Genomic DNA, 72,089 nt, shown 5'->3' on the forward strand with positions numbered 1-72,089 from the left:
TCACCTGTTGTGAGATGGAATTGGGTGGCATTGATTGCTAGTGCATTAGCAGATTTTTAATGAAGGTTTGTGTATATGTGAATACAAGTGCTATACAGCCATCTGATGACAAGTTAAAACTGTAAAAGCTGTTTTTGCAGCTTCACTTCAATAAATTATCTTCTTAGACTACAGGCTTCAGGTTACAATAGTACAACCAGCAGTAATTATAATAGTTTCAGTATATTGTTAAAATCTCTATCACAGTGTCAGAGACTAAAAGATTAGGCGTGGAATCAATAAAGTGGAGAAGCACTTCTCATAGTGGCTAAATTGATTAACAGGGAAATTTGACAGCAGGTTACATACAGTAAGTGGTTAGATCACAATGTTTCTGTTTTGCATTTTTTCGTTTCCAGGATGTCTTTCCCCTTGAATCATTTTATGAAGTTCATGCATACTGCCTTTTCTAACCCATATGCGTCATGAGACCAGTTTATTCTTTCCATAGCTGTAAGTGTATGCAATCACATGTTTGTAAATAATAAAATAGGGAACTAGTGATCATGAGACTCATCTTTTATTGTCAGGAACAAGATAAATGCTAATTAAACATATTTAGAACAGAAAGTAGGCTATTATACAGAACAAGAACATTTAGAAACACAAAAAGTATTTATACAGTGTATTTGTTGTTATAATGTGACCCTGAACCACAAAAAATATTTATTTAAAAAAAATCTAAATATTGAGAAAACCGCCTTTAAGGTTGTCCAAATTAAGTTTTTATCAATGCATATTACAAATCAAAAATTACATTTTCATATATTTATGGTAGAAATTTACAAAATATCCTCATTAAACATAATCTTTACTTAATATCCTAATGATTGTTGGCATAAAAGAAAAATCGTTGACCCATACAATAATTGATGGCTATTGTTACAAATATACCTGTGCTACTTGAGGCTGGGTTTGAGGTCCAGGGTCATATATAGCATCAAAGGGGAAAAAAATCCAGCGAGTAACTAATAAACTAAGATTTTGGTTTATTGTTTCCCCATTTTTGTTTTTGTAACCTATAGGTCAGAAGTTTACTTTCCCTTTCAGATTCTGCAACATGTTTATTATTTTACCAAAATAAGAGGCATCGTACAAAATGCATGTTATTGTTTAATTAGTATTGACCTGAATAAGATTTCGCATAAAATAGGTTTACATATTGTCCATAAGAGAAAATAATAGTTTCATTTATAAAAATTATTCCGTTCAAAAGTTTACATCCCCTTGATTCTTAATATCCACAGCTGTGTTGTTTGTGTCTCTCCTCAGTGTCCTCAGTGTGAAAAGATGGATCTCAAAATCCTACAGTCATTTTTGGAAAGGGTTCAGATATAAAAAAAAAAATGCTGTAAAACGAGGAAAAAGGATTTTTCTGAAGAACAGCAGGCAGTTTAACTATTCAGGACAAACAGGGAACTCATGAACAGTAAACAAACAAACAAACAAAAACCCACAGCTGTGGATCGTTCAGGTAACAGTATTAAGAATCAAGCATCTGTAAACTTTTGAACGATAATTTTTTTTTATAAATTCAACTATTATTTTTTCTTGTGGACTATATGCAAACTTATAACAATAACAAGCATTTTGTATGATCTTTCTTATTTTTTATTAACATTTTGCAGATTCTGAAAGGGGGTGTAACCTTTTGATCTTAACTCTATATGGTATTTTCCACACATAATTAGGAAATTAACCACCAAACTTTTATTTCCATACAATAAAAGATTTTTACCAATAACGCGAATTTTGTGTGTTAAAAGTTTAGATGTTTTAAGAAGTAGACTTGTTTAATGCTTAAAAAGTACACAAACAGTAGTACAAACAGTAATACACGTATTTACAAAATTATAGACAATGACAACTAAATAAATAGAAAAAGGGATGTTAAATACATTATATTAAGTCCTGCATGTAATAAAAGATAGGAAAAGAGTTCATTAAATTAATTTATCTCGCTCCTTTTTTTATGCGCTCCTAAAACCATAGATATATATACATAGATACCCCATTGGACCGCTCCAAGCACGTAGATGCGTCCGCCATATTGGAACGGTCCACTTGACGTCATTCACCATACTGTAGGTTCGCAGACCAACGGCTGTGCAGGACTGTGGCTTTTCGAATTTTCAGTGATTACTATGAGATCTATGGGTGAATGACGTCAAGTAGACCGGTGAAATGGCGGATGGCTTACGTATAACGGCCCATAGAAACAGTCGCTAATGAGGCATCTACGTATATACATCTATGCCTCAAACTCCCTGCAAATGCCGTCTGAACCCACTCGCGGAAGTGACGTAACTCCACGTTTGTTCCTCCAATCAGAGCTCGCAGCGCATGATTTCGAACACCAACGTCCCCGACGGGAACTACGCCAGAGAAGCAACTCAAACACAAAATACACAGCTTACGACACATTCACCCTAAAGTAGGTGTTTATTCATCTTATTATAGTGGCAAACAAGTGGGAAAAACGTAAGTTACGCCGTGTTTTTGTGAAGCTCGGCGTAATATGGAGCGTTAACCCTTGGTCAGCGGATAGACTTTACATTGGACGTTGTGGACGAGTGACTAAACCTGTGCAGCTTCAGCCATGGCTCGGGAGCGGGTAGTGCAGAAAAAGTCCTTCCAGCAGAGTCTGGACGACATCAAGGACAAAATGAAGGAAAAGAGAAACAAACGTCTCGCCAGCGCCTTAGCTGCCAGCCGCGGCCTGTCAAAACTGAAGAACAAAAACACAGGTGCGATTACATGAGGGTTTGGCTTTGTGTTGCATTCCAGTAACTTAGCCGATATATTGTTATATTTGTGGCTTTAGAAGTACCTTTTGATGTGTTTTTGTGGTTATAACTTCTAGTTTGTCTGTCATGATACCGTTAATATCAGTACCAACTTTAGGTCTGTGGAAACAGATATCTTTGGTAATAAAGAGATAACGTTAGTTCACCTAAAACTGTAAACTGTTTAATCGTTGATCCACACTCATGTGACTTTTTTGCTTCTTTGAAAACAAATTGAAATGCTAAGGTCTGACAGACTCAGTTCCCATTCACTTTCATTGCATTGTTTTCCATTAACCCTAGCATCTCCTTCTGTGTTGCACAGAAGGTCATACAGGTTTGGAAGAAATTAAGGGACCGTGAATCACAACACAGTTTCATTTTCAATCCCACAGCTACGGTGAAGCCATTTGTGTTGAAGAGCGTCCAGGTGAATAACAAAGCTCTTGCAGTAGCCCTGCAGACAGAGAGGGAGAAGGTACGTCAGGCGCAGGGGGTCATCCTGCAGCTCAAGAAAGAAAGGCAAGCGCTCATCTTTCACCTGCTGATGCTGAAGAGGACGCTTAAAGATCGGGGACCTGCTGAAAGTGCCCAGGTGAGAGGTGTACACAAGGTGTCTCACAGATGCCGAGTATATATTTACAGTTGCAAAATTATTCACCTGCAATTTTGCTGCAGAGAACAAAAGTTTGTGAAAACAATTCAACAAAGGCATCAGTACAGTGTTAGAGAAAGTTTATTTATACACATTTGAGTATGTCTAAACGTTCATGTTCAAAATTGTTCAACCCCCAAAATTCAATTTGATGCAAAATCTTTTATTATTTAAAACCACCAATAAACACGGCTTGAAAGTGCTTAGAAGCTTGACTCCTCTTTACTGCAATCTTGGCCCATTCCTCACCTGACAAAGCTTTCAGATCACTGATAGTCTTTGGTTTTCACTTTGCCATGGCTTTCTTCAAATTCAACCAAATTTGTTCAATGAGAATTAAATCTGGAGACTGGACAGGCCACTCAAGTACATTCTACAACTGATCCTTGAACCAAGCATGAGTAGATTTGGATGTTTACTTTGGGATGATTTCTTGCAGGAAAGTTCATCGATCTTTAGCTTTAATCTTTGCATCAAAGGCATCGCAACTTTTGCTAAAATGGCCTGATATTTTAAAGAATCAATGGTGTTTTTTTGTAAAACACCCCTCATAACAGGACTGATCCACTTCCAAGTTTGACGATGGAGATGGTGTTGTTCTACTTATAAGCTTGCCTTTTTTCCCACAAGACATACTGCTGATCCATAGGTCCAAAATGTTCCAGTTTGGTCACATCACCCCATAAAACATTTTTCCTGAACACCACAGGTTTATCCAAACAAATTTTAGCCTTTGAGTCTGTGGTTTATGTTCTTGGTCAAGACTGGCATTCGGCAAGATGCCCCAACACAAAAGCCATACTTGTCTTGTGTTCACCTTATACTCTGCATCAAAATGTTTTTTCAACTTTCATTGGGTCATCTTGAAAGTCTTGAAAAGCTGTACATTGCAGATTTTTCCTCAGGTGTTCTGATCAAACATATTATGATATTGTGCTTTTCTTTATCACCTCAAAGATTTTCTGGTGCAACACATTTTAAGCTAAGGAATAAGGCTGCCAGCTGTGTCTCTAGGAAGTTTTAATGTCTTGCAAATCTTCATATAGCATAAACTTTCTAAAACAATAAAATACTTTTTTTTTTTTGTGAGACCTCCATTGACTTTTTGTCATATTAGCTACTCAGACTGTATGTATATAAAACGGATCAAGCTAACTGTATCTAATAGAATTTCTAAAGGTTTAATTGTATTTTAAGACACCTTTTGTTCTAATGTTGAATAGGGGTTAAATACTTTTGACTGTAATGAGCTGTGTTATTAATATATCCTAGAACTAAAACATATTTATCACTTTTAATATGCCAGTAATCTGTTATAGATGCAATTTTTATAAAGTCTTCAATCCTCAGAAAACTTGTATTGTACTGCAGTCTCTGGGGGGTTGAATAATTTTGATTGCAACTGTAGTGTGGTGCTGTAAAGTTTTCATGGATGCAGACATAGCTTGAAATGCAATGTGGGATGTTACATCCATATGCAGACTTTTTCTTTGTATGGGCATGGGCTCTGCTCGATTAATTTTCCTGCTTGTTTTTGTAGGTTTCTCCTCCAGTTGAGACGAGTCCACCAAATCCACCTCACCCCGTCAGTCCTAGGTAAGCAAGAGCAAATCTCTAGCTCCAAAACGCATGATTTGTTTGACTTATTGATGATCATATTGTTACTGTCATTGTGGTGCAGACCAGTACATGTGGTTGAGACTGATATCCAGGATCATCACCCAGCAGAAACACCTTTTACTACAGGTACTGGACTGTATGTAGTTATTGCGTGTGATGAATAAGCTAAGATGACTATTATAAACAGTCTGTATGTTTGTGGTTTTTTACTTTGCTTTTATGTTTGCAGAGGCTGTTTCAAGTTTTCGCAGTGACAGACAGGTTTCGTTGCCTCCCACAGTAGGAACAAGACGCAAGAGGCGCTCTGAGGTTGTGAGGAGGCGAAGCTCACGTTTGGACTCTGGCTATGTCGAGAAATGTGACACATTAGATGTGAAAAAAGAAGAGACTAATGATAACAGACCAGAGGTGAGGCAAAACACACCACTGGAGGAGGTGTGTAATGAACAGGAGGAGATTAATACAGAACAAGCTGGGCAAAAAACAGGGTTCGATTTAGAGATTTCTGAAATCCCAGCCATTCAGCACTCGACACCTGAGCCCCCCCAGCGGCCCACCAGACAGCCCAAGAAGAAGGCTACCCAAGCCGCTCCCCGCCCCAAACCAGAGAGAGGACGCAAACCAGACCGAGCCCCATTGAAGAAACCATGGGAGAACCCCAAACCCCGTGCTCGCTCCAAAAGCCGGGACCGATCTCAGAGTCGTGCAAAAGCTGCACTTCCATCTGGGGATCGCCTTAACTCCTCATTGGGTGGCAATGACACCTTTGACTTTGACTGTGAAGAGGCCATCCATCTAACACCTTTCAGAGCAGGAAACAAAGCTGCAGAGAAACCATCACCTGATGCTCTGAAAAAAGAGGACGAGGTCCTGCCCAGTCCTATTGCGATGGAGACCAACAACAGCGTTTCAGAAGATGAACAGGATGCAGATGATTCCCCTTATGTACCGAAGAGGAGATCCAGAAGAGCTCGTACTCCACCACCCAGAAGGGCTCGCTCTAAAAGGCGGTCAGCTCAAGAGGCCAGAGAAAACAGAGGAAAAGAAAGTGCCTCCCAAAAGCTGGACCATGTTGAAATACAGCACACAGGTATGTATACAAAGATTTTATTTCATATATGCAACAGTTACATTTTCAGTTTGATTTGCTTTAATCCTTTCAATGTTCTACAGAAGAAAGTAGGCCTGAAACTGAAGAAATTAGCCTGCATCTCGGTGATGATCTCGACCCAGACCTTCTGCTCCTACATTCGCCAATTTGTGTTCCTCTTGAGAATCCCAGTCGGTCAGAACCAAGCCCAGAGATCTGCCAAGGTAACTTTGTGTGTGGAACAATAAATGTTGTGTTGAAAACTTTTTTTTTTTTTTTAAATTGTAAGTGGTATCTAATGCTAGACTTATCTAAAGATACATTAAAGGTGCCATAGAATGGAAAACTGAATTTACCTTGGCATAGTTAAATAATAACTGTTCAGTACATGGACATGACATACCATGAGTCTCAAACACCATCGTTCCCTCCTTCTTATATAAATCTAGTATTTGCAAAAGACCACCGAAAAATAGGTAAATTCCAACATAACACCGACTGTTACGAAACTTTCCCGAGATCGTTAATAGTTACGCCTCCAACATTTGCATCGCCCAATCATCGGTAACCTCAGCACATCAGTAAAACAAGGCGAGTCACTGAAGGGACACGGTTAGCTTAATCAGGGTTTCCGCGGGGTCTTAAAAAGTCTTAAAAAGTCTAAAATTTAAAAATCAAAATTTTAGGCCTTAAAAAGTCTTAAATTCGCTGTTCTAGGTCTTAAATAATTTTACATAGGTCTTATTTTTCCGATGTCCATGTAACGCTACCTCTAATGCTCATTTAAATTCTCTTTCTGTTGTTTCCGTGGTGTTGTAGTTCTTTATTTCACTATTCCAAATATAATTTGCTGTATTTAAACTACAAATGAGACCAGCATGCAATAGCCAATCAGCTTTCTGTTATTGGCGTGAGTCTCTCTCGGATTGTACCGCAGAAGTAAAATGGATTTAACTTTTTAGCTATGGGGAAGTGCAAGTTTAGCGATACTTGGCTTGAAAAAACTGAATATAGGGCTTGACTAAGGCCAGTTGCTAACAACTAGATTTTTTTCTCCCTCTGTGGAAGTTACTGCGTCTTCAGAATCGCAGTAGCAGAATACAGGTCAAACACTTTCTGTATATAATGTTATCAATAATAATAATAAATATAGGTCGAGCTAGCTGACCGCCAGCCTTCAAAATACTTTTAAAATGTTTTTATTTTTTTTTACTTGCCCGACCGAACAAACCGCCTGATTAAAACTGAAGTGACAAAAACAACTAGCGAAGCATTGAAGGGCAAAAAAGATTAATATTTTAATACATTCAACGTAAACAGAAATTGATAATGGATAGTGTATTTCTGGTCTATTTGAGACATACTTTAAAACAAATGAATGTAACAGCACTCTAAAGAAACACACTGAGGTAAAAATTTCAAATGTATAGTTTATTTATAACATGATATAGTTCAGTAATATACCAAGTGAGCTTTTTGCTGAAAATTCTCACAATTACAAATGTTACATTAATTTTAGCTCAATAAAAAGTAGTTAGTCAAGTAGTTACTTACATATTAGACAATATGCAACATTAGCAGAAGCATTCTCCTAGCAACGTTTTGCTATGATTCAGCGTTTTGCTCGAATCAGTTGAAATAATTCGCTCATGAAGTGACTTACCGCCACCTGCTGGTAGTTCAGTGTGTTTGAAAGTATGCCTCCACACCCAACATTTCTAATGTATATATTTATAAATCAATAAATGTATTTAAAACATTAATCTCACTTTTAATTTTGCTGTGTAAATTATGTAATCTCACTGCTAACAGCCATTTAGAATTTATTGATAAATTCATAAAATAAATTTCAAAGGTAATGCATACATTTCAAAAGTAAAAAAAAGGCCTTTATAAAGGTAAATCAAATATGCAGATTTAAGATGTAAAAGCTAATAGAGCACTGATGAAAATATTGCTTCAGAATATTTTTTTAACATCAGATATTTCTAGTGGTACTTTTATGGGGATATTTTGTGTGGAATAGTATCTGCTGATATGAAAAGTTCACTGTATATCGTAGTAATAAATTTAATTTATGACAGCCATGGAATTGTGTTTACTTTTTACATTAAACACATTAAATATTACATATATGCATGTAATATAATATCTATTTCGGTCTTAATATAATATCTGTTTCGGTCTTAAATTTCATATAAGGTGGTATTAAAAAGGTCTTAAAAAGTCTTAAATTTCACTTGTTCATATCTGCAGAAACCCTGTTAATGCTAGCGCTAGCCTGTAACATTGCTGTACAAAAGATTTCACTTACCACATAAACAGAGAGATGACTGCGCTGATGATGGTGAATGATGGAGAAATAACTGCGCTGATGATGGCGAATGATTTACAGATCCCGAGTTTCACTGAGAATCAGCTGAACTTGTGTGGTAAAAAGCACTCCCTCTGCATTATAACGTTACGCAGAGCTATCACAGTAATGAGACTAAAATGTCGGCGATTCAAAACGGCAGATTCAACAAACCTCATATTAAAAGCGGCTAGAGCTCCTAATTAAATATATATTTTTGTCAATGTGCCAGCCAGTGGCGGCTGATGCTAAAAAATTTTAGGGGGGGCGCACACAAAATGAATCACACTGTTAATACAGGCTTTATTATCTGTAAAGTAATCATTAAACATTTGTAATCATCCCAAAAAATATTAGCCATTTATATTAATGTGATTCAGAGATAAAGGCCATAATACTAATGTTATCCACACGAGGGAGCCACAGGATAAATATCAAAGACAGAGAAAATAAATTGATTTGTAATAAAACATTGCATATAAATTAATTTTCATAAAGTTATATATAGTCCAATATAATAAGTAATTATAATGGTATTGACAATATATTTGTATGTCCAATTAAAGAAGGAACACTATATTATATCTATTTTAATATTGTGCTTATAATAATACACTCACAATTTACTTGAAAAAAGACATCTACATAAACCCTTGCTTGTACCCCGACGATTGAGTTAAACTGCATTGTTACAGTTAACGTTACTTTCTGTGTAGTTGCCCACAACGCTTCGGTGACAGGACTTTGAAATAACAAACAATGAAAACAATAAAAGGCATGACTTATATCGCATCTAGCAAGCAAACTCTATCCAAGCTCCATGATTCGTAAGTTTATTTAATTTATTTTTTTTCTTCATTTGAACGGCTTGTGAAAGATAAAATCAAATTTACTTTCATCTCGGAAAAGATATTGCACATATTTGACAGTCGAGAACGGTCCAATCACATGAGGACAAAATATATAAAAACAAGATTGATTTGCTAAGATCTGAAGTGGGAGGGTCTGGGGCGCTGTGCTCTGCGCCCCGAGGACAATCTGAAACAAGCCAATCAGAGCTCAGCCTCAAGTCACATGCGTTTAAAAAATTTACAGACCTAATAGACACCCATTTGGCCGGCGTCCCGCATACACAAACAAACGAAAAACAGTTTAGATTTTTTTAATTTTTAACAGGTGCTAACATAACTACCAGTCGAATAGTATGTCAAAATAATCCAATTTCGTAATTATTTTGCAATATGTATTAAACTTATTTTTAACATGTTAATAGTCTTCTTCCTTGGCTAACTTGAGGGGGGCGGCGCCCCCTATGGACCAGCCGCCACTGGTGCCAGCTATAGCCAATCAGAGCAGAGCTCATTAATATTCATGAAGCTTCCAAATAAGGCAAAAACAGCATTTCATTCTTGGGGCAAATCCTAGGGGTTGTAAATGGACCTGTAAAACCATTTCTGGAGATTTTTTGCCCTTTCCTATGCCATATACCTTCTATGTAGATATCAGAGAACAATTTAAAATATTCTCTCAATGCATTCTATGGCACCTTTAAAATAATTTAAGAAGAGAAAGCAATAAGGTTTCAAAAAGGTATTTCTTCTTGATTCTCCCTTCCACAAATTCTCCACAAGTTCTTAAAAGGTCTTAACTCAGAGCAGAAACTCTTACATTTAGTCATGCATTTAGCATTAAATGTTGCATTCACTGCAAGAAATGTAATATCTTCCTTAGTGTTTTTGTTTCATTTTCCAATGCAAACATCTATGCAAATTGAAGATAAGTCTTGTTTTCTGAGAAACTGAAACATAAATAAGTTTGTTTAAAAGGTTAGCTGACTTCCCAAATAAAAGATGTTCGTGTGTTTCTTTCTTCAGTCTGGGGGGGGAAAAAGGTTTTTGATTTAAAAACACTGCAGGATTTTTCTTCATAGAGTGGACACCGATGGGGATCAACAGGTTGAAGGTCAAAATTGCAGTTAGATCTGACAGTAAATATCGCTTGCTCCTCACCTCTCGGCTGATGGGAATACATTTTTGTATTCAATTACAGCAAATGACTTGAGCGGATCGATGCCTGCTCCCTGTTGAAAGGCATAAAGGTCTTATCTAGCGAAATTGTCTGTCATAAATTTTTTTTTTACAATTTATTACATTTACATTTTGACCACAAACGCTTGTCTTGTAATAGCTCTGCGATGCACAAGTATTCACGCATTATGCAACATTACATTGAAAAAAGTCACGCACAGTTAGTTCTTTGTCTTCTTGTGTACTCCGGTTCAAAAAGGTAGGATAGGGTGAAAATCTAATGTCTTCAACTTTTTCCAGCATTTTTTTTTTTTTTTTTTTTTGCCGTTTTTGTAAAAAGCATTTGACTTTGCATGTTCACTCTTAGTCGGTACTTCTGCCTATGTCACGCGTGCATGATCACGTAATGCATGAGGTCGAGCTAGTGCAAGACGAGCATTTGTGGATAAAAAGTATAGATGTTTGTATTTTTTAGAAAAGATCCATATTTCTCGTATGGGATAGCGAAATGTGATTTTTGAAGCTGCATTGAAACTAATTTGGACCTTCAACCAGTTTGCCACCATTGGAATTCCTCAAACTTTAATTTCTTTTTGACTGAAGAAAGAAACACATGGACAAGTTTGTTAACTTAGGTTAAAAGTTTTTTCCTATGTGATCAGAAGGAACAGTAAGTAAGTTATATGATGGTAAGTTATTTCCAAATTCTGAGAGCCGAGGTATAAAGTCTGTTTTTTGCTAAATTAATTAAAATGTAGTAGAGATCATGCAGAAATTGCAATTTCAAACTCTAAACATTGCTAATACAAGACATTTATATTTAGAGATCTTATTGACATATTGTGGTCCATTCAAGGTATTCCCTAAATTCTATTTAGTCTTTAAATAAACCCTGTTTTAAATAAGGAAATATTTTTTTAACAATTTTCTTTACATTTTCATAACTTGGTCTTTATAAATCTATCTTTATAAAATTTATAAAAACTCTTGTTAACAATGGAAATATTTTCCCATAGCGCCACCTACTGCTGATTCAGTGGAATCTCCGATCCCGATTACTCCTGGTGGAGAGGCAGAGCTTATGATGATTGACTGCCCGATATTTGAATTTCCAAAACACCCTAGCAACTCATCCGACCAGGAAAATGAAATGCCCTTGATGAATAGAGGCAGAAGAAAAGGTAAAATCTTTTACACTTGTTTTTTTTTTTATTGCTCATCTTTTTTTGGCTTTACACCGTGTCTACACCAAAATACAAAAGAACCTATTATGCTGTCTACACTGGATGCGGCGCGGCACGGCAAATCCCCAGCAGTAATCTGCTGCCGCGTTCTATTTATGACGTGCTCACACAAAGTTTTAATGATTTGCAACGGTTGCTTTGTCACGTCCAGTGTAGACAGACTTAAGTTGTTGTCGCGTCCGGTGTAAACACGGTTAGATTCTTTTACATCTGTTGTTCAGGGCACGCCAAAATGTTCTGGTGGAGCTCTTGTCTCTCTTATCAGCCTCTTGCTTCTTATCACATGTACAATCAAACGAATATTTATTACGACACCTTCAGCATTTTTCACATTATCACAGTTTATTTGCTATAGTTTAGAAAATGGTAATAAAATATGACAAGAACTCTGAGTTAAACTGTCAGAACAAATTCATCTTGATAATGTCATAACTTTGATAGAAAGTTATGTAATGGATTACAATAAACCAAAAATTCAGACAACTGTTAGTATGACTATTTACACAGCTATCAATATTTTGTTGACCAATTACCAAGCAATGCCTAATTTTGTTCAGTCTGTGGTGTAAAAAGGTTGCATTAGCAATTAAAGAAGAAAGCACTAAAGCAAAACATGGTCAGGTCAAAGTGTCTAAAGAATTTTTGGGTTTAATATGTCACAGTTTAGTTTATTTTGCTGTCCTCATTTACATGAGTGAACTGGAGAACTATGCCTGCTGGAGAGAAATTTAATGGCAACAGTAAATATTCATTATTTTTAACCATGTCAAAGGATTATTTCACCACCCTGAAAGGTGGCGATATATTGAGAAACTAAATTTTATTGGTCTATGTCAGTGCTCTTTTCCTTACCTTTCTTTTGTTGGAGAAATGAATGCCCCAATGTGAAATACCCTGACATCTACAACTATTTGTGTCCTCAAATAGTTGAACACTCGTTTTTTGGGTCAACAGCTTATAAGAACGTAGTTGTGTTTTTTTAGCTTGTTTACTGTACACCTTGTCTCATATCAGCTTTTAGACATTGTTCTGTTTTTTGTTATAAGTGAGAAATGACAAGGAGTGCGTTCTCACAATACAAAGTCAATGGAGAGCATTGGATTGCCCCCCGCTGTGGGCGTGGCCTAAATGCGCTCCATCTCTATAGTGTCCTGCACCCACAAGTAAAAAGAATATAAAGATAATATCAGGTGTCTGAATAACTTTTGGTTTGACTGTACGTGTATCTCTCTATAAATATTCACTCACCAACTTCACATTTCTTGGGGTCACTTTTTCCAGGAGTGGTTAAAGAAAAGTGAATTTGTCACACACATGCACTTGTGTTTCTGCAGGTGGGCTGGTTGTTCGCTCCTTTTTGGGCTTGGGTTTGAGTGATGTGACAAATCTCTCCCCCGCAGCCTATCAGAAGACAATGTCTGCTCAAAACACCCCTCAAAGCTCCGGCCGTAAGCGCCGCTGTACGAGTACCGTCAACTACAAGGAGCCCACGATCAACTCGTAAGTTCTTTGAAACTTTTAAATAGTTAGAAGTGCCTCGTATTATTATTTTTTTTAAAGCTTATCCATCTTATTCAACACGAAAGTAAGCCTATGGGCAAGACTTCTGGTTCATTAGCCATTATAGGTAAATAACAAGAATAACTGTTTGTTCATAATTAAGATAGTACATTAAAATAATATAGTAAGACGCACCAGTTTGCATATCAGGCAGCAAACCGAGCCATGTTGTACAGCTATACAAATAATTGTATAGCAATAGAATTTTCTTTGATTTCCTAATCTTCTAACACACTCTATTTTTTAGGAAACTTCGACGTGGTGATAAATTTACAGACACCCGGTTCCTGCGTTCTCCTATCTTCAAACAGAAACCCACTTCCCGTCGAAGTTCACTGAAAAAGATGGAATTATATAATGAGTCTTTTGTGGGTTGTCGCAGATTAACTGATGTGGCAACCTCATAGAATGTTTTCAGTCACTCTTTTGTTCATTGCATTTTTTTTCCTTTTGGTTTTTAACTGTCGTTTACGTAATTGAATATATAATTGTTTTTTAAATCTCATGATTTTAATTGTGAATATTAAAGTTTGTCCTTTCAAATATACAATGTGATATACTTCATTTTATTTACTTATCAGAAGGATTGTTTTTTTTTATTACAACTGGAAACCCATTACAGAAAAGCATTTTAACATAAATTGGTTTTCTTTTCAGAGGATAAAGAATTTTACTAAATTGTGTGAAAGCATCAAGGACATTGTGTAAGTTTATAACAGTTCCAAGATACCAAGTCATAAATATGATCGTTTTAAAAAAAAATTCATAGGTGATGTAGGCATGTCTAAACTGTGTCATACCAATAAAACATTTGAAATTGTCACAGTTCCAAATCCTTTATGTGAAGATTAAGGTGAAGTTCCAATTGTAGTTGTAAAGTGTTTGCTATATATTGTCAGGGCCAAATGAATAAAACTTATGCAATTATATAGCTGATATCAACTTGGATACGATAAAAATGCTAGCATGATAAAAAAAAAAGTAATTGTTTTGGCAATGCTTTACAATAAAGTAGAAGTGGTAACATTAAGAAATCTTTATGTATTGTGATCTAACAATGAACAGTTGTACTGCACTTATAATTAACATGAATCTAGATTGGAAACTTAAGGTTACCAACTGCATTAGTTGAATGATCAACTAACATGCTACTTCTGCTTTCAAATTATATTTTTCATAGCAATGGTTCACTAATAGATTTTTACATTACTGTGGACTAAAAATCTAATTTATATTAATATTGAGATTAATAACTGCATTAAAAATCCATTAATGTTAACAAACGTTCCAAGTTTCCATTCATGACACCCAATACATTACCACTGTATTGATGTTACACTATACACTAGCTCAAGAACAGTGCAAACAAAATTTTGTATACACAAATTAAAGAAACCTCTGCGATGCACAAGTATTCACGCATTATGCAACATTACATTGAAAAAAGTCACGCACAGTTAGTTCTTTGTCTTTTTGTGTACTCGGGTTCAAAAAGGTAGGATAGGGTGAAAATCTAATGTCTTCTCCAACTTTTTCCAGCATTTTTTTTATTTTTTTGCCATTTTTGTAAAAAGCATTTGACTTTGCATGTTCACTCTTAGTCGGTACTTCTGCCTATGTCACGCGTGCATGATCACGTAATGCATGAGGTCGCGCTAGTGCAAGACGAGCATTTGTGGATAAAAAGTATAGATGTTTGTATTTTTTAGAAAAGATCCATATTTCTCGTATGGGATAGCGAAATGTGATTTTTGAAGCTGCATTGAAACTAATTTGGACCGTCAACCAGTTGGCCACCATTGGAATTCCTCAAACTTTAATTTCTTTTTGACTGAAGAAAGAAACACATGGACAAGTTTGTTAACTTAGGTTAAAAGTTTTTTCCTATGTGATCAGAAGGAACAGTAAGTAAGTTATATGATGGTAAGTTATTTCCAAATTCTAGTGGTTGAGAGCCGAGGTATAAAGTCTGTTTTTTGCTAAATTAATTAAAATGTAGTAGAGATCATGCAGAAATTGCAATTTCAAACTCTAAACATTGCTAATACAAGACATTTATATTTAGAGATCTTATTGACATATTGTGGTCCATTCAAGGTATTCCCTAAATTCTATTTAGTCTTTAAATAAACCCTGTTTTAAATAAGGAAATGTTTTAACAATTTTCTTTACATTTTCATAACTTGGTCTTTATAAATCTATCTTTATAAAATTTATAAAAACTGTTAACAATGGAAATATTTTCCCATAGCGCCACCTACTGCTGATTCAGTGGAATCTCCGATCCCGATTACTCCTGGTGGAGAGGCAGAGCTTATGATGATTGACTGCCCGGTATTTGAATTTCCAAAAGGTTACCAACTGCATTAGTTGAATGATTAACTAACATGCTACTTCTGCTTTCAAATTATATTTTTCATAGCAATGGTTCACTAATAGATTTTTACATTACTGTGGACTAAAAATCTAATTTATATTAATATTGAGATTAATAACTGCATTAAAAATGTTAACAAACGTTCCAAGTTTCCATTCATGACACCCAATACATTACCACTGTATTGATGTTACACTCTATACACACTAGCTCAAGAACAGTGCAAACATAATTTTGTATACACAAATTAAAGAAACCTTTTACTCAGTGCAAAAATCCATCCATAGGAATTGACAAAAAAAAAAAACAACGTACACAAAAGTCAGAATAGAGTCAATCACGTTTATTCAAGAGTTTATTTTTTCTTCTGTGCTTCAGCTTTCTGGAGCTTCTTCAACTCTCCCTTGATGATCCTGTTCCTCTGCAAAGACAAAAAAAGAAACAGGTTAACTTGTAATCATATCTTCAGACACTGCAGCATCATATACACACCACAGGTTATTTTTGTACTACAGTCCAACAAAACATACCATTCTCTTGGCCTTCATCACCTTGTAGCGATCAAAGTCAGACATTGCGGCCCTCTGTTAAAAGAAAATTGGCATTGTAAGAAAAAAACGAAAAGGATCACTGTCTAGCATGTTGCAAATATCCCAAGACGCAATCTGGAACTGGTTTGGTCAGGACTGTTACAGTGTGACAAAAAATTGGTCTGAGCCTTGAATAAATGTAATAGTAGTGTGTGACACAGTTTTGCATGTGTAAACCTGCTGTCCAACAAAGATATAATTTATTCACTTTTTATCCACATTAACTTCATAACATAGTCAAGTGTTTGAAATAATGTTTTGTGATCAGACGTGGCTTTATATTAAAGAATGAGGCAGAAATAATACTATTTTATAGTAGGTTGACCAGTTGTGTCCCTGACTGGAGCTGTCTCCAGAAATGTACCCGTTTTACAGCGTGCTCAAAACACCCTGCAAATACACTGTAAAAGCCCGACTAATTTAGCCAGCTGTTAATCGTATGACTGTGATTATTTTCAACAGCAGAGGGCGCTGGGTATGATCCAATATAAACAACATAAAAATAAACTAATCAATTACACCATGTCCTAACTACACACAACATGACAATCACTCAGATATCACAGCCATTCAGAAGCGCAGAAGAACAAAGTACAAAATGGACAAGTTTATAATCTAATTCATAAATATGAAGTACTTTTAACATTAAAAAAAAAAAAACACTACTACATACGACTATACCATCTCTGTCATGTTCACAGCTTTAAAGGAACACTCTTTTTTTGGAAATAGGCTCATTCTCCAACTCCCCCCGAGTTAATAAGCTGAGGTTTACCGTTTTGAAATCCATTCAGCCGTTCCCCTGTTCTGGCGATATCACTTTTAGCATAGCTTAGCATAGATCATTTAATCCTATGAGGCCAATAGCATCGCGTTCAAAAATGAGTTTCGATATTTGTCCCATTTAAAACTTGACTCTTCTGTAGTTATATCGTGTACTAAGACCGGTGGAAATGCAAAGCTTCAATTTTCTAGGCTGATAAGATTAGGAACTACACTCCCATTCCGGCGTAATAGTCAAGGAAGTTTGCTGCCGTAATATGGCTGAAGCAGGAGCAGTAATACCACGCAGCACATGTGCAAATGCTAAACTAGCTGGGAACTAATTTCTGATAATACTCCGCCTGCTGCATCCATATTACGGCAGCAAACTTCCTTGACTATTACGCCGGAATGGAAGTATAGTTCCTAATCTTATCAGCCTAGAAACTCGCAGCTTTGCATTTCCACCGGTCTTAGTACACGATATAACTATAGAAGAGTCGAGTTTTAAATAGAACAAATATGGAAACTCGTTGGTCATTTTTGAACGCGATGCTATTGGTCTAATAGGATTCAATGATCTATGCTAAGCTATGCTGAAAGTGATATCGCCAGAACAGGAGAACGGCTGAATGGATTTCAAAACGGTAAAAATCAACTTATTAACTCGGGGGGAGTTGGAGAATGAGCCTATTTCCAAAAAAAGTGGAGTGTTCCTTTAACATATGTTTGCCTAAATTTATTTTCAAGATCTGAGGTAAATCTATTGCTGCTTTCAGTATATAGCTATAAATGTCACAATATGATTCAAATTCATATTAAACATTAAATAAATAAGTATGCTCAATTACATTTACAAAGCACATACGTTGTGGTCAAAATGAGCCTAAAATGCTCACTAATAAGCCTGATTTTGGGATTGAGAAAAAAAAAAAAAAGTCCAAAAGCATAAACATAAAATTAAAAAAGTTATAATTATTGTAGGCGACTCACAGTTGTGAAAATCTTAAATACAGTTTGAAAATAACATTCTCATGTTCCATAAGCCATAATTTTGTTATTATTCTACTGTTTTGATGTTTGCAAGTTACTATTGACTATTGTATTAAACTAGAGTAAGTTTGATCCTCAAACATCACTGTAATTATCAATTATGATATTAATATATGGAACCCCCAACAATTAAAATAAATATTGTCCCTGTTTTTTTAATTCATAGATCATTTCAGTGCTATTTTGACCACTTAACTAGGAAATGTCCCCGGGTTTCATAAAAAAAAAAAATCTGGTCACCTTACTTTATAGTATTATAAAGGCTATGTCGATTAGTATTGCATTATATAGTTTATCCTTATAAAAAAAATACCCAAGATCGGTCGAAGAACACAGACAAATCATATATTGCAGCAATTGTATGTTAATTGCCTTTAAGTTTCCTGAGTTAAAATTTCTCTATCTGCGTTTCATTCAGCTACAGCGATAACTGGATTAGAGATTTCCTGGGGCAATTACTTCTGCCTTTATATGTGGCGTTTCTGCGCAAGGGCGCCCTCTGGCTTCCAGCATGAATTAAAAAGCCATTACATTAGGTGTGTACTCAGTAATGCTCAAAACCCTATTCTGTGTAAAAATAGAAATGATAATTATCGCAATAAATACCAAAATTTATCGTGATCAATTTTTAAGTCCATATCGCCAATCCCTACTAAAAGATACCATTTATTCACAATACAAACAATCTTCATCCATCTAACAAATTGTCACCGTACATTTTTATCAATTTAATTATTCACATATTCTTATTCTGTGACAACTTATTTACATTATTTGATGTTTCTTTTGTAAGCTATGTACATTTGGGGCCTTTTTTAAAAAAAACAAAAATGGTTCTATCTACAGAAGTCTATGGAACGCAAAAACTTTGAAGCTCTATATTTCGAAAGTGCTCAGAATGCAGATAGAACCTTATAATTCTAAGGTAACGAAATGTGCATAAATGCAAGAGACCTCACAACTGGCTCTGTATGTTGTTGCATACCTTCTTTCTAGCCTCAATTTTCTTGGCCCAGCTGCTTTCTGCCCACTTCTTGTTGATTTCTGCCTTTTCCCAGGCACGCCTCACGTACTTCTGACGGGCACTGAAACCAAACAAAACAGAGGTGGTTATGATCAATTGAAATTGACAAATTAACTAGTGCTCAGGACAAAAATGCCACCAAGAGTGACAAATTTCTCATTAAAAAAAAAAAAGTTAGCCAACATTTGATATTTCTCTACATTCCAATCATCTAGTACACATGAAGTTGAATGGAGACTTAAATATGAAAGCACGAATATATTTAAAGAGATTTTATACTAAAAGGCACCTCAATAAAAACCAAAAACAAGTTTTAAAATAAATGTTAACAAGACCCTGGACCACGAAACCAGTCATAAGTAGCATGGGTATATTTGTAGCAAAAATACATTGTATGAGTCAAAATTAATAATTATTTTTCTTGTCAAAAATTATTAGGATATTAAGTAAAGATCATGTATCATGAAGATGTTTTTTAAACTTCCTAACCTAAATACATCAAAACCTATTTTTTTAATTAGTAATTTGCATTGCTAAAAACAGACTTTTTCGCACCCTCAGATTCCAGATTTTCAAATATTGCCTTATCCCAACAAACAGTACATCAACAGAAAGCTCATTAATTAATGTTTCAGATGATGTATAAATCTCAATTCTCTAAATTTCAAAAAAATTGACCCTTATGACTAATTTTGTGGTCCAGGTCACAATTAAGATTACCATGATTATGATGACAGATGGCCCACTGATTATGAAATACTACTACAATGAAACCAGCAAACTCACCTGTGAGGTACTTTGATGACGTAGTCAGTGAGCTGCAAGCACTTGAATGGCATAGCCTGTCTCTTCACTTCAGTGCATGGGCCATCTACCAGTGCCTGAAGACAATTTAAAACAACTTTAGTTACGACTCCGACATGACATGTTTTCATTAAGCTTTTTAATGTGAAATGAAGGTTGAACGCTTCACATAAAGTATAGCCGTTTTCAAAACTCACCCTGTTTTGGTCAATGACATCTACAATTGCCACCAGTTTGCCCTCGTTAGGACCGAAAGCAACGAAGGCAACGCGGCCGATCTCGACAAAGCGCTTGAACACCTGAAAATTAATATAGAGAAAACAGGAGATGAGTATTAATGCATTTCCAGTTCAAAGTTATTCTCAACATATACACACTACCAGTCAAAAGTTTTTGAACAGTAAGATTTTTAAAATTTTTTTTTTTTTTAAAGTCTCTTCTGCTCACCAAGCCTGCATTTATTTGATCCATAAATACAGCACAAGTAATACTGTGAAATATTTTTATTATTTAAAATAACTGCTTTCTATTTGAATGCGTTTTAAAATTGTATTTATTCCTGTGATCAAAGCTAAATTTTCAGCATCATTACAGTCTTAAGTGTCACACGATTCTTCAGAAATCATTATAATAAGCTGATTTGCTGTTCAAGAACTTATCAATATTTAAAATAGTTAGGTAAATTTTTTCAGGATTCTTGATGAAAAGAAAGCATAAGATTATACACTATACCACTTAAAAGCTTGGAGTCAGTATAAATTTCTGAAGGGGAAATAAATTATAGAAAATAATAATTTTATTTGGCAAGGATGCTTTAAATTGATCAGAAGTAATGATAAAGACATTAACAATGTTTCAAAAGACTTCCATTCCAGACTGTTCTTCTAAACTTTTTATTTATCAAACGAACCTGAAAAAAATACTACTCAGCTGTTTCAACAAATGTTTCTGAGCCGAAGATCGGAATATCAAAATGATTTCAGAAAGCTCATGTGACTGGAGTAATGATGCTAAAACTTCAGCTTTGAAATCAATTGAATGAAATAAATTACATTCTAAAATATATTCAAATAGAAAACTTGTTTTAGACTAAAAACATTTCAAAATTTTGCTGTTTTTGTTGTACTTTAAATCAAATAAATGCTGGCTTGGTGAGCAGAAGAGACTTCAACATCAAAAAAATCTTGCTTTTCAGAAACTTTTGAGTGGTAGCGTAACGACTGACATTGTTTTGTGCGTATTCAACTGTTTAATTCCCGAGTATTTATCTGACTTTGAGTATATTATCCCAAGTGTCTCCCTTTCCCAAAGTCTCTAGCTTTATATCCACATTACATCTGTCCCGCTGAACGATCACACATGCCTCCATATGAACGAGACTGAACGCAGCACACGATTCCAGTTATAAAACGCATTCATCTTTGAGTCTTCGGTACTTCAGCACCGTTTGATGGTAATTAAATATAAAACGCGAGTCTTCAGTCTAACGGCTGACATGTTTGTAGACTCCGGTAACTCCGGCCTAATCCACTCCACCACGTTGTTTCGAGACATGTCTCGACATCAATTTCTCGCCGATAGCGCTAAAAGGTTCACTTATACTACAATCATACTTTATGTGGGGTCGTTGTGTTATTAAAATACGTTTCCGATGCTTTCTTGGTCTGTAAGATTTCAAAAAACACCATATTTTGTTGATTTTAGACTCAGCGTACGTGAGTTCACTCACCATGATGGCAGACCGTGGTAGAAAAAGGATTACGGGGCTTCCGCTCTGAAGTGAAGAGCCTTCCGTTTGAGTACTGAGCATGCGCGGTGTCTACAAACGTGTAGGAGTGGAAGAGGATAAAATGTGTATTATTTAGGGAAATGTTGTATTGCAGCTGTTTATTTACATTTTTTAACTGTTTATCTTATACAAATCCACGAATGTGCGGTGACAGTGTCTTTTTATTTATTTTTATTAACAGAAACAATACAGGCAAGTTTAAGTATAAAGGCTGCACATCATATATACACGGACATTGTTCGTATATCATTGATGATCATGTGATGTCGTAATTATGAATGGCCCAAATTGTTTGATACAAACTGTTCAAACGACTTGAAATATCCGAACTAGTTTAAAAGACATTATTTTTTATTATAATAATTCTAAAAATCCCCCCCCCCCCCCCCCCCGGAACATACTATTTTTTATTTTATTTTATATGGTACATTTTTCATTCACAAACAAAAATGTGCAAATAGTTCCGCATCTTCTTTTTAAAATTGAACTAAAAAGTCTCTTCATCTTATAAAGAATAAAAAAAACTAAGATTCCTGAAATATTATACAGAGGTATTTAAAAAAAACATGTATTTAGATGCTTTGCTTATATGCGTTTGTTGGAATGTCTTTGTAATATCATTGTAACAATGTTTGAATTATTCTTAATGTGTATACGTGTAATATTAATATGTATGCATTAGGCCTACTTAACTTGCCTTGTTTCAATCTGAGGTCAGTTGTATTGTCAAAGACGGTTTGTGTCGTTTTTTTATTAAAGGCTGCTAATTTTAGTTAACTTTAAATTGAGTAATTTTGTATTAGTAAGGGTCTATATAGGCTAATATACATCTATATAATCTAAATGAGGAAAATAATCCCTTCAATTGTGTTTACAGAAGACAATAAGGAACATAATCTGCATTTACAAAGAACTACAAATAAATCTGGGGAAACGTCATTATGCGCATGCGCGGAAGGATCGTGCAGGCATCCCGGATCGTGTACTGACAGCTTCCAATGAACGCAGTTTAGTGTGTGACCGCTGGGTGGTAGTAACAAGCAACCGTCACAACAGTCTCAGTTACACGTAAATACAACTTTTACATTAAACGTGGCAGGTTTGTGCTGAAAGAAAATTGTTCCAGAGGTCCAAACAGCTGGCTCGTTGGTCTAGGGGTATGATTCTCGCTTAGGGTGCGAGAGGTCCCGGGTTCAAATCCCGGACGAGCCCTCCCTTTTTCACATGCTTCAAATGCTCATCACTGTCACAACAGGGGCAGTTAAATAATAATAAATTAAAATTATGGTATTCATTTAAATAATAAAAACTATGTTTCAAATTATATGTTCCACATTGATGTTAGTTGGTTTTCCAACCATAAAATTATCCAAAATACAGTAAAAACAGTAATATTGTGAAATACTTTTAAATAACGGTTTTATATTTTAATATACATTAAAATATATTTTATTTCTGTGGTGGCAAAGCTGAAAATGAGTCAACCATTAGACTGTTATTTTTTAAAATTTTTTGGGAATGTGTTATATTATTTTAGGATTCTTTGGCGAAAAAAAGAACAGCATTTATTCAAAATAGAAATCTTTCCTTTGTAAATAAAACTAGTATAAATTTACTCTACCAATCACTCTACCAAGTTTTTTAATGTTTTTAAGTCCTTTCTGCTCACCAAGGCTGCATTTATTTGATTCAAAGTACAGCAAAAACAGTACAATTTGGAAATATTTTAACTATTTAAGATAACTGTTTTCTTTAAATATATATAGCCTATATATATATATTCATGTGATTTTAAAGCTGATTTTTAGCATCATTGCTCCAGTCACATGATCCTTCAGAAATCATTCTAATATTCTGATTTGCTGCTCAAAAAAGCATTTATTATTATTATTATGTTGAAGACAGCTGAGTAGAATTTGAGAATTGAAGAACTGAATAGAAAGTTCAGAAGAACAGGATTTATTTGAAATATTTCAGATAAATGCTGATGTTTGCATCTTTCAAAGAATCCTGTGCTCAATGTACTTAACTGTTTTAAATATTGATAATATTAATAATAATAACAAAAGTTTCTTGAACAGCAAATCAGCATAGGATGATTTCTGAAGGATCACTTAATTCAGCTTTGCATCACAGAAATAAATTACATTTTAAAACATATTCAAATAACAAAACAGTTATTTTAAATAGTAAAAACATTTCATAATATTAATTCTTTCTCTGTATTTTGGATCAAATAAATGCCGGCTTGGTGAGCAGAAAATTACTGTTCAAAAACTTTAGATAGTAGTGTATTTCATAGATTTCTATTTTGAATAAATGCTGTTCTTTTTAACTTTTTATTCATTAAGTAATGCTGAAAAAGTATACAAAAGTTTCCAAAACAGTGTTTACAACACATTAGAATGATTTCTAATAGCTCACGTCACACTGAAGACTGTAGTAATGGCTGATGAAAATCCATCTTTGCCATCAATGGAATAAATTATATTCCAGAGTATATTGATATAGAAACTGTTACTTTAAATTGTAATAATATTTTACAGCATTACTGCTTATACTGCATTTTTGATCAAATAAATGCAGCCTTGATGAGCATAAGGAAAGTATTTAAAAAGCATTAAAAGATCTTACTGATCCCAAACTTTTGACCAGTACGGTATATAATTTGCGAAGCTGCAAAAGTACTGTATAACACTAGATATGTGACCTCTATCAGCCATAAATGAAAATGCGCTCTAACCAAGAGTGGGTGAGAGGTGCATGTTTGGCCCTTGGGGATCTTCTTTGACCACTTCCCTATTTGCACAGCCTGTGTTTCAGTCCTCTTTCTCACAAAAATAATATGACAGTGATGCCAATACATGAGGAACTATGAGAACAGATCAAGAGGAATTTGTACTTACACAAAGAAGGTAAGCTGTATATATGTGTGTTTATGAAATAAAGAGATAGAAGACAAAAATGTTACTTCATGTGAGTAGAATTTTTTCTTTTTTTAACAATTATTACAATTATTAAAATTTTCAACTTGCTTTTGGTTGGTATAATGTTAACAATATTTTTGGAAGGGGGTATTAGTTTTTATTTATTTGTATACATATATTGTAATTTTAGAATTTTAGGAATGTTGATTTTAAAAATAGAACTCCTTAATTAGAATAGAAAATATTTGATAAATAAATAAAAGATAAATATAAGTAGGGATCATGCTAATCATATTGTGAAACACCCATGGGCCCATAGTTCTGAATGTTAGACAGAATGTTGTGACATAAGAGAAGAATGATGAGAAAGAATTGCGAAATAAATGAAAAACAGAGTAATTCTAGTATCTGTTCACTGTATATCACAGGTCATGGTGGATCTCCAGTTGGTTGCCGTCCTGGTGTCCCACCTCGCTCTCCCATCTAATAAAAGCAGAAGACAAAATCCTGAAACGTAAGAATACTGCATGTGCAATGATAGGTTTCTGATTCTCATACAAACCGTTCAACATCTCTCTGTGTTTTCAGCCATCAGAGTGAAGTTTACTAAAGGATATGTTCCCATATCTAATGGCAATTACATATGGACTCTTGGCTTTAATGAAAGAGAACGCTCACCTGACCTCTTAACCTCTGGGGTTCAACACCATCCGGTCCCACTGGTGCTACTACATGGTTTTGGAGGTGGAGTGGGTCTGTGGGTAAAAAACCTACCCACCCTTGCACAGGATGGACGGCCCGTGTTCGCACTGGACCTGTTGGGTTTTGGACGCAGCAGTCGACCGATTTTCGGCAAGGATGCCAAGGATGCAGAGGAGCAGTTTGTCGAAAGCCTGGAGGACTGGAGAAAAGCAGAAGGTTTGGAACATATGATTCTTCTGGGCCATGATCTTGGAGGATATGTGTCTACCGCATATGCCCTCAAATATCCTCACAGGTCTGTTTGTGTGTGTTTGAAATTAAATTAACATTTTAGCAATACCGAATCGTGCTATAGAATGTCTACTATAATGATTCTTTTGTAACAGATTGAAGCACTTGGTGTTGGTGGAGCCATGGGGTTTTGCAGCAAGGCCAAATGTTCAGGAGAATTGGGTTCCAATCTGGATTAAAGTATTTGGGGCAGCAATGAATCCATTTAACCCTCTTGGTCTGCTTAGGCTTGCTGGCCCGCTGGGTATGAAACAGTTTTATTATCATTAACTAAAACTAAAACAGTTAAAAATCATTTTCAGTTAATAAAATACAGCTGAAAAAGCTAAATATAAATATTAAATGAAAAACTAAAACTTAAATAAAAATGCTGTGACAACTAACTAAAAAAAATTATATATTTTTTAAAACTATGATTAAGTCGGCGCCAATAGCCTCATAGCATTCCGGGCGTCCCGTGTTTAAATCCCGTCTCGAGGACCTTTCCCGATCCCGCCCCCTATCTCTCTCTCCCGCTTCGCTTCCTGTCATTTCTGATCTGTCTTATCACAATAAAGGCAAAAAAAGGGGCAAAAATTAATCTTAAAAAAATAAATGATTAAATGAAAAATATTCGAAAAATATTAATAAATACTAACAGAATGTAAATAATACTAAAATAACACTGGAACGTAAAAAATGTCACTCAATCGAATCGAATGAAACTCGCATATTTTACTAATTATTGCTGCTAAAAATGGTCATGTTTTGGGCTGTACTAATCAGCCGGACCGGAAAAACATTTGGAGTAGTATAGACTGCCAAAAGTTGTAACACACCAAGGAGAAGAGTACAAAAACTGTCTGAGGAACAAAAGATTTTTGTGGCTGGCTAAACTAAACCAGGATTTCCAGAGCAAGAATCTTAACAACATTAGTGTTTGTTCTTGTAATTTCTGGTCAGGTAGGTGAAATATTAGGCTAATATTTTAATTAATACTGCTTGTACATATCTTTACCACCTATTAACTTTAGTTGGTCAAAATATTGTGCTCTTTGCTGCTTACTCCTTAGTCCTTCTTTATATGATTTAGCAGCATGCACCTTTTTTCTGTGGTTCAAACAGCATAAATTAGCAGAACAAAGTATTCAGTAGTACATTAACCGTGCAATCCATGCTGTTGTTTACATCTGAGTATCTCCAATATGGAAAGGAAAGGAAGTGAAGTGAGGCCAAGTATGGTGACCCATACTAGGAATTTGTGCTCTGCATTTAACCCATCCAAGTGCACACACACAGTAGTGAACACACACACACCGTGAACACACACCTGGAGCAGTGGGCAGCCATTGCTGCGGCGCCCGGGGAGCAGTTGGGGGTACGGTGCCTTGCTCAAGGGACTCACTTCAGTCGTGGTATTGAGGGTGGAGAGAGTGCTGGTTATTCACCTTCCCCACTGACAATCCCTGCCGGACCTGAGACTCGAACCCGCAACCTTTGGGTTACAAGTCCGACTCTCTAACCATTAGGCCACGGCTGCCCCCAACCATTAGGCCATATGGCTGCTCATCCGGGTAACTGACCAAACCGTGATGTGAGTGCAAACCCTCTATTCTTCTCGTTATTTCCCTATAGCGGCTAATAAACTGGAAGTGTCATCCATATGCTTACTTCCGCATTAAAGAATAAGGTGCATAAAGTAATATCGCAAGATGTAAGGTCATCACGAGAAATAATTTTGGTCCCACTTTACATTAGGTGGCCTTAACTACTATGTACTTACATTTAAATGAATCATTTGGTACAATGCACTTATTGTGTACATATATGTTTTTACATTGTATTTATATATTTTTTAAAACCTATATGTAATTACATTTGAAATTAATTTCTCTAATTACCACTGTTGAACTAACCCTTACACCCTAACCCACCTTTAAACCTATCCATACCACCAAACCTGTCCCTAACTTTACCCATATCCCACCTTAATAGAAGCAAAAGTGTTTTGCAATGCAATATGACCACATTAAGTACATTGTACTTATTTTTTGATGTAAGTACATAATAGTTAAGGCCACCTAATATAAAGTGTGACCATAATGTTTTATCCTGATTTGGAAATCTTCCGTAGAATGGCAAATGATCTTTCTTTATGAATGTATTTCTCTTTCAGGTCCTTTGTTGCTACAGCTTTTGCGATCAGATTTTAAGCAGAAATACGCTTCTGTATTTGCTGATGACACGGTGGCCGATTACATATACCATGTAAATGCACAAATGGCCAGGTAAACCGCGAACCCAAGTGGAATAGCTGCTTTCTGACCTAACAGACAGAAATAAAAAATGTTTACAACTTTGTCTTGTGATTGGGCAGTAGTGAGACAGCATTTAAAAACATGACAATCCCATACGGCTGGCCTCAGCACCCCATGATGGACCGAGTGGAGATGATCAGTCCCTCTCTTCCCATGACCTTCATCTATGGCTCGCGTTCCCGCATCGATGGCCAATCAGGAAAAGCCATTCAAGAAATGAGACCCAACTCACCCACAGAAATCGTAGTAAGTTTGATTTCAGTGAAAAAATTGTTTTCCCATTTAAAACCCACAGTTATGCTTTTCTTCTTAATTCCTTCAAGGTCATTCAGGGAGCAGGTCACTACGTATTTGCGGACCAAACAGAGGACTTCAACCAGGCTCTGCTCAAGATATGCATGTCTGGCACATAATCAATGGGAAGGATGAATAAGAGAGAAAAAAAACTGAGGGGGAAAGGTGCATGGCGGAGAGAAAATATAAACCCAAGTCTTTTGTAATAAAGACTGAACAATAGTTTACTTAGTGCGGACAGGAACTATTTTTTGGTGAAACAAAATATAAACTTATTGTTTATTAGAATGCTATATAAAATCAATATCACTTCACATTTTCACATACAGAAAAAAACACTCTCGCTAAACTTTATTATATAGGCCTATGATGTACAGTTGAGGTCAGAAGATCACATAGACCTTGCAGAATCTGCTAAATGTTAATTATTTTACCAAAATAAGAGGGACTATAGAAAATGCATATTGGTTTTTTTATTTAGTACTGACTTGAATAAGATAATTTGCATAAAATACCTTTACATAGTCCACAAGAGAAAAAAATAGTGGAGTTTATAAAAATGACCCCGTTCAAAAGTTTACATACGATTGATTCTCAATACTGTGTTGTTACCTGAATGATCCACAGCTGTGTGTTTTTTTTTTTTTGTTTTTTTTTTTGTGATAGTTGTTCATGAGTACCTTGTTTGTCCTGAACAGTTAATCTGCCTGCTGTTCTTCAGAAAATCCTTCAGGTCCCACAAATTCTTGGATTTTCAGCTTTTTTTGTGTATTTGAACCCTTTCCAATAATGACTATGATTTTGTATGACATCTTTTGTAGGACAACCGAGGGACTCATATGCAATTATTACAGAAGGTTCAAATGCTCACTGATGCTCCAGAAGGAAAAATAATGCAATAAGAGCCAGGGTGTAAACTTTTGAATAGAATGAGGATGTGTACATTTTTCTTATTTTACCTAAATATCATATTTTTTTATTTAGTACTGCCTGTCAGAAGCTACATACATTTCCCAGAAAAGATAACATTTTCTTTTAATCCACCGTTTTCCCTTCTGTAATAGTTGCATATGAGTCCCTCGGTTGTCCAACAAAAGTTGTCAAACAAAATCATAGTCATTGTTGGAAAGGGTTCAAATACACAAAAATGCTGAAAAACCAGAGAATGGTCTGAGGAAGAGCGGACAGTTTTAGCTAATAAAGGACTTACAAACAACTGTCACTACAAAAAAATTAATAAAAAATAAAAACAGCTGTGGATCATTCAGGAAAGAACACGGTATCACGAATCAAATGGGGTAATTTTTATAAATTCAAGTATTATTTTCTCTTGTGGACTATATGTAAACATCTTTTATGTAAAATATCTCATTCAGGTCAGTATTAAATAAACAAATAACATGAATTTTGTATGATCCCACCTATTTTAAAATGTTAAAGTAATTAACATTTTACAGATTCTGCAAGGTGCATGTAAACTTTTGACCTCAACTGTAAATATAAGACAAAAACATTAACGCACTATTTTTCTTGTAATTGATTGTAAAATAAAGTAGCCTATTTATAACTTGTGTTGTGATCTGCTTGAGTGCATTAGATGGAACGACCTCTGAGAATACACAAGTTTATAGGATCCTACAACATTTAGCAATTTTTCTGCATGTAACTGGCGCTCTGGTGAAACAATACAGCTTGTACAGATAAGAAAAACAAACGTGGCATTCTTCAACTGACACATGTTCAATTGCGAAATTAAAATGTAATTTTGACCTCATTTGATGAAATACAAGTGGGTGTTTGCCAACAGGAGTGAGTAATTTGAAATCATTTATCTGATTTTGCGAAACATGTACAGACACTTAGAAGAGCACAGAAGAAACCACACATATAAAGATCAGTACACTCATCCATACTGATCTGTTTAAACACATTTAAACAGAGGACAGACAGGTAAGGATCATCACAGTGAACATATTTGACTTATAGTTTAGATATCAAACTATTAAGTTAAGCTGTTGTGGTATATTTGATCATCTATAACACACAATCAGTGGCAAAAAATACACTGACTAAAATAACTAAATGAGGATGAGACACAGAAAACAATTCCTGATGGTGAGTTCATGTGTTGTATTATATCTTAGATCATGATGGGTGTACTTGTGATTTTGTTGCTCTCACTTTTTCCTGTGCTGTGCATTGCTCATTTGACAGGTAAGTATAGAATAATACAAGTGAAAATGCCAAAAATCTGAGAAGCTCTGTATTGATTGTGATTACCTTGTTTAGTAATGGATGATATTAATTTACTTTACTTAACAGTGATTAGTGAAAACTTATGATGACATTTTAATCACTTTTATATTACACTGAACAGGTAATCTTGCTTTCGAAGCCAAAGCTGTTCAGTCCTCCTTAGGCCACGAACTGGGAGATGCTCAACATGCAGTAGATGGAAACAAAGAGACAGATTACATGAAGGGCTCATGCACTCACACTGATTTTGAGCCTAACCCATGGTGGAGAGTCGACCTCAAAGATGTCTACAGTGTCAGCAAAGTTATCATCACCACTCGTGTAGACTGTTGCGAAGAACGAATTAAAGGAGCTGAGATACGTATAGGTAACAGCCTGGAAAACAACGGAAACAGGAATGAACGGTAAGAAATGTTGGTAACACTTTACAATACGTGTGCACACATGTGCATTAATTTATGTTTAATTAATGCACTGATAATCACAAGTTAATGAAGAACTAAACAATTTATTAATGATTACTACATCAGCAACTAATGAACATTCTATATGATTCATAGATTAAGTAATAAATAAATTGTTATTAATTAAGTGTGTCATAATGTATTAATTCCCTAGTAACCAATTTTATTAACTAATAGTGTAAATTCATGTGTTAATTAGCAAAATGGGTTCAAGTCATGCATTTAAACTTCCAGTTGTCTGCTTTAATTAATCATTAGCTATAACTATATTACTTAACAATTAGTTAATATTTTTGTGCCCCAGTAAGTAAAGTCATAACATAATGATATCTTTGCAAATCATTAGCTAATGATTAATTAAAGCAGACAACTGGAAGTTTAAATGCATGGCTTCAACACATTAAGGCGCATAACTGACTAATTCTATATCATAACCACAATGACATATTATATAACAATTAGCTAATAGTTTTGTGCCTCAATAAGTAAAGTCATAACATTATGATATCTCTGCAAATCATTAGCTAATGAGTAATTAAAGCAGACAACTGGAAGTTGAAGTACATAGCTTTGACCACTGTAGTAACTAACACATGAATTTGCACTATTAGTTGATAAAATAAGTTATTAGGGAATTAATACATTATGGCACAATTAACTAATAACAATGTATTGATTACTTAATCTATGAATCATATAGAATGTTCATTAGTTGCTGATGTAGTAATCATTAATAAATTGTTTAGTTCTTCATTAACTTGTGATTATCTGTGCATTAATTAAACACAGGGCCGCTGCTGGCCAAATGGGTGCCCTAAGCAAAATTTTACTTTTGTGCCCCCTCCCCCAAATATTACGGAAGTAAAAATAAAATAAAATAATATAAAAACACCTACTATAGGGGCCAAAATATAACTTTATTCAAATAAAAGTAATTACACAAATAAATTGTTTCATTTATAAATTACAATTGTATCTCTACAGAAAAACAACAACTAAAATTACACTTTAAATAAAACTTTTTAAAATGTGAAATCTTAATAAAATAAACAATAATAAACTGAAATAAAATTAACACTGTCATCTGCTGGAGCTTTCCAAAGTTCAAAATTTACAATAAAGCAGACTTTGACAATAAAGCAGACAAGGGTTATGATGTCCACATTTTTTTGTTGAGGAAATTATAAGAAAGATTATGTGGATATTTTAAACGTTTGGTCAATATTAAACAAGGAATTTGATCATCATGTAAGTGTAACAACTGCATTTGGTGCCCTTTTCAGGCATTTCTATTAAAATTGTAATGTAAACTGTTAATTTTGTATTAGATTATGTATTTTAACACTGTTATTTAATGACACCATATGGTCATTATTAATCAATAATCATAATTGCCTCTGCGTTTTAATATAATGCACTTTAAGTCACTGTTTTTACTTAGATCTGCTTGTATTCATATTAAGAAAGATGCTTTAGTCGTGAAATTATTACCGACATTAAAACACATTATTAAAAAAAAAAAGTTTCACAGGATTATGAACGCACCTGAAAGTGATGCACGGGCTTAATCTTGGGCTTTTTTTTTTTTTTTCGTTTCTCGGCGCCGGACTGTTGATGTCTCTTTCCAGGACCAGGCATATTGTTCATTAATTATTATCATCATTTTTGGCCAAATAGGCAGCCGTAAACAGAGGTGAGGGCGCTTCGCGGCACAGATGCTGCGCTTCATCACGTGTTCTTACTAGCCAACTCTGCGCTCACCGTAAAATGCAATATAAGTTTATATTTTTATATTTTTGTTTATTTGTATATGTATATTATTAATATTAATTTATTATTATAATATATAAAAACGATTTTTTTTTTTTTTTTTGAGCAGCTGGGATGGGGCCCCCCTGGGAGTTGGTGCCCTACGCAGACTGCGTACTCTGCGTATAGGGAGCGGCGGTACTGATTAAACATGAATTAATGCTTATTTGTGCACACGTATTGTAAAGTGTTACCGAAATGTTTCAATTGTTTTATCATGTCTATCAGATGTAATTAAAAATATCTGTTGTTTTGAATGAAATGATTGTTTGCTACCTTTATTGTGTGTGATAGATGTCTGTAGTGAATTGTGAGACCTCTGGTTTTCACTTTCACATTCATTTATGCATTTCCAGAGCTGCAACTTTATCCACTGCTCTTAAAGGCACAGAAACATATACGTTTATTAAGTCTATTAAAGGGAGATATGTCAACATCTTTTTGCCTGTGAAAAAGGGAGCTCTCACTTTGTGTGAAGTTGAGGTATTTGCAGGTAAGAAACAGCTAGAGAAGACAGGAAAACTCTGTAATATATGTTGTGGATACATATTCATTTTGTTTGTTTTTAATAACAGAAAAGGAGGAACTCGAATCTATTTGTTTTGTTCCAAGTGAGTGTTCTTTTTACTCTGAATCAGTGGCAACATATTCATAGTAATTTAGTAAGAGTCATAAAATGAAATAAAACAAAATAAAGTAACTGTTCTTTTTTCATTTTTGATGTTGAACAGTAAATCAGGCTCCTCAAGGCAAAGCTGAGCAGTCTTCCACTTACGATAAGCAAGGATATGCTGAAAATGCTATAGATGACAAAGAAGAGTCAATGTACAGTGGCGGGTCCTGCTCTCACACTTTAGAGGAGAAAGATCCCTGGTGGAGAGTTGACTTGGAAAAATCCTACAATATAACCAGGGTTAATATCACTAATCGTAAAGACTGTTGTCCAGAACGGATAGGAGGTGCTCGGATCTGTATCGGCAATAGCCTGGAAAAATACTGCAAGAGTAATAAGTTGTAAGTGTTGTTTCACTCTCTGTCTTCTTACAACTTTGCAATGCTTTTTATTTTATTTTTTTAAGCAAATAGATCAAGTGTAGAAGCTATTAATTAAAGCAACTGTAGCTTGTGTATTTTTGCGACTTTGGAGCCCTCTACAATTAAGTGAAATTCACTGTCATAACTATATCACTGTAAGCTATATACTGTTCATAAGTGTGTATTCACAGGGCTGCAACCATTGGGCTCATTCCAGCTGGAGAAACAGAATCATTTATGTTTGAGCCAATTGAGGGGCGATATGTCAACATTTTCCTACCAGGGAAAAAAAAAACACTTACGCTGTGTGAGGTTCAGGTGTTTGTAGGTAAGATATAAAAATAATTTCAAAAAATTAAAAAATAAATACAATGCATATATTGTTATAATATTATTATTATTGTTATTTTTATTTTATTGGCAGCTCAAGTTGGATGAGATGAAGTTAGACCGCAGTCCACTGTTCCTTAAAGAAAGAGAGGACTTCAAATGTAGCATAATATTGCGTAAACCTATTTTCAGTAACCCTGGGTTTTAAATACACTTTAAAGTTTTTTAAATCAGTTCTTTATTGTTAACCTTTGTTTTCTGCATGAATAAAAAAAGAGAAAAAAACTCTGCCTTCACGTGTAAACCTACAATTTTAAAAAATACTGTTGAGGTCAAAAGTTTACATCCCCTTTCAGAATCTGCAAAATGTTAATTATTTGACCAAAATAAGAGGGATCATACAAAATGCATGTTATTGTTTATTTAGTACTGATCTGAATAAGATATTTCACATAAAAGATGTTTATAGTCCACAAGAGAAAATGCTAGTTGAATTTATATAAAATGACCCTGTTCAAAAGTTTACATACACTTGATTCTTAATACTGTGTTGTTACCTGAATGATCCACAGCGGTGTTTTTGTTTAGTGATAGTTTTTAATGAGTCCCTTGTTTGTTCTGCCTAATGTTCTTCAGAAAAATCCTTCAGGTCCCAAACCAATTCTTTGGTTTTTCAGAATTTTTGTCTATTTGAACCCTTTCCAACAATGACTATATGATATTGAGATCCATCTTTTTACACTGAGGGCAACTAATGGACTCATATGTAACTATTACAGGATGTTCAAACACTCACTGATGCTTCAGAAGGGAAAATCATGCATTAAGAGCCACGGGGTGAAAACTTTTGAACGGAATGGAGATTCTATTTTTTATTTTGCCTAAATATCATACTTTTTCATTTAGTACTGCCATTTAGGGGCTACAGAAGATAGTTAGATAGTAAAGATAGTAAAATAAAGTGTTACCAGGTTTTTTAGGCTGTATTCATTTTTCTTTTTTGTGTTGAAATTTACTTTTTTTTTTACTTGATAATATTCAAATGTTTGCATAAATTTAAAAAAGTGCAATTAATCTGTTTCTAATTTCCTCATCTGAATTTATTTTTTGTGTCAACAAAATCAACTTTTTATACTACACTTTTTATATACAGTTAAATATTTACAATTATATAAATGTCTTTGGGATTTACTCAAGGTTGACATTACAAGATTACATGGTATATTTTGTCTACTTGTATAACAACCACACCAGGCACGTGCACACATAGACATCAAAGGGGGCTTGAGCACCTGCCCTTCCCCTTCAGTCGTTCCACTACGACGTTACATGGGATCTCGCTTGAGAGACCAATCATCTCTGAGCCTTATTCAAAAGGCCAATGAAAATTGGCGAGTGGACGTGCGTGCCGGCCACGCCCCCGTACATACGGGTATATAAGATGGCGGCGCGCACCACTCAGTCAGACTTTTGCTTTCAGAGCCATTCTGCTCGAGCCTATCAACCTAAGAAAACGTTCCTGACAAAGAAGCTCTTCTCCGCTGACGTGCTGCCATCTGAAAGAGTGATAAAACTAAATGTGTTGGCAGCCGTCAGCGGTATCCTGCGGGCGGCCGTTTTCACGGCCATCAAAAAGCCTCCTGCTCTCCAGCGAGCGATCCCCCATTGAGTGCACAGAATGCCGCGGTTCCTCCCTGGGCAGACCGGGACTAAAAGAGCAATTTCTCACGGCTGTGAAACGTTCTTTTCAGAATGGTTTTCCGGCCGTGCGCTGCTGGATGTGGCAGTTTCCTCACCTCCGAGGACGGACATGAACACTGCCTCGCATGCCTGGGCTTAGAGCATGCTGAGGCAGCGTTCACGGATGGTTCGTGCGTTCATTGCGAACGCATGACCATGGTCACGCTTAAGAACCGCCACTCTTTTGCGAGACAGCTCCCCTCCGTGCCCCGCGGCTCGTCGTTAAGCCGGCAATGCTTTTCGGCCGCCGTGGCGAGGCAACGGGGTGGGTTTACAGGTTACGGTGCAGAACGCGCCGCCGGCTTCCAAAGCCCCGCGGCCGTCTGCACCCCAGCGTGGCCCCGTTGAGTGGCCAGAGCAGTATGCTTCCCCGGTATCCGGGCCGAGCATCTCCTTTGGCGCTCCACCGGAGGAAGAGATGTCTGTTGCTGCGTCAGAGGGAGAGTCCGATGGTGAGGCAGACATCTCGCCGGGCCAGCGCCCCCCTGTGGTTGCTGTCCCGTCTGACATGGATGCTGAGCTGCCGGCAATGCTCCTCCGTGCCGCCAGGGGGATCGGGCTCGAGGTGTCGGATGCACCTCCCGCCGATCCCTCTAGGCTTGGCGATTGGTTCCTGAGGGGGGCGCCTGCGGTTCCGCCGTGCCCCCCCCCCCCGTTCCATTCTTTCCAGAGGTGCATGAGGAGCTGATCAAAACATGGCGGGCGCCTTTTTCCTTGCGCCTTTGCCCCAGCTCCTCCTCCCTCGCCACCCTCGATGGCGGGGCAGCCCGGGGATACGAGTCGGTCCCCCAGGTTGAGCGCTCGTCCTTTCTCGCGGGCCGCGTGTATCGCGCCGCTGGACAGGCTGCCTCCGACCCTGCATGCCATGGCCACCTTACAGGTCTACCAGGCGCAGGCGCTGAAACAGCTGCACAAGGGTGGTCCTGACCAAGACGTGATGCAGGAACTCCGTGTCGCCACCGACTTTGCCCTCCGGGCGACGAAGGTCACGGCACGGTCACTTGGTCAGGTGATGTCCACCGCTGTGGTCCAGGAGCGACATCTGTGGCTCAATCTGGCTCAGATGGCAGACGCCGACAAAGCTCGCTTTCTCGACGCTCCCATCTCCCAGAGCGGCCTGTTCGGCGACACTGTCGAGGACTTTGCCCAGCAGTTCTCGGCAGTCCAGAAGCAGACGGAGGCCATCAAGCATATCCTGCCCCGCCGCGAAGCTTCCATCCAGCCGCCGGTGGCCCCGCCTCCGCCTGCCCGTCTCCGAGGGCGCCCCCCTGCGGCCCCAAAAACAACACCAGCTCCTACACCTGCCGAGGTCCATGAAGCCAGGCTGGCTGCCCAGCGTAGAGCTGGCCGCAGGAGAGCGGCGCCGCCCGCCTCTCAGGGACCCGCCAAAGGTACTCGTAAGAAGGCCGCGAAGCGTCCCTGATGCGGGCAATCCAGAGGTGATGGAGATTGCTCTTTGGGGGACAGTGACATCAACGTCCCCACTCCCGGTGGAGGGCCGGGAGCCTTTATGTACTTCAATGCTGGGCCGGCGGTACCCACTTTTTCACAAAAAGAGCTAATTTCCTCACCTCTGGGGCCTCGGCCCCGAGTTCCCCTTTCGAGCAGCACTTACACTCCTCGGAACCGGACTCGGACCCGATATCGCCAGCACGGGAGCCCTGCTTCATGCAGCCAGACTCTCCCCCAGAACCCTTTAATAATAATAATAATAATAATAATTCGTTACATTTATATAGCGCTTTTCTAGACACTCAAAGCGCTTTACAGTGTCAGGGGTATCTCCTCATCCACCACCAGTGTGCAGCATCCACCTGGATGATGCGACGGCAGCCATAGTGAGCCAGAACGCCCACCACACACCAGCTTACTGGTGGAGAGGAGACAGAGTGATGAGGCCAATCGGAATATGGGGATGATTCAGAGGCCATGATGGTCAGAGGCCAATGGGCAAATTTGGCCAGGATGCCAAGGTCACACCTCTACTCTTTTCGAAAGACATCCTGGGATTTTTAATGACCACAGAGAGTCAGGACCTCGGTTTAACGTCTCATCCGAAGGATGGTGCTTTTTGGCAGTATAGTGTCCCCGTCACTATACTGGGATGCTAGGGCCCACACAGACCACAGGGTGAGCACCCCCTGCTGGCCTCACTAGCACCTCTTCCAGCAGCAACCTAGTTTTCCCAGGAGGTCTCCCATCCAGGTACTGACCAGGCTCAGCCCTGCTTAGCTTCAGTGGGCGACCAGTCTTGGGCTACAGGGTGATATGGCTGCCTTTGTTCTCTGGGGACAGTCCCCTTTTCCTTCCCCTTCCCCCTTCAAGCTGCCCCGCCGCGGTCACGTCGGTCAACGCTCCCGTGATACCGCTAGCGAGCCGGCTGGAGGCCTGGCTTCAGCTTCCCAGCCCCTCGCGGTGGTTGATACGGACGGTATGTCTCGGCTATGCGATTCAATTCGCCAGGCATGCGCCCAGGTACAGAGGCGTCCTTTCTACTACTGTCCGTTCGGACACACATGCCACTGTCCTGCGTGCGGAGGTTGCAGTCCTACTGGCGAAGGACGCAATCGAGCCAGTCCCTCCAGCCGAGATGAAGTCAGGGTTCTACAGTCCCTACTTCATCGTGCCCAAAAAGAGCGGTGGGTTAAGACCCATCCTGGACCTCAGAGCTCTGAATCGGTCCCTTCTCAGGCTGCCGTTCAAGATGCTCACCACGAAGCGCATGCTAACTAGCATTCATCCCCAGGATTGGTTTGCAGCCATCGACCTGAAGGACGTGTACTTTCACGTCTCGATCCTTCCTTGTCACAGACCCTTTCTTCGGTTTGCCTTCGAAGGTCGAGCGTATCAGTACAAGGTTCTCCCATTTGGCCTGTCCCTCTCTCCCCGCGTCTTCACCAAAGTCGCGGAGGCAGCCCTGACCCCTCTTTCGCATCCTCAACTATCTCGACGACTGGCTTCTTGTAGCTCACTCGCGAGACCTGTTGTGCGAACAGAGGGACCTGGTGCTTCGGCACCTCGGCCATCTGGGCCTTCAGGTCAACCGAGAGAAGAGCAAACTCTCCCCAGTGCAGAGGATCTCTTTTCTCGGTGTGGAGCTGGACTCGATCAATATGACAGCCCGCCTGTCCCACAGACCCTGTGCAAGATCCGGGAGGACGAGGAGAAGGTCTTGTTGGTTGCGCCACACTGGCCCACCCGGACCTGGTTCCCAGAACTCATTTCCCTCGTGGCAGCCCCTCCCTGGAAGATCCCCTTGAGGAAAGACCTTCTTTCTCAGGGGATGGGCACAATTTGGCACCCACGTCCCGACCTATGGAACCTGCACGTCTGGCTCCTGGACGGGACGCTTCAGACCTCGCCGGCCTTCCCCAGGCCGTGGTAAATACCATCACTCAGTCCCGAGCCCCCTCTACGAGGCAGGCTTATGCCCTGAGGTGGGGTCTGTTCGCTGACTGGTGTTCCTCTCGAGGAGAGGACCCACAGAGATGCAGGATTGCAGTAGTGCTTTCCTTCCTGCAAGAGAAGTTGGAGCGCAGGCTGTCCCCTTCGACTCTCAAAGTATACGTTGCTGCCATCGCAGCATACGACGATGCAGTAGATGGAACATCCCTGGGTAAGCACCAACTCATCGTGAGGTTCCTACAGGGTGCTAGGAGGATCAACCCTCCCAGACCGCGCCTCGTACCCTCTTGGGACCTCTCCGTCGCCCTCCGCGGCCTACGGGAGGCCCCCTTTGAGCCACTTACGTCAGTTGAGCTGAAATTTCTGTCCCTTAAGACAGCGCTCCTGACAGCTCTGGCCTCCATCAAGAGGGTAGGGGACCTACAAGCCTTCTCTGTCAGCGAAACGTGCCTTGAGTTCGGGCCCGGAGATTCTCACGTCATCCTGAGACCCCGGCCCGGTTATGTGCCCAAGGTTCCCACCACGCCCTTCCGCGATCAGGTGGTGAAGACCCGGCTTCTGCGCTGCTGTGCCCTGTTTGTGCTCTATGCCTATACGTAGACCGTACTCGCCACTTCAGGCGCACCGAGCAGCTCTTTGTCTGCTTCGGAGGTCAGCAGAAAGGGAATGCTGTCTCCAAACAGAGGTTGGCCCATTGGGTGGTAGATGCCATCTCCCTGTCTTATTTATATCAGGGAGAGCCATGCCCCTTAGGTGTTCATGCCCACTCCACTAGGAGTGTTGCTTCATCCTATGCGTTGGCTCATGGCGCCTCACTAGCAGACATCTGTAGAGCTGCGGGCTGGGCGACACCGAATACCTTCGCTAGGTTTTACAACCTCCGCGTAGAGGCCGTATCCTCCCGTGTCTTAACTTAAGACTTCAGGCGAACGGGAGAACGGCTGGTGTCGGCTTGCTGCGCCATTCCCACGTGGATCCGTGCGCCATTTCCCAGTATGTTCCCTCCGGCGAACCCTGGGTCCTCCATGCCCCGCAGTCAGGCCTAGATGCGGAGTAGCCCCTGACTGTGATCCTGCCTGGGTCTCCTTCGCCCCGCAGGTTGTGGCTATACTTTTCAATATTTCCAGCGGAGGAGACCGCTGTTTCCCTCATGTATCCCTAAAAAGCTTTATGGATATATTGAATTATTCTCATTTCCACATGTGAAAATTACATGTGCTCCGCCCCCCCAACCCATGCTTCAGTAAAACTGGCATCCCTGTAAGGCCCCCCTTATTGGGCCTCAAGGCGTTGGGAAGGTTACGTTACAATTTCCATCTGCTGACACGTCCGCCTGCCAGCACGTGGGGTTGTGCGTAACGTGGAGTCAGGTTCGTGGTCTGTTCCATAGAATGTTCCCATGTAACGTCGTAGTGGAACGACTGAAGGGGAACGTCTAGGTTACGAAGGTAACCCTCGTTCCCTGAAGGAGGGAACAGAGACGTTACATTCTCCTGCCACGACCTGACGTCACGCTGACGCCGGGCTCACGGCTCTTCAGCAAAAGCCTGACTGAGTGGTGCGCGCCGCCATCTTATATACCCGTATGTACGGGGGCATGGCCGGCACGCACGTCCACTCACCAATTTTCATTGGCCTTTTGAATAAGGCTCAGAGATGATTGGTCTCTCAAGCGAGATCCCATGTAACATCTCCGTTCCCTCCTTCAGGAAACGAGGGTCACCTTCGTAACCTAGACGTTTTTATTCCTGGAGAGAAAGTGTCGTTTTTTCTGGGGTGCTTTTTTTTTTTTTTTTTTTGAAAAATAATATATATTCCTGTTTGCGCACAGCTTCCCTGTCAAACAAATATATTTATTGAAGAATAGTATATCTAAATATCAGGTCAGGAGTTCTGAAGCGCCCATCCCCCCACCCCCCACCCCCGTGCAGCGGCGCACATCATATACACACACCTGCAGGCAGCAGCAGCCCCTCCCAGCAGTGTTTCTCTTGGCTTGTGCTGAGGTGAGTGGAGCTGGTGATGAACAAAAGATCAAACTACCAGTGCCTCGAATAAGGCTCGAATTTACTGCTGATTAGCCAAAGACAAATATATAGTTAACCTGTGTTTTGCTAGCATGCATGCCTCATGAGCTACTAGACTAGCTAATGTGTAAGGGATAATCGCTATACATTATCCCGCTTATTACACGGCTACCTACCAAATAAATAATTATTTTGACACAAAATATTAAAAGGGAGTTTATTGATTTAAGCCCGATTGTATTGCTTCCGCTAAAGAAAATAGTACACTCCGTCTCTACGGTTAGAATCCTGTGAGTCCATAGCAACGCTCTGTTTTTCATGGCAATGGCCTGTTATACTCCGCACAGCGGTCTTTTATCAAGAAATAACAGACCGCATTCTACATTGGAATTCAACCAAGCTATCATGTAATAAAATAAGTTTGTAATAAGCATATATCATAGCATAAATTGGTGAATTTAGAAGAAATCTACAGATGCAAACAGATGGAGGATAGATAGCCTACACTCTAAAAAATGTAGTAGGCTAAATCTGAGTAACTGCATCTGGTACATTAATCAATAAAACTGAGTAGAAATAAGTTAACATTAAACATTAAAAAGAACAATATTTATAAATTAACTTTTTATTTATGAGTAATTTAACTTTTTTTTAATTTCCTCTAAACCTTTATAAAATAGTATTCCATACAACCACAAATACATACATGACATTGGCTTTTATTGAATTTTTCTCAATTAGTTTGGTAAGTTTAATTCAAACAATCAAGTAAGATTTTCAGAGATTTTATTAAGTTAATAAAGTTAAATATTTCTCTAATATTTACTAAACCACAGAATATTTTTTAGAGTGTAGTAGGTTTAAAACAAACTCCATCTAAATTGAAGGTTTTATTTGATGATGGTGATACAGTCCTCCCTCAAATGTGAAACTAAGTCCATGTCAGTCACCATCAGTTATTGTGTATGTGTACATGCATAGCAATAATAATATTAATGTATTTGATTAAAACATTAAGGCAGTATTCTGATGCTTGGTTGTGTGAAGCTAAAAAGTTATTTTGCTTGTGAAACAAAAAGTATTTAAACAATTAATTTTAATCATGCTTGCAGTTTCCTTTGCTGCTCTATAAACCTAGTGAATACTAAGGAGACCATGGTTTCTGTGTGAACTGATTATTTTGTAGACATCTTTTGAAAATTAAACAATTGCATGAGTTTGAGGAAGATAAAATTAACTTTTTAAATTATTATTTTTTTAAAGGAAGTCAGTGTTGCGTTAATATATATACTTTTTTGTTTAAAAAAAGAAAAAAATACGTAATTATGAGAAGTGCCCTTTATTTCACTTGAGCCCCTGCCCCTCAAAATGTCTGTGCACGTCCCTGAACCACACAGTATAATTTTGAATAAATCCATAATGGAAAAACATTTTAACTATAAACAGTTATGGTGCTCAGTTATTACAGCATGAAATGCATTAAATACAAAATTATTTACAAATAATACAAGATGGTATTGCTCTACTGTGCTCTCTGTTAGCATAGAATTAATTTATCTTATCTAATGGTAAGAAAATATTTAAATGACTTCCCAATGAATAAAACAAAGCATCACAAAATCCATTTCTAATACAAGTAATACTGAGGATACAGAAAAATATGGATTACCAATTAAAGCAGGATTCTAAAACAACATATTTTCGGTCTGCCATTGATATAAGATTACATTTGAGACATAACTTATTCTTGTTGTGACAGTGATGAGCATTTGAAGCATGTGAAAAAGGAAGGGCTCGTCCGGGATTTGAACCCGGGACCTCTCGCACCCTAAGCGAGAATCATACCCCTAGACCAACGAGCCAGCTGTTCAGATTTCTGGAACAGTTTTCTTTCAGCACAAACCTGCCACGTTTAATGTAAAATTTGTATTTACGTGTAACTGAGAATCTGCCGTGTGCTTGTTACTGCCACCCAGCGGTCACACACTAAACTGCGTGGAGCTTCTACTGAAAATGTTCCTAAATTAAATACATGTTAAATGTTTTCGTTGATGTCATATAACAAATGAATTAAACAAGAGTTAATTAGCACAAAGCCTATGGCTACGTATTTATTACCTACATGTATTTATTTTGTAAAGCACATTTGTAGAAAGTTATAAATAATCGTGTTTTTTTTTTTATTACCTCCATCCCGTCCGTCAGGTAGATCTAACGGTACTATTCTGTAATAAAATACTATTATAAATGTAAGCTGTAGATTAAACGATATGAAAACTGAATAAAAACAGTATGGGAATTGCGCCATTGAAAATGACTGGCACTTTTTCTTCACGTAAGTATGGGCGCGGCCATTCAGTGTTGCCGCCTAATTTTCTGATAAAGTTGCTAAAGCAGGACACTTTGTTCCTAAAAGTTGCTAAATGAAGATGTGATGCCATTGCACGGTGACATCATGTAATCACAACGCAAAACTGCATTTGCATAGAATATACAAAAGATCGCTCAAATCTCAGCAAAAATTGTGAATATGATTTGAAATGTTAATTTAGATTTGTTAGTAAAACTAAAATATAAATAATATATATTTATTTTTAAATACAACATTTTTGAACATTCACACATTTTTGAACAATTGAATTTTATGTGTATTGGTAGTTAGTATGCTACACTTTAAGCCTGTAAAATAGGACATTATGTACAGTGTTAATTTGAAGGAATTTTGTATATTAATTTCAGGTTACAATTTAACAGATAATGTCCTGGCAGGTACCTTTTTCATTTTTCCACATATTTTGAACTGATCAACACATTCAGGTACTCCAGGAACTATTAACAAGCTGTTATCATAAATGAACAATTATTCTGAAACTAGGGCAACTAGCAGGTTAATTCACGTGATATGTGTACTGTTAGACACCTTCATTTCCTCGGTTTGTGTAATATAAAGGGAAAACGTGTGCCTTTTTATCATTTGTGACTCTGGACCACACAACCTTAAGTCGTCTTAAGTAGCATGGATATATTTGTAGCAATAGACAAAAATACATAGTATGGGTCAAAATGATCAGTTTTTCTTGTATGCCAAAAATCATTAGGATATGAAAAGATCTTGTTCCATAAAGATAATTTGTAAATTTCCTACCGTAAATATAATAAATAAAAAATAATTAAATACATATTTGATTAGTAATATGCAACTTGTCTTATATATCAAAACATAATGCATTTGTTACTGCAGGTCAAATGCATTAATGTCCTGCATTAAACAATGTGTTATTACATCAAAATGTGTTACCTCTGCATTGCAAAGATGAACTTTGTTGATACTGATTTAATTTGCTTGGTAACAGCCCAAATGTCTTATTATTCTAAATGACTGATTAAATGTAAGAATTTGACTCAAAGGATAATGAACACTTTCAGAAAAAAATGCTCTATAAAGGTAAAAATGCCCATAAAAGGTAAACGTCATTCCGCTGCTAAACTAAGCAACTTTTACTCTGAGTACATTTTAAATGAGCTACTTTTTACTTTTATTGGAGTAGATTTTTAGACTGGTACTTTTAAAATGTCATTAATGTAATATTTTTACTTGAGAAGAATATTTTACTACACGTTCCACCTCTGCTGCTAAAACTCAATGTAGGAATCTGTTTATATTCTCAATCGGGCAGTGGCAAACAGGTGAGGGAAAAACACTTTTTGAATATTGACTTCAAAACCAGGTTTAAGGTAACATTATTTCACTCTCAGTTTGTATTCTGCCAAACTTACACATCAGCTAGATGAGTACATGTCAAATACTGGACATATTGTAACCTTCCAAATAGGATTTTATAAACTCATAAACATGCAACACAACATATAACGCTCTGATGATTCTTTATTATGTGCATAGAAAGCAAAGATAAGCAAAATGAGTTAAATTTAAGGTATTACTCTGTAAGTATGATGGATAGCAGTTATTCTAACAACATGTAAAACGTGGTTAGTGGCACAGCTAAGAAAATACTAGATATACTTTATAAAGATTTTCACTTTAAGCAACAGTGCACTCAAGCAGTTTTTTTTTTTTTTTATTTGCTTCTGGAATCAATGGACTGAGGTGTAACTTCATCTTGTTGCACTTAATCTGCCAATGAAATCAGAACATCATTAAGGCATCATTAGTAGTGACACATACAGTACAGTACACATGTGCACAAACCACCATCTCTCTCCTTTTATCTCTCACCTGCAAACACCTCGACTTCACACAGAGAAAGGTATTTATCTTGCCCAGGCAGAAAAATGTTGACATATCGCCCCTTAATAGGCTTAAACTCGTATGTTTCTGTGGCTCCAGCTCCAGTGTGTTTAATGGTAGCAGCCCTGTTTAAACACAGAGACAGATAAATACAGAGAGACACAACTATCAAAAAGGCAAATAGCATACTACATACTGTATACTTTTGTCAAAGTCAAGTTTGTATTCAAATTATTTATTCAAAGCAAAAAATCTTTCGATTTTAGTCATTCTTTTTTAGTCACTCTCTAAAGTAAGTATAGACAGAAGATACTTACAGCTGATTATTGTTGCCATCATTGTCCAGGCTGTTGCCGATACGGATCTGAGCATCGTTTATCTGCTCTGGACAACAGTCTCCACGACTAGTGATGATGACCTTGGTTACACTGTGCACTTCCTTTAAATCAACTCTCCACCAGGGATTACCCTCTAGAGTGTGAATGCAGGACCCGAGCATGTAGTTTGACTCTTTATTGCCATCGATAGCATGTTGAGCAACTCCTAAATGATCAAAATCGGAAGACTGGACAGCTTCAGCTCCAATAGCGAGATTCGCTGTTCAACAAAAAATAAAGTACATTTCACTGTATAATCCCATAATAGGGCATTATGCAAAGTCATGTAATCACAATGATTGGCTTTCAAATGTTTCAATTCTAAAAACAGTTTCAAACAATAATAAATGCAACAAATAACATTCACTTGAAACACAAGAGCGCTCTGATGTCTCTACTGTTATTAAAAACAAACAAACAAACAGCTCAAATTAATTAAGTATCTTATTTTATTTATTTTAAGTACCTGCAAATACCTCAACTTCACAGAGAGAGAGGTATTTATCTTGCCCAGGCAGATAAATGTTGACATATCGCCCTGTAATAGGCTTAAACTCAAATGTTTCTGTGGCTCCAGCTGGAATGCTTTTAATGGTGGCAGCTCTGTTTAAAATCACAGCGAGACAAATACAAAGAGACATAACAATCAAAAGGGCAAATAGCATACTACATACTATAGTCAATCTTATTTTATTTACTCTCTAAAGTAAGTACAGCCAGAAGATACTCACAGTTTATTATCGTTGCCATTATTTTCCAGGCAGTTGCCGATACGGATCTGAGCACCTTCTATCCGCTCTGAACAACAGTCTCCGCGATTAGTGATGATAACCTTGGCTACCTTGTAGGATTCCTTCAAGTCAACTCTTCACCAGGGATCTGCCTTTGTAGTGTGAGTGCAGGACCCGAGCATGTAATCTGACTTTCTATTGCCATCGACAGCATGTTGAGCAGCTCCTAAAGAACTATGAGTGTAAGACTGGACAGCATTAGCTCCAAGAGCAAGATTCCCTGTTCAATACGATATGAAAGCAAGAAAAGGGCCAGATATCATTGAAGCAATACAAATAAATAATAAATGTCATGGTTACGAAATCTCTTTTATTTTGAAGTTCAGACATTTCTGTTTTATTCTAAACTTACTTGTGCCATCTGCGACGCACAGCACAGAAAAAAGTGTGAGCAACAAAATCACAAGTACACCCATTTTGATCTGAGAACACACACATACACACAATGAACACATAATCACAGCACATGGAGGAATTATTTTCAATTCATTTCTGCACATACTTATTGCTATCGGAATGATAAAAAAAAGTGTAGAAGCAGAGCTGGGTAGTAACAGAAGTAACCTGTACATGAATGTGTAACCTGGATTACGTAATCAGACTCCAAAAATGAAGAACTTGTAATTAGAATGTGTAAAACTGTGTAATTTGTGTAATACTCCAAATCAGACTACAGTTACTTTTGTATTGATTAAATGATAGCATATTGTTCACACAATAGCAGTCAATTATTTATAAATCATACTCACAAAATAATTTCCGTTTTAAGAAGAGCATTTCAAGATTTGCATTTACTACTAATGAACACTCACTTTTATTTGAATTATCGCTCAGTATTACTATTTTTTCAAAAAGCTTTTGTCTTTCAAACACACAGGCATTCCCAAACTTTTCTGTTTTCTAAACCTATTTCATCTATTATTATATTTACTTAAAGTACCACTGAGATTTTAAAACAAATATTGTTCTTTGATGTGCAGGTAAACAAAATATTATTTTCTTTAGAAAGTGTTTTGTTTTGATTAATGTTATTGTTTTTTAATTATTTGTTTTAATTTTATATTTTATGATTTAATTAATTATTTGCTTTTGATTAAACTCATGAACACCCTGCAATTCTTTGATAATGTAATGTAACATTTTTAATGTTTTAAGTTGTCAATAACAACGAATAGAATACATTTTCTATTTATTTGCGTTTTACAAGTACAAGATTCAAGATTTAAATCAATTTGATAAAGGAGTTAGGTCAAAAGTAATCTAAAAGTAATCAAAAAGTAGTCTGATTACATTACCTTAAATTCTGTATTACTAAAATTTTTGTTAGATAATTTGAAATCAGTAACGCACTACAATTAGTAAGTAATCTAACTAGATCTGTATAGAAGTAGTCTACGACTTTAAGTCATTGTAATGATTTTGATTCTGAGTTGACAACAACACCTATAGTGCACATGGACCAAATGGTTGACTTAATATCCCAATCGGAGATGTAATAAATTCATTAGCATGTGCCACTGATGGTGCTGGAAATAGAGCTAAACTATGATTCTTACCTGTCTGTCCTCAAGTGTTTGAAGTGCAGATCAACCTGTGATGATCAAGATTGCATGTTGATCTTTTTATATGTGGTTTTGATGCATGAATTGGGTGTTTGTATAAAAGAATGTGTTGCAAAAATCTGATAAACTGTCTGTCTGGACCACTGCTGTTACAACACATGATGTGAAATAATAACCGTATAAAATATTTTCTTTTAAATACTGAAAAGTAAGTTCATTTTTGTGTATTGTTAAAACATGTTTATTGCTATACTCACACAAGGAATTAAAATTGTACTTTTACAATTAGTATTCAGTTCTATTTTGAATGGGGGTGGGGGAGGGATAGGGATTCAGGCTCTGTTTTGTGCCCTATTCCTGCGTGTTGTTGCCTTTACGGTTGTTGTAGCATCATATTTGTATGCCCAAGCTTAACCTTTAACTGAGAATATTTTAAAAAGTTGACTGGGAAAGTGCACAACGGCAGCCTATCTTGCCATTATATAAATCCCTCTCTGCACTCTGGCCCACTGATGAGATGGCCAGTCAGTCTAAACCTAGGGGAGAAGAATTGTTGAATAAAGTCTTTATTTTTGGTATGTTTCTTTTTTTGCACACAAAAAGTATTCCCGTAGCTTCATAAAATTATGGTTGAACCACTGATGACATACGGACTATTTTGTTGATGTTCTTGGTACTTTTGTGGACCTTGGACGTGGTCGGATCTTTGCTGTCACTGAAGGGTAAGCACTACAGCTCTGAGATTTCATCAAAAATATGAACAAAGATGAACAAAGATCTTATGGGTTTGGAGTGACATGAGGGTGAGTAATTAATGACAGAATTTTCATTTTTGAGTGAACTATCCTTTTAATGTAGATGTTACTACATAAGGGACATTTTTAGATTATTATTACACTTAATGTGGCTTAATGCATTAACACATTAAAAGACCAGATTCAGGATAGCTACATTTTGATGATACACTAAGCCAGTAGCAACTGATACTGATTGTCTTTTAAATGTCACCTACACTGTAAAAAAAAATCCGTAAAATTTACGGTAAAAAACTGGCAGCTGTGGTTGCCAGAATTTTACCGTAAAAAATACAGTAGCAATGTTTTACATTTTACGGTTTTCACTTAAATTTACAGATAAATACCGTAACATCATACTAAAAATCATAACTGATATAATGGTAATGTAACAACTTTTTGAAGTACTGAAATCTGTTTTGTACCTTTGTAATACAATGATAACCACCAAAAGCAGGTGGTGATGACAACATCACATGATCAACCAAAGCCCATCGCACAGAGGTTTTGAATAATAACATATAAAGAAGGTGCACAGTGTCATTCACACAAACACTAAACACCATCATGGTAACACACATAAAACTTAAATAATGCAAAAAACATTAATTTAACAACATTAGATGTAACATACAACCCTAATGTACAAAACTGCCATGAAGAAAAAACTAAGATGAAAAAGTTATTTCAACAAAAAAAAAAAAACATCAAATAAAAAAAATTAAATACAGGGAATTCTGGGAATGTCAGTTTACGGTTATTCACTGTAAATTTTACGTTCTTTTTCACTTCCAAAAACGGTATACTACAGTAAAATTAAATGCAATGTCCAACACAGTTTTTCACCGTATATGGAAGGGGAACTTACCGTTAACCATTTTACAGGTTTTTACCGTAGCATTTTTACAGTTTTTTACCATTAAATTCACTGTCATTTTTTACAGTGTAACTTCTTCTTTGACCACATGAACATAATGGAAGCCATTTGAATAGGAGTAAGCTGTGATGCAGTTGACAAATATATTAACTGTGTGTATGCATCAAGTTAACAACACCTTGATCTACGTGTTGAGCCAACTCAAATAAAAGCAACTAATGGAATATTGTGCAGTTCTCATGAAATAGCATTACAGGTAATGAACCAATGGCAGAAGTAAAAACTTTCTCATGCTTAAACAAATGTGTTGCAAAAATCAGATAAATTGTCCGTTTGGACCACTGTTGTTGCAACACTTGCGGTGAAATAGTGACTAAATAGACTGCTTTTTTTTTAGTCACTTTTTTTTTAGAAAATGAGTTGAATTTAAGGTATTATAATGCAAGTATAATGGGTAGCAGTTATTCTAACAACATGTAAAACATGGTTAGTGGCACAGCTAAGAAAATACTAGATATAATGCATAAAGTTTCTCACTTTAAGCAACAGTGCACTTAAGTTTTTTTTTTTTTTTTTTTTTTTTTTTGCTTGCTTCTGGAATCAATGGACTTAGGTGTAACTTCATCTTGTTGCGCTTAATCTGCCAATGAAATCAAAACATCATTAAGGCATCATTAATAGCCACACATACAGACAGTACACATGTGCACAAACCACCTTCTTTCTCCTTTTATCTCTCACCTGCAAACACCTCGACTTCACACAGAGTGAGGTATTTCCCATGCCCAGGCAGAAAAATGTTGACATATCGCCCTGTAACAGGTTTAAATTGAAATGTTTCTGTGGCTCCAGCTGGAATTCGTTTAATGATGGCAGCCCTAACACACAGAGACAGAAACATACAGAGAGACATGTCAATCAAAAAGCCATACAGCATACTACATACTGGACACTTTCAGTTTGTCAAAATTAAGTTTGTATTCATATACAGTACAGTTCTTTCTGAAGAATTTTATTCACTCTCTAAAATAAGTTGAGACAGAAGATACTTACAGCTGATTATTGTTGCCATTATTTTCCAGGCTGTTGCCGATACGGATCTGAGCACCTTCAATCCGCTCTGAACAACAGTCTCCACGATTAGTGATAATAACCCTGGTTACCTTGTGCACTTCCTTTAAGTCAACTCTCCACCAGGGGTCTTTGTCCCCTTTGGTGTGAGAGCAGGACCTGAAATGGTAATCTGACCGTCTATTGCCATCGATAGCTTTTTGAGCAGCTCCTAAATAATTATATGTGGAAGACTGGACAGCTTCAGCTCCAAGAGCGAGATTCTCTGTTCAGCATCAAATAAAGTACATTTCACTGTATACTCCCATAATTGGACATTATACAAAGTCATGTAAATTCTATAAAGTTTCAAAATATTTAAAGCAATGAAGCACACTCACTTGAAATACATAAGCACTTCTTTTCTGTCATCTGGACTAACAGATTTTCTGTTAAATGTGATATGAAAGCAAGAAAAGGGCCAGACAACTTTAAAGCAATACAAATAAATAATCTATTGATTGCACAATCTCTTTTATTTTGAAATCCATACATTCCTGTATTATTCTAAATTTACCTGTCCCATCTGCGACGCACAGCCTGGAAAAAACTGTGAGCAACAAAATCCCAAGCACACCTATTTTGATCTAACAACACACACATACACACAATTACCACATAATCACAGCACATGGAGAAATTATTTTCAATATTTTGCACATATTTATTGCTATTGTAATGACAAAATAGTATAGAAGCAGGGCTGGGAAGTAACTGTAATCTGGAATCAGATTCCAAACATTAAGTTCTTGTAAGTACATTCAATTACATTTTAAAATCACTTTTTATTGATTATATGTTGTTTACACAATAGCAATACATTATTCATAATTTATTAACTCTCCCAAATCCTTTTTCTTCTTTTAAAGCAACACTAAGTAACTTTTCCCTCAATGCTCCCTCTACAGGTTGGAAGCGGAATTGTCAACACTAAAGAGTTGTTTTTACCTTAAAATAATGTTTCCGAACTCGTGTCAGTGGTTCATCAACTCATAACAGGGTGAAACGGCACTTTCGTATTCGCTTAGCGACCCTCTATCGGCCATAACAGCACTATGTAAGTTTGGGTCGTCGGTTTGCGGTTTTGTAGTTCAAATGAGACTACAAATGCGACTTGCTTTACGGCAGGCTTCACAAAAGGTTTTCATACTTTTATAAAGTCATACAACATACTCTATCTTGTCACTGGACATCGTTATTTCCAAAGCTGGTCCTGGATAGCCTCCAAACAAATAACGTGCATGTGACACGACGGTAGGCTAAATTATTTACGACAGCGGTAATGGACAATTCCGCTTCTAACCTGTAGAGGGAGCATTGAGGGAAAAGTTACTCAGTGTTGCTTTAAATTTTCTTTCTAAAAAGCCACTAGTCAGGTGGCAGAAAACTGAGAAGCCACACAGCATTTGACCACTGGATTCACAAAAATAATTTCAGTTATAATAAAGAGTTTTCCTAGCATTTCAAACTTTGCATTTAATACTAATGAACACTCACTTTTATTTGAATTATTGCTCAGTATTACTATTTCTTTGGAAGGCTTTGACTTTTTTAAACACATTAAAATGCACAAATTCCCATTGCTTCTTATTTACCTAAACTTTTCTGTCATCTGAACCTCTTTCACCTTTTAGTAATTAAGTATGACATTTGCATATTGTTCACAGTTCTTTGATGTGCAGGTAAACAAATAAAATATATATATTTTTTAGAAAGTGTTTTATTTTGATGCTATTTTTGAAAAAAAAAAAAAGTTTTTATATTTTATGATTTAATTATTTGCTTTTTATTAAACTTAAAAAACCCCAGCAATTCTTTGATAATGCAATGTAATGTTTAATGCACTTCATGTTGTCAATAACAACAAATGGAATACATTTTCTTTTTCTTTGCATTTTACAAGTACAAGATTCTCCTATTTAAATCTATATAAAGGAGTTAGGTCAAAAGTAATCTAAAATTAATCAAAAAGTAGTCTGATTACATTACCTAAAATGTGTAATGTAATTTTTGTCAGATAATTTGGAATCAATAACAATCTACCCAGCTCTGTACCAGAATGTAATGACTTTGATAGTGACTTGAAGCTGACAACATCAGTGCACATGGACCAAATATAATATCCCAATTGGAAGTGTAATAAATTCATTAGCATGTGCCACTGATGATGCTGAAAATAGAGCTACACCATGATTCTTACCTGTCTGTCCTCAGTTTAAAAGAGTTTGAAGCGCAGATCGTGTGAAGATCAACAGTGCGTATTGATCTTTATATATGCGGTTTCCACTGTGCTCTTGCATAAACTGAGTGTTTGTACAGAAGAATATGTTGCAAAATTGAGATAAAAGATCTGCCTGGACCACCGCTATTACAAAACATGAGGTGAAAAAATAACCAAACAGAATATTTCCTTTCAAATACTGAAGTTGGTTCATTTTCATTAAGTTAAAATAAAACAGGGTGGGGTCAGGATTTCAGGCTCTGTGTTGTTGACTATTGTAGCATCATTTTGTATGTCCAAGCTTGACCTTTAACTGAGAAGTTAAAGGTCACTTATTTATGGTTTGCCCATACATTGAACCACTAGGCATTAAAAATAGTACTTTTTATTTGAGTTTTTATTTCTACATACTAAAATTGAGTAAAAATGTGGAATGCTTAATATTTTCAGATTAATCCCAATGAAAGGTCCCAATGTATGAGTAAAACCTTATTTCATTCTCAGTTTTGTATGCTGTCAAACTTTCATATTCTTAACAAATAGGAATTAACCTTCCAAATAGGAATTTTTGACTCATAAACATGCAACACAACATATAATGCTCTGATGATTCTTTATTATTTGCACAGAAAGCAAAGATGAGCTGAATTTAGGGTATTATTCTGCAACAAGTATGGATAGCAGCTATTCTAACAACAGCTAACAGCTAAAGAAAAGCTAGATATACTGTATATAAAAGTTTTTCACTTTAAGCAAAATACAGTGCACCTAACCTGCAAACACCTCACACAAAGTGAGGTATTTTTTGGTGCCAGGTAGGAAAATGTTGACAAATCTCCCATCAATATGCTTCAACTGAAATGTTTTTGTCTTCAGATGAAATAAGCCCAACAGTTGCAGCCCTGTTAAAACACACAGAGAAAAAGAAATCAGAAAAGCATGTAGCAAATGAAATATACTTCTGCCAAAGGCAAATTTGTATTCAAAGGATTTTTGGAGAATAATTAATCTGTATTTTCTACATTTGCGAAAGTATTTAACCCCTTAGTGTTCCAACGTTCCACCGGAGGGACGTTTTGCATTGAGTTAAGTTTGACAGGAACTCTAAGGGGTTAACAAACAGAATGACAAAAGTAGACAAAAACATTTACTAAAAAAAGGAGGCAAAGTGCAAAAAGAGAGACAGAGAGTGACACTTACAGCTCATTGTTGCTGCTATTATTTTCCAGGCTGATGCCAATACAGTTAATGCAATTAATGACATTGACCAAGTAAAAACACAGGGGCAGAGCAGTGGGACATGTTACAGCTCTGGAAATACAGAATGAAGAGACACCTCTAAACATGCCACATTCATCTATAAACGCCCAATTCAAGTACCAATCTCACAGAGCTTTTCACAATACAAATTGTTTAATTGGTTGGTAATTTTGAAAACACTAATTTAATTAATTAATTAAATTAAAACAAAAATACAATTTTTTTAGCATCTTAGCATTTAGCACCGTTTTATTATTTTATACATATCATAATCACAAGAAGATGATAAAACAACAGAACAATTTCTTACAGTTCATTGTTGTTTCCGTTGTTTTTCAGGCTGTTACCAATACGAATTTGAGCTCATTTAATTTGGTTTTGGCAACAGTCTTCACGATTAGTGGTGATAACTTTGTGACACTGTAGACATCTATGAGGTTGACTCTCCAGGTTAAACTCAGTTTCAGAGCAAGTACATGAGCCCTTCAGAGTTTCTGTTTCCATCTACTGCATATTAAGCATCTCCATCCGTCAAGAGCAAGATTCTCTGTTCAATATGATCTGAAAGCAAGAAAAAAATTCAAAAATTCAGTGTTTCTTATTTCCTACATGTAATGCAGGCATTCCTAAACTTATTTTGTTATCTGAACCTCTTTCACCTAATACATTTACTTGTAGTACCCCTGAGATTTTAAATTAAATATTTTAATAAATAAGCATTTTATGATTTAATCATTTCATTAAAATCACAAATTCCTAATAATTCCTGATAAAATTCCTTGATAATGTAATGTAATGTTTAATGCACTTCATGTTGTCAACGTCAAGGACTAGAAAACATTTTCTTGACATTTTAGTACAAGATTATCCTATTTAAATCTTTTTGATAAAGGAGTTACGTCAAAAGCAATTGAAGAAATCAAAAAGTAGTCTGATTATATTACCTGAAATGTGTAACATAATGGATTACATTACTAACTACAATTAGTAAGTAATCTAATTAGCTCTGTATAGAAGTAGCCCATGACTTAAAGTCAGTGTAATGCCTTTGACAGTGGCTTGAAGTTAACAACAACACCTATAGTGCACATGGACTAAATAGTTGATTTAATATCCCAATTGGAAGTGCAGTAAATACATTAGCATGTGCCACTGATGATGCTGGAATAGAGCTACACCATGGTTCTTACCTGTCTGTCCTCAGTTTAAGTGTTTGAAGCGCAGATCAACATGTGATGATCAACAGTGCCTGTTGATCTTTATATATGCGGATTCCACTGTGCCCCTGCATGAATTGGGTGTTTGTACAGAAGAATGTGTTGCAAAAATCTGATAAACTGTCTGTCTGGACCACTGCTGTTACAACACATGAGGTGAAATAATAATCAAATAGAATATTTTCTTCTAAATACTGAAAAGTTAATTTCTGTGTATTGCTAGAAATAATAACAATGTGCATTACTAAATTCAAACAAAGAATTAAAATGGTACTTTTAAAAATTAGTATTTAGTTCTATTTTGAATGGGGGTGGAGGAGAGTTGGGGAATCACGCTCTTTTTTGCTTTTTTGTTTCAAGACTTCACAAATGTCTTGAAACACTCTTATACAATGCCCATGAGGGGGCCAAACCTCTAGTATGAGCCTTCTGGGAAACTAAACTAGAGCTCTACTGTCCACATAATGACGCAACACACAGACAGGGCACAAACAATGAAGCTGCTCTTCTTCCGAAAAAAGGGCAGCGAATGAAAAGTCAGTAAATCCAGCTGTCTACAGGCAAAAGCTGACTCGCTCACTTCAGGCACAAATGCTGGATTCGTTTTGGAGAAATCCATAGCAAACAGCATACAGAAGTTATGAACCAAAAAAGTTTGAAGTTCACTAACCTGCTTTGCGGTTGAAAGAGCCAATAACAAAGCAACCTTTAGCGGAAGGAGCTTTAAATAAATATCATCTCGGCTCAAAAGAAGGCTGAGAGAGTGCTGAGAGAGTGTGTTAAGGACAACAAACAGATTCTTCCATGACAGAATCAGCGGCTTTGAAATCCTGTTCAAATGCCTTATATCCCTCATAAACCTGCATACAAGCAGGTGTGGACCTATAGTATTTCTGTCAATCCCCACATGGCTTGAAGAAATTGTGGCAGGATAAACCTTAAATGTAAAGAAGGTACTGTCCTTGTCTTAGTATTTCTGTACCCCAGGGGTGCCCAAGCTCGGTCCTGGAGGGTTGGTGTTCTGCAGAGTTGAGCTCCAATCCCAATTAGACACACCTGAACCAGCTAATCAAGCTCTTACTAGGCCTACTATAAACTTTCAGGCAGGTGTGTTGAGGCAAGTTGGAGATAAACTCTGCAGGACCTTGGCCCTCCAGGACCGAGGTTGGGCACCCCTGCTCTGGAAGCAGAGGCAAACCCAAATGGATGGGGCCGAGCAGTAGGCTTCCTGGGAAGGCAAGTTTCAAAAGCTGTCCCTATCCTTCTTGCATAGGTTGTACTGCTGACACATATTTGTCACTACAGCCCCAAAAGGGCTTTCAGCTCCACTGGGGCATGGAGGAACTCCACCTTCTCCCTCTGTGATCTCTGAAGCCCATCAGCCCCAACCACACAGGTCTTTCCCCTCAATGATCGCAGGAACTGCAATGATGCACATCTCTTCCCACAATGCTGTGTCAGGCTATAATTGTGAGGGAGGCGGGACTGTTGTGATTGGTCTATCAACAGACAGACATGGTGTAATTAGTGCTTCCAGGACTGGTTACGCCCGAGGCGATTCCCATAGCGAGATAGAAGTGGTATTTCTAATGGTTCTTACACTTAAATTTTGTTTTGTTGATGTAACCTAATAAGAATTATTTAATAAAGTCTTTATATATATATTTTTTTTTGCATACAAAAAATATTCATTGCTTCATAAAATTATGATTAAACCACTGATGTCTAATGGACTATTATGTCAGTGTTCTTGGTACCTGGGCCTTGAATGTGTTAGGACCCTTGCTGTCTATGGAAAGTCAGAGCTAGAGCTCTCAGATTTCATCAAAAATATCTTAATTTTTGTTCCGAAGATGAACGAAAGTGTTACCAGTTTGGAACGACATGAGCGTGAGTAATTATTGACAGAATTTATATTTTAGGGAGAACTATTGCTTTAATGTAGATGTCACTACATGAAACACATTTTTTATTATTATTACAATTAATGTGGCTTTTAATGCATTAGCACACTAAAAGCCCAGATTTAGTATAGCTACATCTTGATGATACACTAAGATGATACACTAAGCCAGCAGCATTTGATACTGATTGTTCTTTAAATGTCATCTAACTTCCTTTTTGACTACATGGACATAATAGAAGCTATTTGACTAGGAGGGAGCAGTGATGGCCTTGACTGGTATATTTCAGTGTTTCCCCTAGGTTTACAGCTTCGGGGGTGGGGCAGGTGCTGGTAGCCATGGTACTTTTTTCTCAGTACTTTACTTTCTGTTTAATAACAAACACATTTATTTCAGTGAAAAAGGGCCCTACAATCTTTTTTTCAAACTTTTAATAATAATTGTAGTACTTTTCTACAATTAAGTGGTTAATCATGTTGTAATATTTATTTTTTATCATTTATTTTATCAAATGTATTTAAATTAGCCAGAAATATATAAATATTTCTATATAAACTATATATAATATATAATATATAAACAACTTCATTATTCTGTACAAAGTCAGTGGTGTGCAAGGGGGGTGGGGGCATTGTGCCCTCGCAAGGCCATTTCGCCTCTGCTCCTCCGGAGGTCTGTGCACACCACTGAAAGCATATAGTTCTGTTACACGTTAAACCAGACTTACTTTGGCAGGTTGCCGTGTAGTTTGAGTAAGTATACTGGACGATATAATGTTAGTTTTCTTAAATGAAACGGTAAAATTCATGAAGTGACACTCACAACAGCTCTGGAGATGCTTCAGTATTTGTGTAGTAAACAAAACCATGTCTTCGCCATTCATACATACAGAGGCAAACAGAACATGGAGGATTCATATTTAAACCGTCTTTTGCGTTTCAGTATTCACAGACACTAGTCCATATCACGATTTGAATTAAGTGACAGACCAACTTTTGATTTATTCATCCAAAACTCTGCGATCCAGTCCATGTTTTCGAGGAGAAGAAATTGTAAACGTGCGGCCATGTAGAGACAGAAATGACATGCCATAAATGTAAATAAGATAAATAACAAAAGGCCATTTCTGTAGGAAGTCCTGTTCTGTAGGAAACAAATCTTTAAATGACTCCTATTGTGATCTGGTGCTATATACAAAATAAAATTAACTTAACTTGGGCCGCCCCCCTAATATAATAGCAGGGGAAACATTTGGGAACTGTGTGCATGCATGAAGTTAGCAACACCCTGATCCACATGTTACTCAAATAAAAACAACTAATGGAACCCTGTGCAGTTTTACATTGTGGTGTAACAGATAACAAATGTGTTAAAAAATTAGATAAACTGTCTGTTTGGACAGCTGCTGTTACAACACTTCAGGTGAAATAGCGATCAAAAAAGAGAAGAAGTAAGAGAAGAATTGTGTAACATTAGTCCCCCCCCCCCCTTAACTTTCTGTGCGAATTTTACCTATTCTCACAGAAAGTTAGGCCTTTTTGCTTTGATTGCATGGTTGAATATTACACGTCGTATTTTTAACTGAATATTTCAGAAATGAATTCTGGAAGGTGAATTTGAATTATTGATTTTTTAATTATGAAAATGTGTGTGAAATATTTTGAATTAAAATATATTCACAGCTTAAATAAACAGCTATGTTAAATTTCACGACCTAAAAATGCAAGCCCTGGAAATACAAGATGTTAAAATGCAAGCACTGTTAATGCAATGCATTATTTTTTTTCAGTTAGTGCAACTCAACATGCTTTTTTGTTTAAAATACATTTGGCATTATTTTTCATCCATACAATTCTCTGAATTGCCTTTATGCTGACTTTAATAGCCATGTGCACAAACCACCTTCTCTCTCCTTTTATCTCTTACCTGCAAACACCTCGACTTCACACAGAGTGAGCTATTTTTTGGTGCCAGGTAAGAAAGTGATGACATTTTGCCCTCAGTTTTCCTGCCTTCAGATGAAATGAGCCCAGCAGTTGCATTCCCGTTAAAACGCAAAATGGGTAATTTTTTGTTTATTTGACTGTAAAATTCTAACAGAATGTGCTATTTTTAAGTGCAAGGTGTCATTTTTTTAAGAAAACAAATGGCTCTCAAAAAAGTAGTTGTTGGCCATTAATGTTGTGTGGTAAGTTTGTAAACAGAATTTAATTAGACAAAAAAAAAGGAAAAAAAAAAAGAATATATTTTCATATATACACGTATTTTTGACACTGGGTTGCAGGTTTTCATTCAGGAGGCTTTTTTGTTCATACACGCGCACATTTACACATGCATAGCCTACACCCATAAATTTACACACACGGACTCATGTGAAAAAGGTTCACAAGGCTCCCAAGTCTCATCAAAAAAAGCATCCTAATCGCCTCTTGTGTTGTTTACTCTTCCTTCGCCATGATTTTTTTCTTTCGTTTATTATTTTATGCATTCCAAAACTTCGCGCTCTCTATCTCTCCATTCAAACTCATCCTTCCCGCACTACAGTCATTTGACGACGGAGCGCAAGAAATTACCGTAATAAGCTATATATTGCCGAAAAGCGCATATTGTTTACAGTCGGGGGCAATTTGAATTATTTTGATATAGGGACAAGAAAGACAAGAAGGAACAAGAAAAAGAAAAAAAGGAGGTGAGAGGGTAAGCATCAGTTTACAGACAAATATATATATTTTACACTTCCATAGGATGTTACAATGCAATTTTAATGTACTTTGCAGGTAAGCACCCTTAATTTATTTTATGTGAAAATGTTAAAGGAGGAGCATGTAGTAACTATTTTAATTGCTTTACTACTCTACAAAAATCTAAAAACTTTTTTATATTTTGACATCACATCTATATAACAAGTATTATCTCTTTTTCAAACACTATAAAAAGTTTAGTTTTTTTTGTAAACTTGTATTTATGAATGTGAAATTTACATAAAAGTAAAATGTATAATAAAACCAGCATTCTTTAAAGAGTGATCCTTGATATAATAACCCAAAATGTTTATAAGATAAGGAAAATGTTTACAAAATATTATAAGCAATAATACCACATGATCCCAAAAATGCTATATTGGCAGGACCAAAACAAACGAGAGGAGCTTTTTAAATCAATATCAATTTAAATTTTTTTTTTTTATAAATTATTATAGGATAAACATATGTATTAATTTATATGAGATTTGCTTAACCTTGTTTGCAAGGAGGAATTTTTGAGGTAATGACCAATGAGTTCAATTTACATTAGGAAAGAAATTGTTCCAGTAGAAAATAACAGAAGGCGTCAAGATATTCTCTTTCAAAACAAAAAAGGATCACATTTTATAGCTGTTAGGCTATAGAAATAGATAGGGCTGACTGAGGTATGCTCAGGTCTAGGAGGACAAACAGAAGATTTGATTCTGAACCACAAAACCATGTTCCATGAAGATATTTTGCAAATTTCCTACTGTAAATAAATCAAAATGCAATTTTTGATTAGTAATATGCATTGCTAAGAACTTCATTTGGACAACTTTAAAGGCAATTTTCTCAATATTTAGATTTTTTGCACAGATTACAGATTTGTTTCTCAGCCAAATATTGTCATATCCTAACAAATAATACATCAGTAGAAAGCGTGTTTATTCAGCTTCAATGTTTCCCCTAGAATTATGGTTTGGGGTTGGGGGCGGGTACTGGTAGCCAATGGTACTTTTTTTTTTTCCTCGGTACTTTACTTTCTGTTTAATAACAAAAACATTTATTTCAGTAAAAAATTTTTTAAAAAAAGTCCAAAACTCTCAATTTTAAAATTTTTTAAGAAAAGGGCGCTACAATCTTTTTATTTTTTTCAGCATTAAACATTTTTTTTATTTTGAATCAAATGAAAATTAAACCCTTTTATTTTTTTGGCAAAGAAACAGAGGTTTACTCAGTGTTTCCCCTAAGTTTACAGCTTCGGGGGTGGGGCAGGTGCTGGTAGCCAACGGTACTTTTTTCTCAGGTACTTTACTTTCTGTTTAATAACAAAAACATTTACTTCAGTGAAAAAATAAGTCCAAAACTTTACATTTCAAAATTTTGAACAATAGGGTCCTACAGTCTTTTTATTTTTTTCAGCATTAAACATTTATTTATTTTGAATCAAGTGAAACTTAAACCCTTTTATTTTTTTGGAAACAAACAAACAGAGGTTTACTGTAATTTCATGGAAGAAAAATTGTGTGAATATTCAGTTTAAACATTTTTAATAATAATTGTTGTATTTTTCTACAAGTAAGTGGTTAATCATGTTTTAATATTTATTTTTTATCATTTATTTTTTATCATTTATTTAAATTAGCCAGAAATGGGAATATATAAACAAAGTAATACAAGACTAATATAGTTCTGTTACAGGTTAAACCGGACTTTTATTTTGACAGGTTGCCATATATTTTCTGTGTGTATACAGTACAATGCTAGTTTTCTCAAATGAAACAGTAAAATTTACATTAAGTGACACTCATAACAGCTCTGGAGATTGAGTTTATCTGTTCATGTGAGACGGAAAGGCCAAAAAATACCGGGAGCGTCATGCATTCTTCAGTATTTTTTTTTAATATATATATTTTTATTGCAAGAAAATAAAAATACAATAAGGCAATGCAAGATCTTAACAAGATCCTGAAGAACAGAGCACAAATTGAATGAAAAAAAAAACAGAAGAAAGTAAAAGAAGAAGAAAAAAATTAGACAATAGGGTCTTCTAATAGTTTAAATTTCGTTAATAAACTATGCGTTATTCTTCCATTTTTACATTTTAAGAGTCTAGGGATTTATAGAACAACCAAAATTCCTTTTGAAAAACAGAAAAAAATTACTTTGTTTTAAGGCACTACATTTATAAATATAAAATTTGCCCAAAATGAAAATATTATTCAGTAATAATTGAGTTTGTACATCCTCCATTAAACCACAAATGGTATAATTTTTAGAAAATTGAATGTACAGTATCAGACCAAAAGGCTACTAGTTAAACAGTCAAAAAATAAGTGTGCAGTCGTTTTTAATATCAACCTCACAAATTACTAAATCTACATCTAAGAAACTCTAAAGATGGGTAGATATCATTAAAAATGTCAAAGTGTACTTCTTTGGCGGTATAGGGAAGGAGAGATACATGGAGGTAAATGAAGAGCTTCAGTTAGATTGGGCACTGAACTACTAACCAACATTACAAAGGCCTTTGGAATACAGTTCAATGCCCTATTCTATTGTATTGTTTGTAATCACAATGAATATTATATTTTTTCACAAAAGTTATGTGATTCATGAAATAACCATCATTCCCTAGCAGGTGAACCACAGACAAGACACCTCTTTCCCACCAATCTCTAATAAAGAGTGATGTATTTCTAAATAAAATGTGCCTATTATTCTAAATTGGTGAATTATGAGGGGGGAAATTATGTTTATAAATGAACTTCCAATATAAAAGAACCTGTTTATGATATTCTGACAATTTGAGAGGACGTTTTTGTATTGAAAAATCATAGCGTAATAGAAATTCTATAGATCTTTTTCCTGAGTAAACGATGAGCGCCGCCATTACGAATTCTAACGTCAGATTGAATGCTTTTCTGTTCCGGTTTCCATAGGAACCCATTCAAATAGCGTCCATCTGTTTTTAATGTATAGCTAACGTCCGCTGCTTCTTGTCATCTACACACTCATTAAAGTGAGGCACTGACAAATGACGGTCATTGCGACATTGCCAAGTGATGGCGCTATGGAGCCATGTGCTTTTTAAAAACATTTTAATAGGTTTAACATTAGTTTATTAGCTCAGAATATTACGGTGCCCGCCAGGGGACACCTTCGGTTCACTTATGTTTGTCGTGGCCACGAGATATTAATTCGTGGGAACATGATATTATGTTGTGGCCACGAGATATTAATTCGTGGGAACGTCATATTAACTCGTGGGAACGTGATATTATGTCGTGGCCACGACAAACATAAGTGAACCGAAGGTGTCCCCTGGCGGGCACCGTAGAATATACCCTAATTTGACTAGAAACAATGCAGACCGGAAATGCAAAGCATTCTTTCAGTTAAGAGTCGGACTTACTTCCGTGTTCAGGAAAAACGTCTATACCACCAATGCTTTTAAAGATTTCTAGGGGCGCAAATTGCAAAACCAGAAACGATTAATATTTATTTAAAAAGAAAATTACGCCAATTTAAGACAGTTCCATTCATACAGTCAAAGTCTATGGCCTGTAGACCCCCTTTATATAATCTTTCACTAGTGTCCTTTTTTAACATAATGAGCTTTTCTCTTCCAAATGTAGTTAAAATTCATCTGATTAATTAACTTAATTTCTTATTAGAAATGGGAAGGGATCCTGCAAGGATAAATGCATCTAGACAGAGATTCCACTTTTGTCAACAAAATTCTTCCAAATATAGAAATATCTCTCTGCATCCATCTATCCAATGTTGTCGTACATTCATCAGTTCCAAGACATAGCCTATTAAGTGTTCCACTTAGTTCTTTATCTTTGGTAAGGAAAATGCCAAGATATTTGATTCTAGATTTAACTGGTACATTGCAAATTTGTGTGACCTGAGATTCTTTCAATGTCATTATTTCACATTTACTTAGATTAAGACATAAGCCCGAAGCATTAGAAAAGTTATTAATATAATTTGAAGTGTTTTTGGAACCTGATCAGAATTCTTTAAAAAATAAGACAGTATCGTCAGCCATTGACTGATCACTATGGAATCATCAAAAATCTTCAAATGCTCAATGTTAGAATTTTTAATTGCAAAAGCATTTCAGCGGCCAAAATAAAAAGTAAAGGTGAAATTGGCATGAAGTGGTCCCTTCAGTCAATGAAACAGAACAATTTGTCTCCCGATATAAACTACCAATTATACTTCTAAACTGTTTCCCAAACCCATACAATTTTAAAGTCGAAAAAATAAAGGGGAGTCTTTAGTCAATCAGATCTTGGACCAAACATAAATTATTTAGAATCGATCTACCCCTCATAAACCCTGACTCTGTTTCACTTATAACCTGATATAAACCACTCTTCAAACGATTAGAATAAATATGTGCTAACAATTTATAATCATTATTTAATAATGTAATGGGCCGCAAGTTATCTAAAATCTTAGGATCTTTGCCCGGCTTGGGAATAAGAATTATAACTCCTTGCTTCATAGTATGGGAAAGTGAAAGGCATTTAGTAACTTAAGTTTATTTCTGAATTAATTCAGAATTCTGTCAAAGACTTAAATAAAAGACATTTTAATAAATGTCTTTTATTAAAATAAATGTCTTTTATGTCTTTTATTTTAATAAATGCCCCCCCCCCCCCAAAAAAAAAAACTTGTAGAAGTTGGCCGTTAGGCTATATCATCGGACTCAGGGGATTTGTCAGAAGATAAAGATAGCAAAGCATTCTCTAACTCCTGTAATATAATAACAGGGGAAACACTGAGCTTTCAGATGGTGTATACATCTTAATTTAAAAAAAGACCCTTATGACTGATTTTGTGGTCCAGGTGGGTCACAAATATATTCACTGCTTTTGTAAAGCACATGTTCGTGCGTGTTGTTGCCCATGGTTATTGTACCTTTAACTTAGTATTGAAAAATATTTCTTACATAATACTTATTACAATTGTGTTAATTTAGTCTTATGCAAGTTAGCTTTTTATGGCTTGCCCAAACACTGAACCACTAGGCGGCAGTATTCATCGAACACTCGAATCAATTGCGCATGTCTTCCGTCGAAATTGGAAGGGAGAGGGTGTGTTTATTCTTTTAGTAATAATCGCCCCGTGCCACCCACAGGTATTGAGAGACATATATTTCATTAATACTCTTTAAAAATATAAGGTTTCGACTTGCATCTGCTATACAGTTTTGCGTTTTACATTCTTCCAGCTTTATTCCGGTTGATGCACGTCACGTTGGATTTAACGCGGCGCTTCCTACGCGTTTATCATTTAACGTTACTCGTCGGATAAATGCGTTGGCGCTTGTGAATATTTTAATTAACGTACCAAGTTTTCTATATATCAAACTGTAATATGTTTATTTTCAAGTGCATTTAGGAGAACTGAGTTAATTTATGCGGGACACAAGTTTAGTTAGCACACAAATGCACGTTTTTTGTTAACGTTAATCGCGGTGGGATTCAGTAGGCCTGATGCTTCCATGCAACGGCGTTTCGAGGATCAAATTAAAGAGGGATTCGTTTAAGCTCGATAACAAGTTAGAGCCGAATAAACGCAGATGGACTGGACCTAAAACTGTGTCTGGTTCAAATCCACTTGCCGATCGTGGCATACAGGTACAACAACAAGCCAGCTCTCCAGCTCCGGAGGCAGCAGATGTCGTTTCCCCAGAACGAAACGCCAACGAAATCTGCGCCAGAACTGACCACAAACCACCGTCCCAATTTGACGAGCAAGCGAGCTCCGAACAAGATGCTCATGCTGAACATGACGGCTGCGGAGGGGTTTTTAATCAAGGTACTTTCTCATCCACAGCCAATGGCTTTAGTAACTGTCAAGGGGGAGGTACTAAAGCTCAGGGTACCTGTACAAGGAGTCAACAGAGTCCACCGTCGTCCAAAAAAGCGCTGAAACAGTTCTCCGAGCATAAAAAAGAATTTTTCTACCGTTTGCGTTTAGCGTTGTGCTTAAAACGTCGAAATGGCGGGAAGCGCGTGATACACGGGCCGACTGCCGACTGTCACGGTCTGCCGTATATAAACAGTGAAGTGTCGGTTGAGTCAGATAATATTTCTATTAAATCCACGGTCTGTGGGGAATCAGTGGAACAAACTCCACCTGCCCAACCATATCCAAAAAGTGGCGGCCCAGATTATTTGGGGCAGGAAAAGCCTCGCTGCGGAAGGGGAAGACGGAGGAAACTGTTTATTGATCATTTTGGTGGGCCTGATGGACGGGTGAAAACTACCATCAAGACGGGAGTCCGACGAGCCCATGCAAGTAGAGCCAGGCGTGCTATATCTGGACAAACACCAAGTAAGGGTCAAGTCGTTGCTATACATACAAATAAGGGTCAATGCTGAGGGTAATGTAGTGAAGAACATGTGTACCTGGTATTTATTTTCCAAACTCATGTTTCACAGGCAGCAAAAAGTCAGTTGGGGTAACTACATGCCCTTCAAGAGGTAGAAGAGATAATTAAACAACAGTTTCATAAGCATATTTGCAAAATTGTACTGATATATATTTCTAGTTATACTCCACCCTCATGCCGTCCCAGATGTATATGACTGACTTTTAGATGAACATAAATGAAGATTTTTTTAGAAAACAATCCACAGTCTGAGTCCATATAATGCTAGTGGATTGTACTAAAATACCAAAAAGTGCTCATCCATTTGGGTCAGATAAATTGTCATTACAATGTCTTGTAAAGTGAAACAATAGGTATAAAGGGTTCGCTCAGTTACCTGAATGTGCGGCCATATTGGCAATACTCTGATGTAAACAGCATGAATTGCACAATTAAGGTACTACTGAATACATTTTTCTGCTATTTTATGCTGTCTAAATCACGAGAAAAAATGTGTGGAACCTGTTAAATCATATAGAGAAGGACTTAGTAAGCAGGAAAGGGTGCAGTATTTTGACAAACTAAAGGTAATAGGTGGTAAAGATATATACAAGCAGTATTAATTAAGATATTAGCCTAATATTTTGGCCAACCACTAACACCCTTTGTTCCTCAGACAGTTCCTTGATTTGTTAAAACTTTTGGCAATCTATCGTACTCCAAATGTTTAGTACAGCCTAAAACATGACAAAAACTGACCAGCTAAATATGCAAGTTTCATTCGGTTCAGTGGCATTGTTTACATTTAGTACTGCCAATATGGCCGATTGCATACATCATAAATCTGAGACACATGAGCATGAGTAAATGGAAGAATTTATGTTTGGGGTGGAAGAATCCCTTTAAGAAAAGATCCTTGTAATTAATGTGATTGAATGAAAACATCAGCGTTGTGGGTCATAGCGAGGCTCATTCATATTGCATTTTTGCTCTCACCCTTCTCACCTTCTTTGTCTCTGATTGCAGATATCAGATCAAAACTTGAGCTGAGGCGACAACTTAGGTCAGACACAAGGAAAAACCGCAAACGATTGGTGAAAAATTCGTGCTGTGCTTTGTGTGGTGATGTAAAATACATTCCTCCTCCCCCTAGTAAGAATCTGGGCCGTTTACTCGCTCACAGATCTAGAGCAGACCACCCCAGCCTGACTGTGTGGCGGAAAGATGCTGGTCATATCTCAGAGTCCCCGACCGCAATGAATTTCCGCATCGAGAAATACCCCATGGTGAATCTGTGCGATGTAGCCAGAGTGTTTGACATAGCCTCGCATGATTTCTCATGTGTCTTACCAGCAGTACTAAGACAAAAGAGGAAGTGCAAAAGAGTGCGCTGTTTAAGGAAAGAATTTGATTTTCTAGCGCATCCCCCATCTCCACGGCATCAAGGAGTGTAGAAGTAAGATTGCCAACCAGTCCTGGGAAGTTTCCACACCAACCCATAGCTGTGCTTCTTTTTCATCAGGTGACCCACCATCTGGAGCTACAAGCAGCACGTACGTTTCAGACACAGACGGATCTGTCAAGGAATGGGATGCTTGTCTTGAAAGGAATCCAGACTGCGAGAGTATGAGACAGACCAACGTTGAAGAATCTGGCTCTGTACTCCCAGAGTGTGATGACAATGGTCCAATAGTGTATTTCTGTGAGAAAGACAAGGCCTGTCCAAAGGAAAACATCTCTGAAAGGCCTTCCACCCCAGTGCGTCGTGTACCACCTCTAATTCTCAGACGGGTTGTTGTCAATGGTTTCAGAGGTGAGGATGATGGTGATGAGGAGAACAGTGGCACTTCCCTGGATGAAGAGAAAGAGGAAGACAGTAGTAACGAGGATTCTGAAGTTGAAGTGAACTCACCTGAGAGTTTCTCCTGTCAACGAGTGCAAGCCTACATATTTTTCCCTCAATCATCATGTGCTCGTACATACAAAACCTGGCCCTTCCCTAGAACGGGCCCTCCTAACGAACTCAGGTCATCGCTGCACACTGGACCACACTGGATTGCGACAACCACAGTTCCTGCTGTTGTCCAGACTTCGTTCAGTGTAGCATCAGATGAAGACGTTCAAAACGAACTGTCCAAACCCATAAAGCAAAGCAAAAGCAGTGATGAAACAAGAGAAGTACTGGAGGGGCAACCACTTTGTTGGTCTGTGCATCAAGCACAGCAAGATCAAGCAGAAAGTCTTTATCCAAGTGGTGCAATGACTCGAGATCCACAAGACCACAACAGTTGCAATTATCCACAAGACCACAACAGTTGCAATTTAGAAAGTAGAGACATACTAGAGTCTACTGCGTCAGGCAAAATGGCACCCGTTTGCAGACTTGAAAGGACTCCAAAAGATCTTGTAGACCTCAACAGTTGCAGTTTAGAAACTAGAGACATACTGGGCCAGCAAAAATCTCCAAATCGCACACTTGAAAGGACTCAAAGGGGTATAGTGCATAGTCGGAAAGTCATATTGACTCCTGTTTCTCCAAATGCAAAAGCTTTTGAGGATGTTCTTGAGTCTGCAACGGTAGTGACTGAACAAGCTAACAGCTGCAAACTTAATGGTCTTGGCTATGCAATATCATTAAAGGAGAGCGGTCTTGTAAAAAATCATTGCCTGCTCAAGATGTCTGATCAAACAGCACTTTCAGGTGGGTCCAGAAATCAGGCTGATGTCATAAGGGAAGATCGAAAATTGTTCAAAGATGTTTCGGATCCTGAAATCAGTACTCATCCTGTTAGCCAAACCTCAAGTGCTCCGTCAGTTGAAAATCAAGTGTGGAATAAAAACAATGGTGGACAAACTTTTTATAATCCTGGGTCACTTTCGGAAATATGTCTTAAGGTAGAAATGCTAAAAGCACAGCATCCTCCTTTAGTGACAACTTCTGCAATGGACCTGGATGCTGAAAGCGATGCTCCAAACTCTGTCACACTGCATACACCCACCAGCAATCCAGACTGTTCAGGAGAAGAAAAACAAAGGTGCACAGTTACAGACTCTTCCTCTGAAGATGAAAATGAGAATCTTGCTAGTCCATCGTCAGATGACTCTGTGGAACATGATGCTGCTGAGACATCGCAGTCTGATGATGATGGGACAGGTCAGATTAATGATGAAGAACAAGGCTCCACCTCTCAACAATTTCCAGGGGTTGCCGACAACTTCCTGGATGTTTCTCGAGCGTATGAAGAAGACATCCTTGTACTGGATGTGATACAAGATGATCCAGAGTTGTTCGGGGCTGTTGTCAATGAAACTGTGAGTAAACGGGACACGTCGACGGAGGAGAAGGGAAAGACACAGTTGAAGACCGAAGACAAGCTTCAAACAGGGAATCCTTGCAAGATTGTCTGGGACTTAAATGCAGATGGGTAAGTCATTTAATATTCAATAATAATACATTATGATAATTCTTTTTAAATACCATAAAGTCTTATGACTGAAAGATTGCTGTTTGCTTTGCATTTTGAATTTCTTCTCTTTAGTGATGCATCTTGCCCAACTGCTGCAGACGTTAAGACTGATATTATGAAAGATGGCAATTCTCTGACAGGTTTGACTAAAATATTTCAAACATCAAGCTAATTTGATTTTTGTTTCTGTCCTAACACTAATTGAGTTTATAGGGATAGTTTACCCAAAAATGAAATTCTGTCATTGATTACCTGTGTTCATCTTTGGAACACAAATTGAAATATTTTTGATGATATCTGAGAGCTTTCTGTTTAATTAATGTGTGCAAAGGGCCCATTGTCTTTTTTTTACCTTATTTTTACCACAAAATGACACACATTCTCTTTCTCACCTACAGTTATGGAGACAGAGAATTACAGAGCTCAGTCTCTCCAGGGAGTGAGTACTTCAAAGTCAGAGGTCAGTTTGCATGTCTCCAAAACATTTAATAATATTGCTGACAATTTAACAGCATTGTGATCATTTAAAGGGATGGTTCACCCAAAAAATAAATTCTGTCATGAATTACTCACCCTAATGGCGTTCCAAACCTGTAAGACCTTTGTGCATTTTCGGAATAGGGCTGCAAAATGATTAGTCATGATGAATCAATTCAAAATAAAAGTTTGTCAGAAAGCTCTCGAATTTCATCAAAAATATCTTCAATTGTGTTCCAAAGATGAACAAAGGTCTTATGGGTTTAGAACGACGTTAGGGTGAGCAATTAAGGACAGAATTTTCATTTGAGTGAACCTTTGAACTATCCCTTTCTTTTTATTTGGCCATTACGTTCCCAAAGGGTGTATCGTTAGAGTAATTCCATGGTTTCTCTTCAGGCAAAATGTGCTGTAAAATTTTTATGGGAAATCTTTGTTGTTGCTATTGGCACAGAACTGAAACTTCACTTTTTTTTTCAACATTTTTTTTATATTTTGTTCTGAGCACATTGTGATGAGCTGGGGGTTGATATTTAATGTCCTCTTGTTTCAGAATGCCACAGACCTCAATAACAACCAAGAGATGAGACAAACAAACAATCTGTATGGCATTACAGTAATAAACACAAGAGCAGCAAGACTTGTGATGGACACGTGCAGTAACGGTAGGTCAAGAACAAACACCAACTACCTAAACTGTTCTTAATTTAGCTTATAAACTGAGTGCTTGACTGCTTGCATTTTGTTAAGTAGTTTGTCTAAGCAAAATGTCAAATTGTGTTTTATGTCCAAGGGTATGAGGTGCCTGCGAAAGAGACTTCTGCTTTGAGAACTTTAAACTGTAATGTGAGTATACTCCATATGTGACATGGATAGATGAGAAAGCAAACTAAATGGTTATTCTGCCATGACTTTTCTGTTTTACTATGCATATTACACACACATATTCTAACCTAACTTCTCTCTGTCTTCAGTATTGTTGGTTCTACTTTAATGAATATAACGCCTGCATGCGAGCTCCCTGTCGGTTCCTGCACGTACCTAGAGATGGAGATGAAAGGGTGTGTTGTAATGGTATTCTGGTTCAGTGTTTTTGATACGAGTGCCCTCTTCTGGTTAAGTTGCGTCTGAGTCATGTTTTTATGTTTTAGTTCTGCATGGATACAGTGAAGAAGTTCTGTCATACTGGTAATCACGCCCTTATTCTACGAGCAGGTAACAGGACTTTATTAAAGCAATATGTCTCTGTTTTGTAGTAAAATATGCTGATGAATAATTCCAGGTTGACTAATTAGGTTTTCCATCTGTCTTTC

The 72,089-nt window shown here is 36.9% G+C and overlaps 5 protein-coding genes, 2 non-coding genes and 1 pseudogene across 7 annotated transcripts; 4 read left to right on the forward strand and 4 right to left on the reverse strand.

Annotated features, from left to right (window-relative positions):
• Positions 1-2,395: 2,395 nt before the first annotated feature.
• Positions 2,396-14,197, forward strand: sgo1 (shugoshin 1). The gene is made up of 9 exons (XM_073822141.1): positions 2,396-2,786; positions 3,221-3,420; positions 5,021-5,076; positions 5,162-5,226; positions 5,330-6,190; positions 6,274-6,414; positions 11,587-11,751; positions 13,149-13,314; positions 13,622-14,197. Exons 1-9 carry the CDS (start codon positions 2,639-2,641, stop codon positions 13,779-13,781), a joined length of 1,962 nt encoding a protein of 653 aa, XP_073678242.1. The 5' UTR covers positions 2,396-2,638; the 3' UTR covers positions 13,782-14,197.
• Positions 14,198-16,073: 1,876 nt separating this feature from the next.
• On the reverse strand, positions 16,074-21,763 carry rpl14 (ribosomal protein L14). Its single transcript, XM_073822120.1, has 6 exons — positions 21,714-21,763; positions 20,182-20,283; positions 19,967-20,061; positions 19,142-19,241; positions 16,282-16,335; positions 16,074-16,172 (listed from the first exon to the last, which is right to left on the reverse strand). Exons 1-6 carry the CDS (start codon positions 21,714-21,716, stop codon positions 16,107-16,109), a joined length of 420 nt encoding a protein of 139 aa, XP_073678221.1. The 5' UTR covers positions 21,717-21,763; the 3' UTR covers positions 16,074-16,106.
• Positions 21,764-22,913: 1,150 nt separating this feature from the next.
• On the forward strand, positions 22,914-22,985 carry trnap-agg (transfer RNA proline (anticodon AGG)). Its single transcript has one exon. It is a non-coding gene; the product is annotated as a tRNA-Pro (tRNA).
• Positions 22,986-24,622: 1,637 nt separating this feature from the next.
• abhd5b (abhydrolase domain containing 5, lysophosphatidic acid acyltransferase b) lies at positions 24,623-28,447 on the forward strand. The gene is made up of 7 exons (XM_073821563.1): positions 24,623-24,688; positions 25,129-25,214; positions 25,289-25,697; positions 25,789-25,937; positions 27,849-27,960; positions 28,050-28,236; positions 28,314-28,447. Exons 1-7 carry the CDS (start codon positions 24,648-24,650, stop codon positions 28,401-28,403), a joined length of 1,074 nt encoding a protein of 357 aa, XP_073677664.1. The 5' UTR covers positions 24,623-24,647; the 3' UTR covers positions 28,404-28,447.
• LOC141289465 (uncharacterized) lies at positions 28,442-34,433 on the forward strand. Its single transcript, XM_073821566.1, has 7 exons — positions 28,442-30,498; positions 30,662-30,944; positions 33,170-33,306; positions 33,389-33,424; positions 33,545-33,827; positions 34,040-34,176; positions 34,273-34,433. Exons 1-7 carry the CDS (start codon positions 30,432-30,434, stop codon positions 34,284-34,286), a joined length of 957 nt encoding a protein of 318 aa, XP_073677667.1. The 5' UTR covers positions 28,442-30,431; the 3' UTR covers positions 34,287-34,433.
• An 8,707-nt stretch (positions 34,434-43,140) lies between these two features.
• On the reverse strand, positions 43,141-43,212 carry trnap-agg (transfer RNA proline (anticodon AGG)). Its single transcript has one exon. It is a non-coding gene; the product is annotated as a tRNA-Pro (tRNA).
• A 2,268-nt stretch (positions 43,213-45,480) lies between these two features.
• On the reverse strand, positions 45,481-47,183 carry LOC141289342 (uncharacterized; annotated as a pseudogene).
• Positions 47,184-50,635: 3,452 nt separating this feature from the next.
• On the reverse strand, positions 50,636-54,538 carry LOC141289343 (fucolectin-like). Its single transcript, XM_073821458.1, has 5 exons — positions 54,532-54,538; positions 54,105-54,233; positions 51,054-51,336; positions 50,742-50,878; positions 50,636-50,640 (listed from the first exon to the last, which is right to left on the reverse strand). The coding sequence occupies exons 1-5, from the start codon at positions 54,536-54,538 to the stop codon at positions 50,636-50,638; spliced, it is 561 nt and encodes a 186-aa protein (XP_073677559.1).
• Positions 54,539-72,089: the final 17,551 nt, after the last annotated feature.

Source organism: Garra rufa, chromosome 17 (assembly GCF_049309525.1).
Source record: "Garra rufa chromosome 17, GarRuf1.0, whole genome shotgun sequence".
In the NCBI taxonomy this organism is placed as follows: domain Eukaryota; kingdom Metazoa; phylum Chordata; class Actinopteri; order Cypriniformes; family Cyprinidae; genus Garra; species Garra rufa.

Bases quoted from the DNA above. Each gene is read 5' to 3' on its own strand.
- rpl14 (XM_073822120.1), bottom strand. The intron at 20,062-20,181 runs GTGAGTTTTGAA...AATTGTCTTCAG, and splicing joins ATGTCATTGACCAAAACAGG to GCACTGGTAGATGGCCCATG. The intron at 16,336-19,141 runs GTATGCAACAAC...TTCTTTTAACAG, and splicing joins AAATTGAGGCTAGAAAGAAG to AGGGCCGCAATGTCTGACTT.
- LOC141289465 (XM_073821566.1), top strand. From the start codon at position 30,432: ATGATGGGTGTACTTGTGATTTTGTTGCTCTCACTTTTTCCTGTGCTG. The intron at 30,499-30,661 runs GTAAGTATAGAA...TACACTGAACAG, and splicing joins GTGCATTGCTCATTTGACAG to GTAATCTTGCTTTCGAAGCC. The intron at 33,425-33,544 runs GTGAGTGTTCTT...GATGTTGAACAG, and splicing joins ATCTATTTGTTTTGTTCCAA to TAAATCAGGCTCCTCAAGGC.
- sgo1 (XM_073822141.1), top strand. From the start codon at position 2,639: ATGGCTCGGGAGCGGGTAGTGCAGAAAAAGTCCTTCCAGCAGAGTCTG. The intron at 2,787-3,220 runs GTGCGATTACAT...TCAATCCCACAG, and splicing joins ACTGAAGAACAAAAACACAG to CTACGGTGAAGCCATTTGTG. The intron at 3,421-5,020 runs GTGAGAGGTGTA...TTGTTTTTGTAG, and splicing joins GACCTGCTGAAAGTGCCCAG to GTTTCTCCTCCAGTTGAGAC.
- LOC141289343 (XM_073821458.1), bottom strand. The intron at 51,337-54,104 runs GTTAGGTGCACT...GATGCTGAACAG, and splicing joins TTTGTGTGAGGTGTTTGCAG to AGAATCTCGCTCTTGGAGCT. The intron at 50,879-51,053 runs GTAAGTATCTTC...TCTGTGTGTTAG, and splicing joins AATGGCAACAATAATCAGCT to GGCTGCCATCATTAAACGAA.
- abhd5b (XM_073821563.1), top strand. From the start codon at position 24,648: ATGAGAACAGATCAAGAGGAATTTGTACTTACACAAAGAAG. The intron at 24,689-25,128 runs GTAAGCTGTATA...TGTATATCACAG, and splicing joins TTTGTACTTACACAAAGAAG to GTCATGGTGGATCTCCAGTT. The intron at 25,215-25,288 runs GTAAGAATACTG...CTGTGTTTTCAG, and splicing joins AGAAGACAAAATCCTGAAAC to CCATCAGAGTGAAGTTTACT.